Genomic DNA, 54,051 nt, shown 5'->3' with positions numbered 1-54,051 from the left:
CTGAATCAGTTGTGTAATTTAAATTCAGTCAAGGCTAAGAAAGGGAAAAAAACAATTCACTTGAGAGCTCGAGCTTCTGGTTTCTCATTCATGAAGTCACTATGGTCCTTTCAGTGCCGATTCTCCATGGAGAAGCACTAAGACTGCTCTGACCTATATCAGCACATGTATTTTTCTGCATAGAGTAAAACGTCTTCAGCTTTTCTTCCTCGACGTGACTCAATATCCCTCATCGCTTCTGTGTAGGTTGGATTGAACCTTCCTCCGTCTCCCTATCACTGTTTCCACCAGCAGCGTTATCAGTGTGTAACATAGGTGAGCGGGGGAGGTCATGTGACCCACAGGGTTTAACCAGGGTGTCATTGTCCTGCATGGGATGAGATGTTACACACACAGGCTGCACTAATGAAGAGACATGACATTAACATGTATAACAAACAGCACAGCTTCGTAGGAACTTGCTCTAGAGGCCTGTGTGGATCAGCCCTGGTGAAAGGAGAAAGGAACAAAGACGACGTGCTCTGACAAAGAGCCTGCCAGGTTGGTTTAATGACATTTTAAGAACTTCATCTGAATATCACATTGGGCCTAATGAGGGATACATGCCTCCCCCCCCCTCAACTGAAGTCCTGTCTCTGTGGGAACCGGCTGTGAGCAGGTGGACTTTGCCCTCGAGGGGAAGCGACAACAGGAAGAGCAGCCGAGCAGATTCGGGTTCGTCACAGCAGAGGTAAGACACGTTCTAATGGATTAGAGCTGCCCTTCATTGATTCATGCAGAGAACCTGGTGTCAGACAGCAGTTGATCACTTTTTGACGAGCAGGAAAGCACAAGGAAGGGAGCGCCGGTGAGAGGGCTTCATTCATTATGTGACAGAAAGGATGTTTCAAGACTTCCGGGCAGAAAGTCCAACCTCATGTCATATAAATAGTTACTGATATTACAGGAAGTATATTGTTATTGATTAGACTATATATTAATATCCATTTGAAAGCTTTTTCTGGGCTCTGTCGTTATTTATCTCGTCTGTATTTAGTGTGATCGCTCTGTAGCTTTACAGACTTTATCATTGTGCAGCTAATTATAAGTTATGTTTGAATGATTAATAGAAAATCAAGGACTTTACACCCTCATGTCCTCATAAAACACATTTCCGTCTGTCCATCCCACCTGATGACAACTGAGTTTCCTCCGAGATCAATTAACCAAACCTATTTGGCCATTAAATATACATCCAGCTCTATTAAATGGAGGCTTACGGACATAATTATGGATGTTAGTCATGGATGGCTCTCAGTGTTTGTGCGATGCATCATTTTTGTAATTACCTGTGTATTTGTGCCACACTGACATTGCCCCGTGTGCCAATTTACCATCCCTGATGAAAGCGCTGACACTACTCAGAGGGAGGCTTTTGTGTCTCCGCCTTAACTCGCCCGTTTCTCTGACCTTTCTTCTCCCTCGGTTTTGTGCCTCGGTTGATGAAGAGATCTTGCGAGCTGTCAGAGGGATGGACCAAACCAACAGCAGCAGTAAAGGGGGATATGGACCTCGTCCCCCACCGTACTACCACGAGGAGTCCGAAGACAATGCTTTCACAGGTGTCAGCTATCAGGTTAGCAGTATGCCATGTATTCATATAGAGCTTTCCCTTCGTCTTGATGACACCTCAAAGTGCCAATAACACACACGTCACCAGCCCAGTACCTACTGTGCATCTATGTTTAGCACTGTTTTTATACAAGGGGCATTTTTGGGATGAGTATCTTGCCCTAGGACACTTTGGCAAGTGGAAATTGGGGAGACTAGGATCGAACCACTAACCCCTCGTTTGTTGACGACCCTCTCTACCCACTGAGCCACAGCCACCCCAGAAGGTGTTAAACTAAATTCTGGTTTCTCTCCTATTTGTTTTTGGATTAAATGTACCTCTGTTAGTTCAGCATCAGCCAAAATCTCCCAGCACCAGGCTTTGATCATGGATCATTATAAAACCTTAATCATCGTAATGTCCACACGGACTGTTTGAACATTTGATTAACCAGCGTTGACAGATTTTCTTTCTTTGATTCGCATCAACGTGAAAACCAAGACCACACTTCACATCAGTTTTTTAATGATTTTGTGATTATAATTCTCTAAAAGACGCCTGAGATTTAATTTAGTTTTTTCCTCATCCAGGTAGGGAAAGGAAATGTCTCGGTGGTGTCCCCTCCTGGCCTCTATGATAACAGGATCCATTCTGAGGGAGCAGCAGGAGGCCCCCAGCAGATCACTGAAGCTCCACCTGACTACTCTTACGGCTTGGAGGAGAGCGGCTTCAGCGACGCTGTTATACGAAGAGGTGAGAGCTGAAAGAAGACAGGAGCAGACGGAGGTAGAAACACAAAGAGAGAGATAATGATGTTTATGTTCGCATGGTCAGAGCAGAAAATGGATGAAGTAAATGAAATTACTAAATTAAACTAATGAGCTTTTCAGAATTATCTTGAAATTGATTTTCTAATTCAAAACTGTTCCCTGATCTGCTGTACCCTTCCACACATCACAAATGTTTTCAAACGAGAGGAGGGAAGGCAGATTTGGTGGAACTGAATATTTTTGATAGAGGGTTGCAGCCATGAACAGCCCTGAACCTGCCTGTCTGCTTCACTCTGGCATTGTCTTCCATCTTCCCCCTGTCTGTTTCCCTCACTGTCTGTCATAACCTCGCTCTGTGTCCGTGTCAGGTTTCATAAGGAAGGTCTACTTGACCTTGATGATTCAGCTGCTGGTGACAGTCGGGATCATCTGTGCTTTTCTTTACTGGTGAGGCTCCGTCACACAAAGGGCGTTCCATTCTAAAAGAGAGGAGCCCACAACAGACACCCACCCATCCATCCACCTGCAGTTTAGTCTGTAACAGTAGCATCCTTCATCCAAGGGTAGCACATCGTCGTGCACACAAAAACCCAAAGCCCCATAAATATGTGAGTCGAGACAAGTTAGTAGAGAATAAAAGAGCCTTTCAACCACATCATATTTTAGCGCGCAGAAGTGTGAGAGCCTTATATGTTTTGTATAATGGATGTGGTGGAACGCAGCTACTGTAATTTCTTTTCATAAATTGTGCTCAGCTCCCATGTGCCCAATGCTACGTCCTGTGTTAATATTTAATAAAATCCTTCTGCTGCCTCTATCGAATAAATGGTGCCTCTTTTAAACACTCTCCCGCTCTCCCCCTCTTCCTTTCGTCCTTATCATATAACAGGGCCACTCTCCGGGAATGGGCGTTGGACACCTACTGGTTCTCCTACTGCATGATGTAAGCTTTCCAAATCATCCACGTGAGATTGTCCACGCCAGAGACACTTTTTCTCCATTTGTCCAGTTCTTCAAACCTTCGGTTCAGTGTCTCACCTGCATGAAATCCACAGGATTCAAATCACAACCCAGCACGGGAGTCTGAATCCCACTCTCAGCACCGTCCAACGTGACTGGGCATAAATAGTGCACTCAGTGGATTCGCATATTGAACACAGTGCCTATTCCCCGTTGATGGCCGGTTTATTTGCTATTTACGACACACTCTATATTCTCTGTGAAACAGGGCGGTGGTGATGGTGCTCATCTTGACCTTGTCCTGCTGCGACAACATCCGTCGTCGGGTCCCCCTCAATTTCATCGCCCTGGGCCTGTTTGTGAGTAGCGGTACCAGCCAGCCATCAGATTAAACCACACCTGCTCAGTTTCAGTTTGTTGTTGTTGTTTTTTTTGCCACATATTTACTTTCCATTTGTCCCCCCTCTCCCTTCCTTCCCTCTCTCCCTCCCCCCCCCCCCCCCCACCCATGACTCAGACTGTCGCAGAGGGCCTGATGCTCGGATCCGTGGCAGTGTGAGTGTTTGTTTCCGAGGACGAGCCCCGGCTGCCGTGCCGACTCATTTGCACAATAACAGCCCCCATTCGATCCCTATCTGATAGTATGTTCGTCAGCAGCGATGAAGCCATCAAACCCAGATAAGCTGCTGTCATTGTTGGTTTACCAAATTAAAAAGAAAAGCACGTGGAATCAGATTTTTCCAGCCGGAGCATCACAAACACTACGAAACCAATTTTTCTGCCCCAGTGCCTGTGTAAACACAAGTTACCTTTTCCATCTGAGAGACATTTCTTTTTTTTTAAACAGCGTGTCACTCTGTCAGCAAAGGCATCAGCTGAGGCCTGACTATCAATAATACATTCAGATTATCATATTTATAGGATATTGCCACAACTGAGGCTGCAGCTGATATGAAATGAACTTAGGAAATACATAATGCAGTGCGTGTCCACTGGGGGTCTCTGCCATTGCTCTAGCTGAGACATATAATACAGACTATTAAATGAGAAAATAACAAATTTCTTCCAAAGAAGAAATGTTTCCCTTTAGGATGAAAACAGAACCCTACTGTTCATGTATCCACGCGGCCTGCCGAGTAGTCAGACGTGGTCCGATGGGGTGTCTCTGCCACCACACATGGGTTTGACATCTCTGTCTCTAGGTACTTTGCTGCTGAAGCAGTTCTGTGGGCTGTGGGGGCCACGGCGCTGGTGTCCTTTGCCTTGACTCTGTTTGCGATGCAGTCCAAGGTAAGATCTGTCACACACATTGAACTCAGCTTGCAGTTTTAGTGGAGAAGTGTAAATTCGAGAAACTGCGGCGACTTTTGCTTTGCAGTCACAACGTCCACACACTCAGCCGCGTTTCCCGAGCAGAGTGAAAAGTGTCGAGCCGAGCTGCTGGCAGTGTTTTCTCCGTGCAGCCATCAGCAGAGGTTTAGAACCCTGATGGGTTTGCTGTCCAGGCAAAACTGTGATTACTGCTGAGATCAGTGCATTTGTCAATCAAGTTAATTCCTTGTGTCCAGGGGTGGGACAGAGTTAAACCTCAACCTGGCCTGTCCTCACTCTGGCTCCTTCCATAAATCTTAAGTTCAGAAATAGCCTGGAGGCTTTTTTGTTATTTTCTAAATCCTGTCCCTCTGGCTCCTTTCATTATTAACTGTCTAGTAACACAATCCTTTTTTCTTAAATCAATTGTTTTCTATTTTGATGTCAAAAGATAAATTTCTGCTGCATTTGGTGCAGTGGTTTGTACTTTAAAGGAAGGACAAACCAGTAACTTGTATTCCTAAACTCTCACCAAGTATCTTGTTGAGAATTGACTGTCACATTAGCAGAGCTTGTTCTGAACCTGCCTGAATGGAATGTTCTGTTCCCTGTGTTGATGCTGCAGAGCCACTTCAGAATGACTCCTTGTCATTAGTGAGTCTTAAGACGTTGTACGCAAAGCTTTTTATAAACAGTCTATGGTGCAGAGGGAAGATAGAAAACGTGGTTTATCTGCAGTGAGGATCTTACAGTCAATGGTTTTGGTATAATGAAACTGAATTGCTGAATTGCTTTTTAGTGACACTATCCTCAGACCCAGGTTCACAGTTTTTGAAACCGAAAGCTCTGTAATTCAGCTCGATATAAAGCGTTACAGCAGCAAAAGGAACATTGTGCTTTTACAGTTTGGACAAATTGCTAAAGAGGAAGTGATTATATGAATGTTGCTGCAGTTTATCTGAGGCTGCAGAAGAAAACGTGTTAAACTCTGCAGCCTGACGGTGAACTTCCCCTCTGACTGCTACAGAGCACTCGTTGCCTGTTTACTCCAATTTTATTAACAATGAAATGTCCAAATTGCACTAAATTGAATAATGCACTTCCCGTGGCCATGAAGAATACACATGCCAAATGTCAAGCTGATAAGATGAATGGTTTGTGTAGATATTTGTTCCAGATACAGGCCGACGTCTTTAAATAGATTAAATAAAAGATGTATCTTTTGGAAAACATTGAACATTTGAGAGTTTGTTGTATATGTGGGCACCAGTGTTTATCTTTCACAATGATGTCCCTTGGTTCATAGTTGAATTAGTGCAAATGTTCAATTAGTAAGAGCAGGAGTGAGGAGACCCTTTAAGAACAGCTCCTCATGTATTGAAGCAGAAAGTGGAGCTGATAACTCGGCTCCTGATCACATCCAGGACGAAAGTTTTCAAACGAGCAGTGTGCTAAAAAGATAAATAAATAAATAAATAAGGAGAGACTGATGAAATAAAAGAGGCTGAAGTCAAATTGAATTTTAAGTGCTTGTTAATTGTTTCCCAAATGCACTTTGTAATTTCACACATTCTGCCACTGGTGCTTGTGCAGATATTTAGTCTTTGTGCTTGGGTTTTGTAAAAGGAGCGAGCAGGTGTCTAATGATTACAGAGAATATATGAGCTTTTAAATGCTCTTTGCTCGTGATTAATCTGAGGCAGGGAGGCATGTGCACCAGGTTCAAACAGTCTGCATACCGAGGGTGATACTGGGATATAAATAGACCCATAAAATATATCGTTGTTTGGTCGAGCGAGTTGATATTTTATAACCTCACGTTCGCGCAGGGCTTTTTTTGTCTCTGTCGATGTCATATAAAATGTTTGGGCACGAGGTGATGAGTGATCCTCCTGAACCGCCTGCCATCTTTTCCCTTCAGTCGATGTGAGAAGGGCACGCAGGCCAAACTCCCACCTCCGCTCCCCTCCTCTATGCCTGCGCTGCATCTTGTTGATTAATTATCTAGGATCTTTGTATCCAGAATCGTTGGGATTTTCTTCTGTGTGAAACGGCAATATGTCTTCATCATCGAGTGATCTGCGGTGGCTCGCGGCACAGCTGCAATGCAGATGACCTTGAGCGGCCACCGGCTTTTATGGCAGTGATGAGTTTAAATGTTCTGTCTCCAGTTTTCTGTTTGAGAGGCTCCTCACATTCAGTGTCACTCTCTCTATCTCTCTCTCTCTCTCTCTCTCTCTCTCTCCCTCTCTCTCTCTCTGGCAACAGTGGGACTTCACTGCAGCAAATGGCAGCCTGTGGGTGTTCGCCTGGACCCTCTTCTCCTTTGCAATGCTCTGTGCCATCATGCGCTCTCAGGTAAATCAGGGGGCCATTGTGTTTTCTGTGAGAAGGACTCTGCAATGCATTGCAGCCGCGGTACAGTTAGAGGCAGACGTACAGCCTCCGAGCTTTCATTCCCACGATGCACTGGCATTGACCTGCCCGCTGAGCAGACTATAAAGAAGAAAGTGTGCACTCACAAACCTTGCAGGAGTTTCACTGATCTCAGACTGATGCATTTAAAAAATAAATGGACACTGTTTACTGTTTACCGTGCCTGCCTTAAACAGGGGACGTGGAGAAAGAAGCATTCTGCTGATTTTAAATGGCTAAACGCGAGAAATGAAGTGGAACCAAAAATAAACAGGGCTGTCCTGAAGAATATTTCATCCACCATTTATCAGCCTTCACCATCATATTCACTGTACAGAGCAACTAGAGAGTTAAGGACAGTAAAGTGTTACTACTGCTTCTAAATTAACGGATGAGACCTGAAAATAACAGACATTTTATGTGAGAATCTTTTTTTGAGTACCTGCTACTCTCAATTGTGTAAGAAATGATCAATAATAACAATAAGTCATTTGTGTTTTTCCTTCATCAGTACCTTTACATCGTGTACGCCTGCCTGGGAACTCTGCTGTTTTCCTTAGTAAGTGCACTCAAACTTTCATGACAGTGACCTTTCTGAAATGAAAGAAAGCATCATCACCGAAGAAGGTTGAATGTCAAGTAAGTGAATGTGATGTAAGCTCTGATCCCCGGGCTGATAGGCCTGCCACCAGCGTTTGTCACGGTAGTTAGTGTCGAGAGAGAGACTCTGACGTCCTCGTGCCCTTTCATTTAAATTATGCGCCGTGTAACAGCGGTGGGCTTCATTTTCACAGCTACCTCTCTGTGTGCCTTCGGCATTAACAGCAAATGTTGTGACCCTTCCCGTCAGCCGGTGGAACACACTGCGCCTGCACGCCGAGCGGAACAGGCTGTCAGCAGACACTCACAACTACATTATCATTTAAACGGACTGTTTGTCTGTCCGGCCCCCCCGCAGGGATTAGAGATACAACCCTGATTACTGTAACCACTGCTGCTCGTGTTGAAGCGTCTCATCTCTCTGTGTCTCTCTGCAGTACCTGGTGTTCGATACCCAGCTCATCCTGGGTGGGAAACACAGAAAGTATCAGGTGTCTCCTGAGGAGTATGTGTTCGCCGCCCTGAACCTCTATCTGGACATTGTCTCCCTGTTCCTGCTCCTGCTGTCGCTCATCGGCCTCTGTCGCTGAGACCACACGCAAAGGACTGACATCCCATAATCAACAGAGAGACACAAGACGACTGCTTTTGCTAAAATATCAAAATCTACAACTGGATTACATGCTTCTACAATGATACTGAACTAGGATTGACAAACCACTCTACACTCTTATCATATTTGCACAGTTCCTTCTCTTGATGTTCACACATCAGAGTGAAAGTTATTATGCACTGCCATTTTATTAAGTGATTTTCCCATTTGATTTTTACACTGCTGTAAAATATGTTGCCATCCTGTTATCAAAATTCCGCCTGCATAATATGCATTTCATTAAAGTTAACTTAACTGTCGTTTATATTTTGTGTTCTGAAGACTGAAGCTGGGAAGGACGGCGAACAGAGAGAAACTGATCAGCCACAGTAACATTATCACTTCAAAGTAGCTCAGTCATCCTGTGAGCTGAGATGCATTCACTTAACTTTGAAGTCTTGTCCAACTAATACCAAGTGTTGAGGGATCTGTTCAAATGAAGCTCGTGGAAAACCAGATTCCAGAAACTAATTTAACTCCATTAAAGGTTCAGTGTGTAGAATTTAGTGACATCTAGTGGTGAAGTTGCGTGTTGCAGCTGAATACCCCTCGAGAGAGACAGTGAAACATGAACCTATGGAAACCTTCAGTTGACATAAAAACTCAAAAGGTGTTTAGTTTGTCCAGTGAGGGCTACAGTTAAAAAAACATTGCGGCCTCCGTAGAGAGGACCCGCTCCTGATGTAAATAAACAGTATTTAAATATAAAGGGCCCATTCTGGGGTAAACAAAACAACAATTTCGTACATTTAGATGAAACACACAGGATTATTTTATATTCAATTTCTGGCATAGATCATTTTCACCTCATCCTACACACTGGACCATTAAAAGATAGAACGTTCTTTCCTTCAGATAAAACTGTGAGAGTGTCATATGTATGAATAAAGCACACAGATTAAAACTCAACACATAGTTTATTGGCATCACACATCAAACTTTTTTTTTTCATATAAAGAGGGAATGTATCAAGTATAGACTATGAAAGTGCAAATAGCATTTCAAGGATTAGTTGCTTTACAATAGAAAATCTCAATGTGTTACAAAATGTTATATGCCGTTTGAAAAGCAATCACCTGGACATCATAGGTGAAATACGAAGTAGAAACTCTATTCAGACTCGTTCTCGTTTCATGCACAGCATAGTGTTACATAAAGAGGGACACTTGTGTTACATCCTCCGTTTAACCCACTCAACATGAACCGAGTCCGACAAAGTTAGTCCCACTAACCTAATGGCACTCACAGTTTCACAACTTCAAGACACAAGCGATCGCTACGTTTAGATTTACTGTGGCTCTCTACTTCTCCTCGAAAAGAAAGAACGGTCATTTACTTCAGTCTGTTCCGAAACAATTAAAACATCGAAGTGATCATATCATATCAGTTAATCATAATTGCGTTTTCTTTAGTGGATCAAGATCATTTTCAATAAATACCGACCTCATATTGCAACTTTCCTCCATTTTTAGTGTCTGACTTCAGGTAAGATCGGTGAAACACATACAGTGGATCAACAAAGTCGATACAGTGATTAGAGTTTCTAAACCACAGGAAAACCAACTGTTTCGAAAAGTAAGACAAGATTTCCTACTTCACAAAAGAAATAAAGCCAGAGAGGTTTAGAGAGTGTGACATTAAAACCAAATCATAGGAAATCCGTGTCACCCTCTAACCTAACACTTCTAGAACGAACGAAAAGCCTCATGCTACAAATATTTTCTTGAAGGAAAAAAGAAAAATCAAGAGCTCACGTCTGCACACTTCAAACTTAATGTGAGAGAAGTAACTTTAAGGTAACGGGTGTTTTTCTTTTCTTTACACTGTAAATACTGTGTAATTAGCACTCAGAAGAATCACGTGTGAAAGAGGATTACATAACTGTGATTGACGTAAAGGCACTGTGTAGAGAACCGTTTGAAAGAACAAGGGACTCCTCGTTGGAGCAAACACACGTTCACATTCTCTCGAAGGCCGGGACGTCTGCAGGGCGCTGAGGAGGCTCCGCTCGCTTCACACTCACCAAGAGATTGATTACAGCGGCTCGGGCTTGATTGATTAATTCACCGGAATCTGGGTGTGATTGCTTGATTATCACTTTGACTGGCCTTTTTTTTCTGCTGCGTATAAACAAGACGACTTTGCTGTCGACATCGTCTGTCACGCGCCTCGTTCCGCTGCAGTTCCCCCGATGGTGGTTTTAACAGGAGTTACAATGGGATTCAGAAAGCGCTGTTGCAAAGGTGCGAGCTGATTGATGCTCAGCAGCCCCCCCGGGCCTGTCAGCGTCTGTTGTTTTTGAAGCTCTCTTGACATTTCCTATTCAAACTGTTCTCGGATCGAGGCTCGGAGATGAATGGGTGCTACCTCGTCCCTGCTCGTCTGAATGATGCGGGTGTTTCACGTAATGAAGTACACAACCGTTATGGTCTGGAACTACAGATTTACACAGCACACTACAGCTTTTAGAATTTACATTTCCCTCAGCCGCAATCTCAAAAATATGGCTGGAGACTTTCACATTACCGTTTAGCTGAGTCATTGAGATTGTAAGAAGCAGGCACGACTTGCTGTGAATAATCCACTTGGTGACTGCAGACTGTGCTTTTGCTAGTCAGTGTTTGGCACCTATGAAGCCGGCAGATATGGGCAGGAGTGAGAACTCTTTCTCAGACTGTACCCTACAGATTGAATATTGGATATTAAACTGCTGCCTCTTCACAAGGGGAAAAACCTCCCTCAGACCTGATCCAGACACATACAGTAGGCTTTTAGTCCAGTGGAAAATAAAATACCTGCACAAGGATTACGTCTCTAAATCTCTCGTCTCCTAAATCTGCTTTCAGAAAAAGCAACTTGTTCATATTTCTATCAGCAGAGAATCATTTATGGAAATATATCATTGAAATTCATAATCTCTCCTTCAGTAAGTGCTTTGTCTTCAGGAGGGCTGTTAATGGGGGATTGCCTCTACAGCCACCACAGGAAAGGACCTGACTGCAGTGTTAGACTAAACTAAGAGTCTTAAAATATCTTCCCCCTCTGTCCACCCAAGAACCCACACATTCTTCATTCTGTTTACATTCCATCAAATAAAACTCTTTCAACCTTGAGTGTTTTTTGGCCTTTCAAACAAATAAAAAAGATCATGGCCGCCTCAGCCAATCAGATCATACTAGGTGCACTTGGTCCTCCCACTCAGAGGAGCTGCTGCTGGGCAGCTGGTCGGATATAGAGTCACATTGCGGAGTGTCGACGCGGCAGACCTTCGAGCCTCTGCGCTCTGCCTGGTCTCCACTTGGTTCAAGCGCACCCATGTACGGTAGCGGCATAGTTTCCAGCCCCACAAGATCCAACTGGGTCGGCCTCTCCGCCACGGCACAGTCCTTTTCCTCCATGTCACTCAGTCTCCGAGAGCAGAAACCCACGTCTGCCATCACTTCCTGAGGCAGGACGACCACGCCGGCTTTCTCGTCATCTTGCGGGCCGCCCCTTCCGCCTGCATGTAGTGCGCCCAGGTTTGAATCTGTGTCGGAGGAGGTGGATGAAACAAGGGTGATACCTTGAGGATTCATGTCGTGGAACCATGCCATGATATTGCCCAGCAGGTTAGCATTTGCAGCTAACGCAGAGGACGAGGATGGGTCGTGGCTGCCATACGTATTTGAATCTATCGTGTCACTAGAAGAGGAGAAGAGGCCTGTCGACGAGCTGCTGCCACCTGGGGCCACTGGTATGGGTAGAGACGCCCCGTATGGCCGGTAGCGACTGTCATGATGCTGCACAGAGGCGTTAACACTGGTAGCAGCAGAATAATGGCTGCCGATGTTGATGTTGCTGAGTCTTGCCAAGTTATCTCCCAGCTCCAGCAGTTCTGAGCTGCTTAGGGAAGCTCTAGGGAGGATCTCTGCACCGGGAGCCCTCTGCTCAAGCCTAGAAGGCAGGGAGGTGCCAATAGCGCCAAGAGAGGCTTCGTTGGCAAGGATCTCATGGCTGGATCCACTCCCAGCCAGGCCAGAGTCCTGGAGAGACAGCTGAATGGCCAGTAAAATGTTAGGGTCGTCATCATCGAATGAACCGAGACCCTGCAAGAGAACAAAGGATACACAGTGTCACAGTTTATGCAGAGTACCTGAAACCAGGCCACATCATCCAGTTACAGCACCAACAGTTTTTAAAGCTCCAGTTCGAATCAAATCTGAAAAATCTTTTTGTGGAGAAAGTAGAAGCAGCAGCAGCAGGTTAGAAATGATGATCAGACGTGATATGCACCATCGACAGATAAAGAAACTAATGCAGTTGTGACCCAGTTTTTCTCTTTTAAAGTTTATGTTTTGCTTTTTGCTGTGAGAGAGAGAGAGTGTGTGTGTGTGTGTGTGTGTGTGTGTGTGTGTGTGTGTGTGTGTGTTTGTGTGTGTGACTTTGAGGCTTTACATTTTACGACTCTGTAATGCCAAAAGGCTGAAAGCTTGGCAATGTTGGATATTTTTGCTGTCAACATATCCCATGAAATCATAGTGATTTAGTCCCACTGTGTTCTGACTTCCCAGTGCCCATGTTAGCTATGATGAATGAGGATTTCATCCGGTCGAACACTGTGATGGGTTTTATAGTTTTTGGACAATATCTAAAAGCTTGTTTTTTTACATTATATACATGAGGTTGATTGACATACAATCACAGGATATTTGACACCATACTTGACACTATACTCATACTAGCCTTGTTCTGTACTTGTACCATCGGTCAACTGGATTCTCTTTAGCCACACTTTATTTGAATTTCATCACTTGAATTGATCTTCTCTCTTTTGTATAATTCATCAGTCTGCAAAAACGTAGTCGGAAGAAGTACATCAAACTTTTAAAAAGTGTTCTTTAAAACTGCCTTTGAAAGAAAACTAAAAGTAAAACTAAATAAAAAATGGTCAAACAAAATCATTATCAAGCCCAGACACTTGATAATGAGAAATATGTCTTATCATCTTAAAGGTTTTACAGGCTGAGGTGTTGGGTTGAGAGGAAATTGTAAACTGTGTCTCACCATCAGAGGACCATGTCTGCGTCCACCTCCGACATCATCTTTGGAGAAAAGGAGATTGACAAAACAGTCACATTCAAAAACCTGATTCTTTACAACAGCACTTTGATAGCAATTTATCCCATTCAGGAAAATCATCTCCATTCCAATGAAAGTGGAAGCCACCTGACGGAGCATGTGCATTCAGCACTTTTTCTGGAAATTCACTTATTCAGTATCTTATTGAAATCGATTTATCCTTGTGGAAAAACAGAACCAATTAGCTGGCTTCAAAACTGCAAACTCTGACCATCTTTCACTCCAGGCAGCCAAAAACAAAGCAGCAGCATGATGGACGACACTGATGGATTGCAAATATTGGCTTGTTGAACTTGAGCAGCTGTGATTTTTCAAAGTTTGAGGCTGTACTCTAATTTGCATGCTCCCAATTCCTGCATTAGTTGGAAAAAGCTGAGGATTGTAGGTGAGGGGGTGGGATGAAAACACTTTGCTTTCCTGAACTTGCATATTGTAGCTTTAATGAAATTACCAAGTCCTCCACCAAGATAAATGTTCGAAACCCCAGAGGGAGAACGCTGTGAAGCTACTGCAGTACCTAAAGCGCTGTCACTGGGGTCGTCAGGGTCGGGTGTGCTGCTACGCAGACTGGACATGTCCCCTCGCCTCCGCTGTCGGTGTCTCCGTCTGTACTGGAACTCTGCATACTCCTTATAGGATCAAGAAGAAAATGGCATTTCAATAACACACGTCACCAAGTACAATTGTTTAGATTCACTTTATGGCTTAATTTATCTGATCAATTGGTCCGTGACCGTCGTCAACCAGATCAGCAAAACATGGCTCCTGTTTTAATCAATTCAAATCCCACTCTTTTATTGATGAACCAAAGAATGAATAAGTCAATATGTAAACATGACTCTGATTCAAGTAGCAGACAGCTTTGTTTTAAATCTGGTGTGAGAATGTGTTCGTGGAAAGATCAGCAGCATGAGACTTCAAACTTCAAACCCTTTTATCTCCAGACCAAGCCTTTAGTCATTAGTCTAGAAAGAATCCAAGCAGAACAAACTCCTTCTGGTAAGGAATTGGTAATTAAGCAACAAGAGGCCTAAGGTGCAGATGTTCGAAAATACTGTGTATGTGTGTGTGGGAGGGTATATGCCCAACTAATCTCAGAGGCAACCAGAATACCGTATCAAACATGAAAGTGATGTTATTAAAAAAGAAACTATATCAAAAATGTATTTACTTGCAGAATGAATTTGAATCCATCTCCATATTTTGTCGAGGTTAAGTTTGAGTGACGCCAAAAAGAAAGTGAACCCTTTGAAATCAACTGGTCAGAACTGATAACACAAAAACAATCACAATGTTTTGTGTTTTTATTGAAAGATTTCCTGCACGTTCACAGAGCTGGTGGAGAAAATAAATCAACGTTTAGATTTACCAACTGGTTAGAGCATCCTTTGGCAGAAACAACTGCAAACAAACACTTTGTGTAGCTGCAAATCAGAACTGCACGGTTTTCAGGAGGCCATTTGTCTCTTCTTTACAACAAAACTGTTTCAGCTAAGACATGAGGTCCTTCCTGGACATCTCTACTAAGGTCTGGGATCTGACTGGGCTTCTGCAGATGGAGAATTGTCTTAGTTTAAATTAATTTTGTAGTACTTTTACTTTGTTATTCAGAAGAACTTGTGAGAAATGAATTAGATGAATTTGTCCTTGCAGTGATGGCAAGCTGTGTTTGAGTGTTCAAAAAAGAGAAGTTAGTTAGTTAGTTTTAGATTGAAAACTCTTGGGAGTTTGGGTGGGCAAAAAAGTCCATGTTGGAACCAATGATGCACTCACCCACATTTGCTTCCTGATTTGACTCAAGCACCAGCAGTGAAGGCGAAAAAATTACTCGCAGTCAGCCACAGCTCCAACTCTGTGTCGGTGCAAGAAAGGTAAACCCATGTCTTAAACTTTACCAGTTTCCTTTGCAGCATTTTCTGCCACAAAGAAGCCAACAGCAGAGTAGACAATCTGATTCCAGTTTACACCACAATGGAGTATTGATATAGCCTTAGTGCTTCATGTGCTTACCATATAATCATGGCTTAGCTCAATCAGACTACAAAATATTTGGAGTTGTAGTTGTATTGTGGAATTTCAAAAAGCACTTTGGCAAACTTTTGGCCTCAGGAGGTTTGTTCTGTCCTGCTGTGGACAACACACACCTAAACTCTGGGCGTCTGCTTGGTCAGAAGTTGTTGAACTAAATCATGTTTATTTATAGTTTGCGTAACTGTGGACGACTCATGTCTATACAGATTGAAATCTTTCTAACCCTTCCCAGCTTTTTGCAAAAAGAACACTTCTTGAGAAGTCTTCGGAGATCTCTCATTCCTGATGGCCACGGTTCACAACAGAAGATGCTTCTTGTGAAAAAGCTAACTTTACATGTTTGTGTGTTTTTTTAAGTTAAAGTTGCTCTAACCTCTACACCTCCTGTCTGCTTTCATTGATTTGACACCAGGTTCACTAACTCTTGTCTCCAGTTAGCCTTGGTTTATGTCAGCAGCCTTGGGGCTCACATCCGATTCTAACCTACACTGTGAATGTTTCAACAGTGTTTTCGGTACGAGTGTTATAAGTATAAATAGAAAGATTGTGAAGATAGTAGATCGAAGAAAAGATTGTGTTTGTTCATTATTGTAACTCCGACCATATTTCACACACATATAAACATAAATTAGGCCGATTTACTTTTTTTTGCCATTAAATGTGTGTGAAGATGTTCTTTGCATCAAAGAAGGAAACAGTATATAAATAATTTAGCCATATACTACATAGACACTTTTAAGTAGTGTATACATAGCTTCAGTACTTGTAGTGGTCAGAGGTCAATTGAAAGATCATTTCAAAGCCAATCTGGTGAAAAACACACGGCTGCTCTCTGGTGTTGGACCAACATGAAAAGGTTTATTGGGCTGATCACACACATCTGCACATCAGCACCCGGGGACATAATCAACTGTATCCTCCATTCAAACATCTCATGCCTTTGCAAAAGTCAATGAGTCATATTCTTATAATCAAAAGACTGTCACCCAAACGCCCTCTTTTCCATACGCTCTAAAAATAGCTCACTATAAAGTGATCTGCCGGCACTGTAAGAACCATGGAGCGGACCATCTGTAGCTGCGCCTGTGAGGTGGTGTCATCCCACTTTGATTATTATGATGGTGTCCCCATTAACTGCTGCAGCTGAGACACAGCCTCTTCATTAGGACAAAAGATATGATTTAAGAATTTTATGGTGTTTCTGGCATCTGGCCGTTTTAAATATGAATTTAATTGTCGATGAAGAAAGAGTAAACTACTGAATGACTTTAATAATTTAAATTACCTGGTTTCATTTAATTTGTCCTTACAGCTTCTACATGCTTTGTACTGGCTTGAAAATGGCATTTGTCAATAAAGATAAATCAATAACAGTCAAGCACTGTTCAGGAAGCATATAAGCATTAAGGTAGATAACCTCATTTGGCTTCATATCTTATAATTACAAAAACAACAACATGATCAGATGGGAGTTCTGTTCCTGATAAACAGCATATAACAACATAACTGGACCTTTTTCAGATTAGTAGAATGCACCATAAAAGCACAATAGCTTGCTCTAAGCGTCCCTCTGGCATCGGTGTGAGTCATGTCTCTTGCAGACGAGCTGCTGCATCAGGTTTACTTGCTCGATAGCTTGCTGATTTCAGTTTGAAAATGGTAAAAACAACAATTAACACAGTGGGTCCTGATTTGAATGATACAATTATTTTTTAACAGTGGCTGTTTACTTCGTAAAACTTAAGTAGAAAGAATCTTAACAAAGCTTTACTTGTGATTGAGCTGAGCAGGCAGAGGGCGAAGTGTTTCAAAATGTATTTTTCAAACTGGCAGACGAGACAAATCTTTCCATTTGTTTCAGTGATGATAGGGAAACAGCCGCTGTATGCAGTTAACAGATGAGCACAATAACCAGAGAAGCTCAGATTTGCATACTGGTGTTGTGTTCTAACACTTCAGAAGGAGGCACCACAAAGTCTGAGGAGTGAGGGAGTTGTTGAGCTGAGGGAATTTGTTCCAGATGGAAACCCTGTATGTTTGAAAGCTGCCACCGTGTATTAACCCAACATTAATAGAAACACAGAGTACTAACTGCAGAGTATTGACTTATGCTCCACCATCGTGTAAATGCATCAAGCTGTGCATGAGAAGTAGGCAGGTCAATAATCAACCCATTATGTGGTCATTAGTTTTATGAGTGTAAGTGTTAACTACAAACGTCTGTTACTAATGTGCAATGATCGGGAGCAACCTGCTTAGGTGTTTGCCAGAGCACTGTGCTTTTAATCATTCCAACTGTGTGCACAGGGGAACACTGAACCATCTGGCTTCTCCAGAATATTAAATAACATGATGATCTTTGGGTCATCGTGGTTTGTCAGAGCTGTTTACGAAGCCAAAGCAGCATTATTAAAGATTGAGAGATACATATTGATGGAGGCTTGTATGTAACAATCATGATTCCACTTTCTGCAATTAATCATAACTGATTAGCTGTGACATTACCAGAGTAACTCTTGTGTTAAAGGTCATCCAAGTGTCTGCAAGCCCTGACATTTATATTCAACTCAAAACGGAGTCATTAAACCATGTTTTAAGCCTAAATGTCCTCTGATATCCTCTTGAGCCGCGTTCATGTTCGCACGCATCACACCGCAAAACCGCACACACTGCACCAAGCTCTCGCCCAAGGGCATGTGCGGGGTGACCTCTTTTCGAGTTGAATATGAATACCTGGGCTTGCGGACCACACGAGCAGTAAGGAAGCATGTCGCGCTTTATTCTGTAGTTTTATTACGTCTGAAGAAGAGGTCACTTTTGGCTGCAACACTGTTTAACCCTGAAACTCCAGAAGTGTTGCATGGACTCAGACACTTTCACTCATCCCTCCATCGCCATAGTGGTGGGTGGATAATGAGTAAATTTCTTTTTTTCGTGAACTATCCATTTAATGCATAAAATCAAAGGCTACATACCAATCACAGGTACATTTTGCAATCAGACTAATTAACCACCTCAAACATGGAAATGATTGCAGATGAGAGATGAGATTCAGGTGTAAAGTAGCCGCATCTTCTGTTGGATTAACACAGATATGGGTGCATACAGTGGCGACAATGTTATTACTGAATCCAATTTTATTTCTGACAACTCTGAAAGAAATTACTGATTTGATTTATCAAATCTCTGTAAAAAATGAAGCCAACATGTTTAAGATAAAATGAATCTAACATCGTTCAGGCCAAGTGTCAGCTTACAAAGATTTGAACAACACTTCACTGAAACTTAATAAAGGCTTTGTAATGATTACCTCAGGTGATGCAAAGCCTAAATATTCCCAGTCCCACGTTCCGCCAGCGAAACTGCAAGTGACCAAGATACACAACTTTTAGCCAGAATACAAATATGAGTAACTTTAAGTACAATATACCTAATTAGTCTCATTTGATAATTTCAACTGGATCAGTAATACAGTTTCTCTCTTCTCTAAAGATGTGTCTGTATGTTACCTGCGCCTGGGAACCTCAGGAGAGTCATTGGGGGCCACACCCCTGGCTACCGAGGCCAGGAACTCCAGCCTCTTCTGCTCCACCAGACACGCCGCCCGGATGATCTTGTGACGCGGCGTCCGCAGGTAAGGCCGATTGACTTTTTGAGCCAGGTCCTCAGTAACCATCTCTAAATCAGTCTGAGGAGAGAAACACAGTTGGCTGAGAGATCTTTTAGCAAACTCAAAAGAATGAGTGGTTTTAGTGTCTGAATGCACTTAAAGTTTAACTTAATGTCACATTTGTTTCCAGATTGGGATGTTCAAGGACATAGGGACATAAGAAATAGCCTTTTAAGTGAACTACTTTTACTGCTACAATATATGATCAATCAATTTTATAAGCTTTTACAAAAATTATTAGAGCTATTGAAGCCTTGCATGGTGACTTTACAGAATTTGAAAAGCCAATAATATTAGGTAAATACAATTTGTGTCTTTCCATGTGATTACAAATAATATAACACTAGATCTTTTAGTAGAAGCTGAGATGTGCAGGTATAATTGGGGTAGACTGTGGAGCTCATGAGGTTGAAAGCTTTAGTCCCACATCTTTAATGGCCCATACAAGACTGGCTGCTGTGAACACTTGTCTTTTTTCTCAACAATGAAACCTGCATAAGCTCGTAGATCTCTTTCTTTGTGCTTTTGGGCTCCAGAAAGAAGCCGTAAGGATAAGAGCACTTGAGGATGCGGCGAGTCTTCAGAAGTTCTAGGACCGCATCTTCAATGAAGGTTGTGTCAGGTGGTCCTCCTTCCCCTGGGAACATGAAATAGAGTTTCAGATAACACAATGAATACCTGCCTTACTTTTGTCGAATACAGCCCTGAATCCATCCTAAATCACCTACACTTCGAAGCAGATCAGTGCTAAATGAGAAATTCTGCACAAAGCATACAGAGGAAAAGCTCCAATGTGCTAAGTGCGACGCAGGAACTGTTTCAAATGACTGATCTCTAGGGGTCTAGGTTGATGGGAAACAAGGATCTGAAAATAGGAAAAACATCCTCCTGCAGAGCCCCTGCCCCTGCCCCCCCACCATTTTAGATCTACACATGCACGAGCCATCATTAGAGACTGAGAATCCTTCTCAGGGCAACGTATCCCCAGGATTCATTGACGCTTCTGTGACGTAGTGTCTTTCAAAGAGGTAGTGGCGCCAGCGAGCGAACATATGTTCGATACTTAAGTATCAGGCTTAAACTAAACAGAACAGCTTATGGTACACAAAACAGAGGGACATTAAAACATTCTCGTTGTGTCCAACTGCAGCTCTGTTGCTAGGTAACAGCAGTAAGGGTGGAAAAGCTGGTGACGCAGATGATGGAACATTTTGTGGACCAGATCGTCTAATTTTGGTTCGGCCTTCGTGGTCTATGAAGGAGGCGGTCCTCGTGGGCTGCATAGACCCCGTAATTGGGACACATGTTTAGAGAACAAAACCTGCCAACTGTCACTATATGATAAAGGAAAACCTGTGCAACCTTCAACTGAACAAAACTCCACTAATCACAGAGTTATGATCATCCATTTCTCTACAGACTAATGTAGATACCACCTCTACTATTATATCTCAACTGAAATTTCAACTGTCGAGAATCAGAACTAAACTCAAGGATGCTAAATAGGCGGACAGTGCTTGCACAGACGAAGGTTTACAGGACTCTTTTTACTTTTTACACAAAGCACGGACTTATTGTAACTTAGACACGCCTGCTGAATAATAACCAGACCCACTGTTATTAATACATTATTGAAACACCTTTGTGTTTCTTCTCCCTCCTGCACATGTCCCAAAGCTCAGTATCAGAGGACCAGATTAAGATGTGTCTAAATGTGTAATGAAGAGTGATACTGTTGTGGCAGACTGCTGACTCACTTCCACTTAGGGCTCGACTGAGCTGCTCCATCTTCTCTTTGGCTGTTTTTAACAAGCGCTGCTCCAGCTATTGTGCAGAAGACAGAAGCTGTTTTATGTGTGGATTATTGGAAAAAAACATCTTGAGAGAACTGTTGGACTAAACACTGAAGAGAATGCCTGAATATGAGGCTTAACACATTTAAAAGTGGGTTGTGATGTCTGATTATTGCTTCCATAACAAGCCCCAAAAAGTAGGACAGTCTCTCCGGTATTATTATAGATGTACCGGATACAGAGATATTGAACATTTGACAGTATAATGCCTCAGAGAGCACAGCCACATATGCAGACAGCTGCCAGTTAACATCCACTGCATGGCTGTGCCTCATTCAAAGCAGACATCACATCATTAGAAGGCAAAGTCAGAGGTGGTTACCTGATAGCTGTGCTCATGGTTCTTGAAACGTGTGTAGTAGTGCATAAAACGGTCGAGTTCCTGAAAGCTCTTGTGTTTCTTCTCTGCCTGAAAAACCATGATGAAACAACAGTCACAGTCAATAAACTCCAGAGAATGTTGCTCCCCCTCACAGGCGTGTGTAGGTACTCTGGCTGAGAGCGGCCCAAATAAGTCAAAATAAGTGAGTAGAGCCAGAGGTGAAATCAGTGCTTGTGATTGGGAGGGACGCTGGTGCAGACTGAGAATGAACTTCCTCTTTTAAACTTTTGATGGAGGTACGTGGGATTGACAAAGGATAATGTATATGTTTAAGTGTTCGTGCTAATTTAAGCTGCATAGAGTACATGTGTAAGCAAACGGACAAGCACTATTCTTCGGCATTTTCAAATATCTGTTTGTTTTAACATACTTTTTCTCCACAAAAATTCCCTTGGACTAATGTTTCAATCGAACTGCTAATCTTGGTGCCTTGTTACACCATCATGTTTTTGCTTCTTTAGGTTGAGTATTAACAATGAGCTGATTGACAATCAAATTCATTATCAAGTTCAGTTGAAGCGTTTATTATTATATGCAGTCCTGTACAAAAAAATAATTTCTTTGTTTCCACTATGAATATAGTGCTTTTAAGAGTTATAGATAAAATATCAAAGTAAGAAAAATCTAAATATGTACAGTACAATCAAGAATCTGTGCAATGTAGTGCAATACAGTGCAATCACTGAGAAAACCATTGCCTGTGCTGATCTTTCTTTAGTGGTGGGTAAAAAGTCAATGTAAAAAAAGGTTGTAAAATAATACATCTTTATCAGTCTGTTTACAGGTTTTCCTGAAACATATGGGAAGTTTTTCTGTGGCTCCAGAAAATCAAATTTTTCTGATCTGATAAACTGCCTGAGGGGGATGTCACCTAAGGTACCACTTGGGCGAAAGACTAGAAATTTGAGTATGTATGAGGATGAGAGCTTGCTTTTAATTCCTGCTAAAGACCCAAGGCTACATTGCCCTCTACCGGCGTTAAAAATCGCTGGCCAGACTGTCAGATGTGTGTGTGTGTGTGTGTGTGTGTGTGTGTGTGTGTGTGTGTTTGTGTGTCTGTCCGTGTGTGTCAGTGTGTGTGTACCTCATCAGTCATCCCCTTTGACTGCTCTTCCACCTGCTGGATGACCTCATAGCGGGTGCAGCGATAGTAGCCTCCTGTTGACGAGCTGTGCTTTTTCCACTCTTCCAGACAGATCCAGCAGAAGTCATACTTACACTACAGGGACAGGATGAAGATATTAAGATTTCAATCTGCTCTCGTCAGCCATCACATCTAAACTGGTGAGCCACTTACAAATACTACACCAGCGACTGTATAATGAGTTGATTTCTATTTTATGATAAAGTTGTAAAATAAAGTCAATGTGTGCCTTCTATCACTGGGTCATGGTATGTGAAGATGTCTGCAAACACACACATGATTTATATATATTTTCACATGATTGTTCCCCCAAGTTAAAAGACTGATGAAACTAACTAACATACTGTGACTACTCTAAATATTATTTAGCAAAGACCTGTGATTAAAACAAAGTCTAAGTCAGCTGATGGTGCTTTCAGTCATTCATGTCTTGAATTCTCTACGACATGAATTAAGGTCTGCTTAGAACCATATATTTATTAAAAGCAAACTCAATAAAGATCTTTTCTCTCAAACCTTTAGTTACGTCAAAATGTATCTGTATTATTATTGTTCCATTTTAATAATCGTAGATTCCTTTCTATTGTATTCCCATTTTACTGTAATACCTTCTGTTATGTTTTTGTTGACGATTTTATTATGTTGCACATTGATTCTATACCAGCTTTGAAATCCCTTCATTCCTTATCTATACCTCAAATCCTTTGTAGGATGAGGAAGCCAATCACAACTGACTCTGGGCAAGTTGTTGTGAAAAATGTGCTATACAATTGAACTTGACTTGCCTGTAAACCCAGTAACCTGAGACTTAAGATCTACTTGTCTGTCTCAAGATTCTTACTAACAAATAGCAGTTTGAACCTAGCGGTGAATCCTGAGCCTGCTGCCACTAGACCTGATTTGAGATCAGAAATTCCCATTGCGTACGGTAGAACAACAGACCACTACAGCCCCTCCAGTCCACAGCCTATTTGGGTGTAAGTGATTTTGCTCCCTGTGCAACAAGTACTTCTGGGAGAGACAAGTTAGCCAGAGCGACACAAAACCCTAAAGGCTGAGACCTGTGTTGTCCTGGAAACACTCTGCTTATATGGTACTTCAGAAAAATCAATGAACGGCAGGGGGACATAAATGGAAGGACACAGAGACACAAAAAGACAGTGTGTGAAATGGAGAGACTTAAGATAAATACGTGTGAGGCTGCACTGGAGGGAAAGAAATGGCAGCGAAAAAGGACAAAGAGATGTTCCTTGGCAACACTGAGTCCTGTGTTTCCAGGCAACAGGGGTACAGCCATTTCTCAACATATAACAACAGGTCAAGAGGCTGAGCCCTCTGTGGCCTTTCCGCTTGTGAAAGCTGCTCCATCTCTACCAAACTAATCTCCATCTCTAGTCAGCCTCTTTAACCAGGACAGAGACAGTGACAGGGCTGTCACAAAGACAAAAGGAGTCTGCTTGTGTGACTGCACTGGGCTGCTTTCATGGCCTGCCCTCCAGCAACAGTGTTTGTCACAGAGACACAGTCAGGCATCATGACGCTGTGATTATCAGTCTCACACCGTCTGCCTCCACCACTCAGCGAGTGTCTTTTTATCTCCATCACCTCTGTTTTACTCTCTGTTGTCTGTCTCAGTCAGATCGAAGCTCCTGACTAAGTACAAGGCTTACAGGCTTCCCGGCTGTTTGATGGATTGTTTGTGAACATGACAGTATCATAAGCAAACGCTTGTAAAGGGAATTTTTAGAATGACTGCGAAATGTAGAAGTTGACTTATGGCAGCTTAAATGGGATCAGGCTCCTTTTCACCTTTACAACTACATCACGACACCAGAATAAAAGAGCATCTTACTTGTTCATGTCTATAGAATAATGTTAGCATAACACAGCCTGATAGTGACGCCCAAGGCAAATTCAAAGGGTCATCAGGACCATAAGAATTCACCCACTGAGGATAATTCATATCTTGACAAGGACCAATTTGTTGCCTTTGAAAGACATGATTTAATGCTTTATAAATACTCTGCTTAAGGGTGTTAACAGTGTGTCCCTTGTGTGGAAAACTTAATTTTCCACTCAACTGTTTGTTTACACAGAGGGTATTATGGAGCCTACAAATATTTAACTGTCCCATAATTGCACTATGTAAGTTATGTAAACTATTCTGTACCCACAGAGAAGAGCAACGGCATAAAACAAATATCTGACATGAGGTTATTACATATAATGAACTCCATATATGAGTTCAATATGATGTCAGACCTTCATTTTGTACTCTTGATTAGACAACCAGATTTTCTAAAGCTGCTTAAAGGTTTCCCACTTAATACATTTGAGCACATTTAGCTGATCAGGATCCCTGTGCTGACGCTAAGCGAGCAAGAAAAACAAGCAGCAAGGCCAAAGGCTGAAATGTAACTGTAATTCTTATTGCTGCTGGTTATCCCCACCAAGGAGGTTATTATTAATTGGTGAAAGGATGCAGAAGAGGTCAGGAAATAAACTTAAAATGTTGGTGCAGATCCAAATCAGGGGGCAGATCCAGGCATTTGTTTTCACTTTCTATAACCTTGTTTGATTGGTCCTTTTTCAATCAAACAATGATTGATTAAAAAATCTGGCATATTTATGGGGACTTATATCTAACTGTACAATTTAGTGCTGTTTAATTGAATTTAAGGGTACTGTCCGGCCTTGGTAGAGGGATGCACTGTACTGAATGCTATTCTCGTTATTCAAATTATGTTTTGACAAGCAGGACTGTATTAAAATGTTTAACAACTGCTTATTCAGGTAGTTTCCACAATTAGAAAACAATCTCATTACAAGTTGAAAACAAGCTAGCAAGAATAGCCCCTGAGATACACTTGTTAGATAATTACGAACTGCATTAGTAAGACAGATGTGTAAAACGTTCCAGACAAACTGACCTTAGCACACTGCATGTGGTTGCAGCCCTCATTTTTTTGAATGGGAGACTTGCAGTTGGCGCAGGGCTTGGAGTTACTCATCAACCATAAGCAGTTGGCTGCATCCTCGTAGGCTTCGCTCACACCCGCCACTTCAAGAGGAGCAGGAAGAGGTAAACAGGACAAATAAAGGTATGATCAGACAGAATGAAAATGGCTATTAACCATAACATCTAAAAAGGTCGCTGCACTGAGTGGGAAATTGTCCTGGCTGACTAATTTGGATTGCTCATACATTTTGCTAACATCTCCCAAGGTGCTCATGCATCCATCCATTCTCAAGGAGAATAATTGGCCATTATCACAGCACCTCAGATGTGCCATTTGAAAAATGCTGAGATAAAACAGAATCTGGGGTAAATGAAGTGGAAGATGGTCCAATAAAAAAAAAAAAAACGTTTAACTTCTGACTGTCACGTTAACAAAGTGGCATTTGCAAACAACTTGGACCATCCTAAATTATCCATTTGTCTGCTCACAGTCCAATTACTGCTTCAAGACATTGCATACTTTCAATGAGTGGGTTGTTCATTGTAGTTAATAACTCCTCATCAGTATGCTGAATTTGAATTGGATTAGGTATAAACACTTAGTAATGACTGTGGTTGAGTTCGCGAAATTTGACTATCCCTTCACTGCAACACATAATATCCAGGAAAGTAAGGTGAATGACTAATCATCTAAACTTCTTGGACTTCTTTAAAAAGTAATCACGAGGGGCCATATTCATAAACATGCTCCCAGAAAACTTAAGCCTAAAAATGTGAAAAAAGAGTCCTTCGAGGGTCACAGATACATCTTTTTTATCTTTTTATGAGATTACTTTGTTTATTGATGGCTATTGGGACACGAGGAAGATATAAACAAAGAAGTTAAAAAGCTTTTAAAACAACCTACCAACCCTACCTTTAAAAAACATTATCGCATAGACATACAAGCACGCTTCACTTGCTTACATTGTTATACCCTGTTTTTAAATAAGTACTTCTATCTATTTGATATTAAGGATTATTTATAGTATAAATGATTAAAATTATAATGTAGAATAAAATAGCTCATTTATTTCTGCTATTTAAGTAGCAGTGTTTGTTGGCATTTAAATCTTACATAGCAAAAAGCAATAGAAGCAAGTGAAAGTACCAGAATATCTAACTGGACACAGGTTTGTTTACTGTTAGCTCAATTAGCTGACAAGCATTAAACCGTTTTTAAGAGGAAAACTTAGCCCCGGAGTTAACGGCTCATTCCCCCTGATTGTGCGCACCAGTGAAGAGTGTAGAAAGCAGTATTGTGTGTTGCAGTATAAATGCGAAAAGGCAGCCTGCAGCACATTAACAGGATTCTTCACACACACAGGTGTTATACCACCTACAGCTGATAGCAAACTTATCTTAAATAACCATATAAGACCATTTTCCTATGCTTAGGAAACCCAAAAGCCTCTGAAAAGTCCTACTCAGAACAGTTTTTCGCCTCAGGAGCTCTCTCAAAGTGCCCATATTGTGCTTTTTGTGGTTTTCTCTCTCCTTCAGTAAGTCATAGTGCTTTTCAAGCATGAAAAGGTCTGCTGGGTAACAAAAGCCAAAGCAGTACAGTACAAGAGAAACACATGCCGCGTTGCAGCATGAAGACTTATTCTAGTAGACAATTTCAAATTAATATTTTAAACCTGTAAATGACCAAAATACGGGCTTTTAATGACTAAGGTCCTTTTTGAATATTAATAAACACATAAACGGAGGACTAATTCTTAGAAAACATCATTATTATAAAAACTTTCACTTGGAGCAACTAGGAATCTTCATGAATAGAGCCATAGAAAGTTAAACAATATGGTGTTAAGACTGAGTAAGACAATGTAAATAGAAATAGAAGTGCATAGACTATGATTTTATTCCGGTGTATAAAATACCCAAACTATCATAATTATTGTCAATACTCACATTCCTGAGGCCTCATCTCAGTGACTTCCTGTTGCCACAATTTCCAGGTGTCACAGTCGCAGGGCTCATGCGCTTCACCTTGACACTCCCTGTAATACATACAGACAGATAAGGACAGACATTATCACCAGTGACACAGTCAAATTCATTAATCAACATCAATTTGACTTTTTTGCTTAAAATGTATTACTGCAGTGAACTATTAAAGTTGGACCTGTGTCACATCCAGTTCCATAACCAAACGTCAAATCAACCGAAATCTGAACCTGACAAGTGAACCCAATGGTAACTTTGAGGAACCATATAGCAAAATAAGTAAGTTATGTGGTATTACACAGGGTCTAGGCCATAATATGACAGTGAGGGAGCAGTCAGACCATTATCTGGTCCCGGACTGGGGGTGAAAGGTTTGACCATGTCCTGGATGTAGACTGGGTCTGATCCGTTCGCAGCACGGTAAACAAGTACTATTGTCTTGATGCGGATACGGGCAGCCACTGATGTGAAGGGAGCGGAGGAGCGGTGTAGTGTGAGAGAACTTAGATGGTTAAAGACCAGTCGAGCTGCTGCATTTTGGATGAGCTGCAAAGGTTGCATAGCACTAGCAGGTAGACAAGCCAGGAGGTAGTTGTAGTAGTCTAGGCGTGAGATGATAAGAGCCTGGACCACAACCTATGCCGCCTTCTGAGTGAGAAAGGGACTTATTCTCCTGATGTTGCTGCAGCAATGTTGGCAGTAAGGGAGAGTTGACAGTCGAGTGTCAAACCCTGGTGGCTGCCGCAGGCTTGTCAATAGTTATAGTAAGGTCAAGGGTGGGAGAACACTCCCTGGAAGAAAAACTAGCTCGGTCTTGTCAAGGTTGATTTTCTGGTGTGCGGACATCCACTGAGAGATGTCAGTCAGACAGGCAGAGATTTGTGCTGCTACCTGCGTTTCAGACTGGGGAAAAGAGAGAATTAGCTGGGTGTCATCTGCGGTAGGAAAAGCTATGTGAGTGAATAACCCAATCCCATGTGAACCCTTCTCACTACCCTCTATCTTGAAACGGAGTCACAAGGGGTAGTGGTTGAAATATGCCCATACACAATGGGATAGCCCTTCAAGAAGATGTTACATCATCAGTTGTCGTCGCAAAAACCCGACACGTCATCAGTAGTCGTCGATGAGTAAACAGATGATAAAAAAGGAGGGGACCCAGGATGGAACCTTGAGGGACCCCAGTAGTGAGTGGTTCAGACACAGATCCTCTCCAAGTTACCCAGTGGTTACAATCTTCGAAGTAGGATGTGAGCAGGGAACGGCAGAGCATGAGACACCCAGGTCCTGAAGGGAGGAAATAAGTATCTGGTGGTTCGCTGTGCAGAACGCAGCAGAAAGGTCTAGAAGGATGGCTACAGAGGAGAGGGAGGCTGCTCTAGCAGTGTGAGGTTGCTCGGTGACAGCAAGGAGGGCAGTCACAGTGGAGTGGCCTGCCTTGAAACCAGACCGGTGAGGATTAAGAAGGTGGTGCTGGTGAAGATAGGAAGAGAGTTGATTAAAGATAGCACGTTCAAGTGCTTTGGAGAGAAAAAAAAGAGGAGAGACAGGTCTGTAGAGAATAGAATACATAGTTCAGCAGTTAAAAAACACATGTGGTACTTTGATCAAAGTGCTTGTTTCAGATCTGTTCTGCTCTGAACAGTTATATTTCTATGCTATCAGACTGTAAAATCATTTTCCTCATACTCTCAGGCTTCTTGAACTGCTGTTTGGCAAACTTCAAGCAGGCTGTTATACGCCTTTTACTCAGAGATGGCTTTCACCAACCACTCTATCATTTAGAAATGATCGATGGAGTGCTGTTTTTTTGAAGAGATGGTTGCCGACAGAGCTCTCTATGTTGGAGAGGCCACTGTTGGCTCCCTGGAAATAGCCGTCCTTTCCTCTTTACTGGGTTTGACATGACACCAAAATCTCAGAAGAGTCTGGATTATTTCAGTCTTTTTCTGTTTAACAATGACACAGCACTTTGGAAAAATGATATTAAAAATAACAAATTATCAAAACATGTTTCTATTTCATCATATTGGGGCATTGTGTAAATAAATTGCAAAGAAGGTGAGTGTATTGTCTCCCACATAAACATACATAGACGGACATGAGTAATATTTCTAGTGTTTTTCTATAACAAAACAAAATCCTATCAATCTTCTTGTCAGACTGACAAAAAATGTATTCTTGGCTTCAAATCTTTTGTTTCAATAACCTCTATCGTTACATTATCATTACAATTTCTTGTGCAGTTCGCGATCAAAACCTGCCTGTTTGGTATGGGTTGTTTGCTTGGCCTGGAGTGATGCTGGTTGCAGCTTTCTTTCAGAAACTTCATAAGTGACCTACACTAATTGAGCCACTTCAAAGTGACACTGAAGCCGCATCATGGCTACTGAACAAAGAGCCATTCACCTGTTTAATTAGAGATTGGTCTACTCAGTAGGCAGAGCCCCAAACTAGAGAATCAGTCCTTGTTGTGAATGCACCCGTTGTTGTTACGTACGATGTCCCAACCACGGCTGTTACAAAACAATGGTCACCTGTTTATTCAAAGTTTGTTGATATTGAACACATCGTGTGTCAAAATCACACCAAATTCGACACTGCACTTCCTTGAGTGTAAAGCCGATAAGATTCTACAGTTCTAGATTGAAGTCTTCCATATACAGACAGACAGATAGAAAACAGAAAATTTATAATAATAGAATTTATATAAACGTTAACATTTTCAAATATAAAGTGTGTGCACTTTACTGACCAGCAAAAGAGGTGGCCTTTGCCACAATCTACTGCAGGGGCACGAAGAAGGGGGAAAATAAGAGGGTCCGAGGTGGAAGCTCCAGGACCCCCGGTGTTGAGTCGCACAGCCCTTTCACACCCTGCCATAGGACACCAGCGGATTGCTGGATTGTTCTCCACAAATGCCTGTAACAGAAGAAAAATAAAAAATCTGTTTAATGGTTTCTGTTCCTTGTTTCTACTGTACCGTGAACTACAGGAGTCATGTGTTTTATCACTCGAGGTGACACTTTGATTTCAATGTTTTGTGCAGTGGGATCAGCGTTAAAGGAATCTGTTCACCGTGAGCACATCTGTGTTTTTGATCCGATCTGGTTTACCTTGATGTCAAACTGCAGGTATCGCCTGTCCATCTCTCTGGACACCACACTCTCTATGACTTCCACAGGTACTAGCTGGTAGCAGTCAAAGGCCGGGCAGAAGATGTTATGGGCTTCACCCTCTTGGATCTTTAGATTTAGAAATCTGAAAAAGAATGATATATACTGCAGTGAGCTAAGGGTGGCTGATATCCCAAATGTACTCAGTGTATTATAGCTTGGATGCAGTAAAGGACTATAAGTTGCAGGAATGAGACTTGCTTTGCAGTTTTGCTTCTCTCACTCTCCCCTTCAGCTCTCTCCCTCACAAAGACACACAAAAAACATACATGTACACAAACTTGCCTGCCCATCTTAAGTACTCTCCTGGTCAAGTTTATGCGATATGAGACATGTTTTTGTACAAATAGGGGGAAGGGAGAGGGCCTGGAGAGAATGAAAGACCTGATTTGCCAAAGAGATTTATACATGTTGAGTTCAGAAGCAGTGATGGAGGATGGGAGCAAACCAACTGGTTTAAAAAAGAAAAAGCAGTGGATGCATCATCCGTTGAAGAAACAGCAGTTATCTGTGAAACATGCAGCAAAACTGAAGGAGGCAGACAGCACCACAAATTTGTATCACCATTTGAAATTCCACCCCCTACTGACTGAAGAATGCCTAAAACTCTTTGTGTCCAAATCTCCCTTTGAGGCAAACAGTCACACCACCATGACGAATAGTTGCTAACTGTATTGATACCAATATTGGGGGAAAACTGAAGGTACCACAAGCTTGTCACTTGACTCAAACATGAATTATCAGTTGTATTGAGGGGCAAAGAAACTTATTTATTTTTTTAATCAAATCTATTTTGGTTTATTTATGTAAAAAAAAAAAAATGTAACACAGAATAAAGTTATTTTGATGAATATCACAGTTCTAAGTTCAAATTTGTTTTGTTTTTTTCCTGACAGAAGCATAGGTTAGTTTTTTTTAAAGAAAACCTGCTTTTAAACCTGGGGCTCGAAGTTCAGAGGTTTAAAAGTCTATCTGTGCCATTGCTTGGTTTGACTGAATACCGTTTTACTAGTTTTAGCTTAGTTGTTATTTCCACTGTGATTTTAAAATTATTCTAATAGAAACCACTAATGATTAATAATAATAATATTTTAATGCTGATATATGTTTAATGGTCAACTGGAATCATCACAGTGATGACGTTGTATGCATCAAAGGGGTAAATCAAGCAGGCGGAGATTTAAAAAATTTGTAATAAAAATATCACCAATATGTCACCTAAATATAATTTATGTCGTATCTCCCAGCCTTCCAAACAGCCATTGGATAAAAAGAAAAGCATTGAGGATCAGTGGAAGTACATTAAGGACATAGCAAGGCAATCCACAGAAGGCCAAGCCAAAAAATAGCTTACCCTTCCCAGCATGCTCTGCAGAACTCGTGGCCACAGGACATGTCAACAGGTTCTTCAAAGACAGAGATGGAAGACATGCAGATTCCACACTGTAAGACAAAAGAAGAAGATACATATAGGTTAAAGTCTGTTTAGTTACATATAACCTCCAATAAAAATGAGTAATTCGTAAATCTCTCTGTTTCAATTTCTAAAGGTCCTTCATTAAAATCGATGCATTAATTTGCATCACACTTTGAATGAAATCCAACACTGCCTTAGTGAAAATTCCTGACACGGTTTTCTGAAATTTTACAAACAAGAGAATAGGCTGATGAAGCTATCTTAAATATGTATCAATAACACTGAACCAAAGGCCAAGATGATGACCTCTTCTTTTGTTTTGGAATGGTAAGATATTGAGTTTTGTAGTGTTCATTGAACAGAAATCATCCATTATACCATCCTTTCTACCCTTCCTCCTTCACGTCATCAAGCCCACCACTAACAAACGGTTAAATGGCTCTTGGGTCCTTGTGTTTGAAGGTGTACACCAGCTAGAGGTACTATGGTCCAGTAATACGGCACAACCTTTAAATACTAATTAGATACTAACCATCAGATGTATTGTTTTCACTCTCACTGAATCTTGAGACAAACAGATACAAATGACACATAAGACAGACCCTAACAAAAGATATAAAGGATGCAGTGCACTTGAACAATGTAATTATTGACTTGTGGAGGGGAAGAAAGTGACATAATCAACCGTAACCTTTAAAAAGGCTCTCAAGTAGACCCAGTCGATTGGCCCAGTTCAAGACACGCCCTCTCAGAGCCATGATAAAAGATAGTGTCAGGCAAATGCAGCTGGTAATTTCTCACAGAGCGATTGGTAAATCAAGTGTGTCAGCTTCAGCTATCATCTATCAGTCTAGTTCACATTTTGAAAACACTGGATTGAAACATCCAAAGGTTAAATGATCCACTAAAGAGATTGGACACGTCTAATTTCCCCCACAGATGTCAATGTATTTTTAAAAGCCTGAAACATCCTGGTCAGCAATGTCAGGAGTAAAACCATATAAAATCACAGAAAATTATGAAAATTACAATACAGTCTTCAGTATCGATTGCAGACATAAATGTTTACAAGTATCACAACAAGCAAAACCACTGAGATTTTGGATGTTAAGAAGCTTGTGATGAAGCTGTTTTTGCAGGCTGCACACAGTTTAGTTGCTGCCCAAAAAATGTACCCATATCTTCAAGCCAGGCTCTAATCAGATGAAACGAAAGTGAACTTTGCCCTTCTATGCTGCTGACCGCCTCTGGGACACTGATTGTTACCCAGCACACTTGACACCCCTGTTGGCAGTCTTCAAAACAAATTGTGAGCAGCATAAAATCAGCTAAAGGCCAGGGGCCTCATTTGAGATCCATCAAAACAAACTTGACGGGACAATGTGCACACCCGTATGGAAACTCTTATCCATGCGTACAAACACTTTAGAGATGGGGAAAATTGCCAACCCAGATGGTGAGGTGGCAAAATGTGATTAGAGAGAAATTAAATGTGAGAGAGGAAACGTTATGAAGCCTCTTTCACTTCACATCACACGTTACTTATAAATTCACTTAATCGTAAAACATTCCAACCAGCAATGTGATTTGTACTTGTGCTACTGAGCCATATTGATTTAATAAGCATCTTTCAATTGGAAAATATATTATCCAACTGAAATCTCAAATCAATTTCTGCTCAGTGTTTCAGGCACCGGCTCACCATCACATTACACAGCCATCAAACATACAGGAGCAGGCCGAACTGTACTCTGTATGGTCGGCTGTGGAGTTCTCGGACGGTGTGTATAAACCAGGCTTGAACTAGAATGTTTGAGCCCTTTCAATTAAACTATGTTGTCCAAGCTAACTGATTGAAGTATCAACATTTTTTGTAGAAATCCTTTTTACCAACTGTATATTTTATACTGAAAACCAGCTATTATTCACAAAGAAGACTGCTCTGAAGAATAGGGATATAGGGATATCCCAGACAACGTCAGCATGATGTTGTGAGCAGTAAACAGGGGATATTCTGACTCTCTAGCAGCGGGGGGGCAATAGGTCTCCATTATGACCTTTCACATTTGCATATTTACAAACAGAAATTTGTCCCATGAGGTGTATGCTGCACAGTCACATTTCAATGACTCATGGTTACTAGTTAAAAGCGAACTAAATATTTGTTTTATCTTTGTTTAACAAGGCGCTAAAATGTGACTTTACAAATCACATATGAGTTTATGTTAGCTGCAGAGTAAAACTAATTAGAGACAGCCACAGCAACTGTCATGCAGCCTTTCTTTAAATGTACCATCAGTATCTTATTTTCCAACATAAATTAATTTAATGACTAATCCCTTCATGTTTAATGTAGAGGGTTGCATCATATCTATTTCACAGTCTACATTATTGGCCTATGTAGCATTTCAATCTTGCAAATAAAACTAATTACTAATACAATTTTTTGGAAAGAATTTTATTACTCTCTTTATGTTCAGAGCTTGCCACAACATAAGTAACAAACCACTGTTTCTCTGAGGAGTAGGGGTTGTGCTTGTGTTTATATTGGTGAGGGAGAGCACTGGCATGAATGCTAATGATTACAAGGCTGGGAAATAATGCAGCAATATGCAGAAAGACAGGTGTGGTGATGACATTTTAAAGAATTCAGCAGAAACACTTCAGGAAATCTGTTGCACCATGGGGACTCAATTTAAATAAACATTGTTGCACAGTTTTTACAGGCACTCTGCTGGTTGCTTTAAGTGTAGTTCCATAGCTTTATCCTTGCTGAGGAAAACATGCTGCTCACTGAGGCTACTCATTCTGTGCTTCAATTTCATCTGATGGCTCTTCGCTGAGGAGTACGGTTACATGACACACTGAAGATTTTCATCTATCATGTCTACTATTGCCAGTTAAAAATATTCGTCCGAATGAAAAAAAATATCCCAGTTCAGGGTCACTCTAGCTGATTCAAACATGCACTGTAATCCAGATAATATCCTAAAAATATCAGGAAATTAAAATACAAATTTCCAAGTCACAGGCACTGGACAATATCTGGATATTTTCCTGCCAACCCCCTCAAAAACTTGCATGAGCCCATGAGAGCAGGAGGGCATGTTGATGACGTGTCTGACACAAGAAGGGGGCAAAACTTAAGAAACAAAATGAACACAAATATCTCAGGGATGAGCAGGAGGTGCCATACATGTAGAAGATGGAAGTCATTAATCCGCTACTTCCTACCTTCTGTATTTTATGGACTTTATGTCTGAAATTGTCTTCAATGGCAAATATGAACCATGTCACCATAAAGAAACTATGCACCAATTTCTCTATTGCATTTGTCTTACAAATGGGGCTCAACACAGATGTGGCTTGTTGGAGAGTAAGCATTTAATTTGACTCTCTCTTGAGAGGGAACCTCAAGACATCTCTTACCAGTGAAGACTCCTCGTCAGCAGGCATGAGGCTGATCTGGTCTGGGGAGGAAATGGAAGAGCGGGTTGTGCGTGGCGTCCTGGGCGAGGGCAAGGTGTCCCAGGCATTGCAGCCACTTGGAAGTGGGTTGGGCATCTGTACCCCTGAGCGTTGGCAGCATTCTTCCGCATTGTTCATCCAGGCCTCTAAGAGCTGCTCTCTGTCCCAATCTGTTACAAAAGAGTAAAAACATACAGTAAGAGAAAGAAAGGATAAGATGTAAAAATAAAAAAAATAATAGAAGCATAATTTAAGTCAATTAGAACCCCTTTTGTTTTTATTATGAACACATGAAGAACAAAGGGACATGAAGAATGACTTTGGACAACCGCCAAGATTAAAACAAGTCGAGTGTGCTATGAAGTAAAGCCTGGTGCTTATTGATAAAAAGGCTGACTTTTCCTTCAACACTTCTTCTCACCTAAACTCCCAATTCAGCCACACAAAATGTATTCACATGAAAACAGTTTGTTTCAGTCCATCCCATACATATTTACGACCCATGTAAGACTATTGTGAGATTTGATAAGCGCGGTGCTGAATCCACCAAAGCTCACACAAATCCCACTCCTGTGGCAACTCTACCATATAAGCCCTTCAAACAACATAGACCTGCTGCCATCTGGTTTTCTCTTTCAGAATAGCTGTTCAATCTCACATTAGCAGAGCAACAGCTTTGAGAGTTTTTCAGTATAAATATTGAATGACTTGTGGACTGTGCTGGAGCCCAAATATTCTGACGAAAAAAGTCGCTGCCAATAATAAGAAACATGACCCGGTCATCTGTGCAATTAGGCCATTATCAGCCTCCAGACACGTTCCACCGCCAATCAAATGGCTCAGACTCTAAATGGCCTCGTTTAGAAAATGAATATTGCAACAATTTGCCCCATCATCGTTCAATTAAAACTCATCAATGAGTGTGACCCTATCTTCATGCTTTTGGCCATTAAAAGAAGTCTGAAATTAACATTTTCACATTTAGTCTTAAATATGAAAAATTAACTGGGAAATGCAAATTGTCATAAGTACAGATTGACAGGCTCACAGCTTGGCAAGAACCACCACTGTGATAAGAAAACCGACTCATATGAAAAATGTGAACATTCGGAAGTGTAGAAATGTGTTAGGGTTTTTACAAGAAATTAACGATACATAAGTCCAAAAACCCTTCTCCTAGAGATTAGCAAAACTCCTTAACTTTCCATCCCTATTTAAGAGACAGGAAGCATTCCCACGATAGGGGTGAATAAATATAGCACCATTCTGGGGTCTCTTTCCCATCTCCAAGCTCCTAAAAGTATGTCTAATATGTAGCACACAGTACACATAGCTCTACAGCCACTCAGCCAACTGAATCAGAGAGTCGAGTATTTAAAGACTGAAAATCAACCCCAATCTCTGACACATTTAACTAAACTAACAAAATCCGAAGTGAGTTAAATTAAGTAGGGTGAAGATTCCCAAAGGCCTAAAATCAAATAGCAAAAATGTCTGAATATTAGACGGGCTTCATCCACATTAATTGAGGTTAAAAGACGTTCGACTGGACAAAAATCCTATGTGCTGGACATTAATATGAGCTGAACTATGTGCATGCGTACAGAACGTTTCCCTGTTAATGTGGCTGTGTTAAACTCTAGCCCTTTACAAGGTGTGTAACTTGGCTTTAAATTCATTGCCACCATTACTTCACACCAATAGATTTAATAAGGCAACTTAAATTTTACACCCTGTGTCACTCTAGATTTCAATCCCATACTTTATTCTCTTCTGGCATTAAATCTACACCACAAACGCACACAGTTTGCTTGAAAGCAGTCATGTGAGTGACAAAAAGACCAGCGATTAAATTCAGACATATTGCATTGCTTTGCTAACCTTTCCCAATGATTTATCAACCTCAACCTCAGCGTGCCACTACTTAATGTGGGGTGGATAGAAATCAGGCTGCCTAGCTTATTTTTAGAAATATAAAATATTACTGATAATATAACTGACAATATAACCGCCACATAATGTATATTTGTTGCATAATATATGATTTAACTCAAGCAAAAATGTCCCGCTGTATGCTGTTTTAATGAGAAAACAGTTGAAGAACGTATCAAATCAAAACCCAAAGTAATCAAAACTATATCAGTGATAGCAATACAGGCCAAATAGCATAAGATTAAAAAACTGTGGTTCAGCTTGTTTGTGGATGTGCATGTATCTTTTCCTCGCATATTTCAGGCTCAGTAAAACTGCAATTAGAGCATGTGACGACAACAACATGCTCCCATGAGTTCAATACAAGATAAAAACCTTTTGAGTGTGCCCCTTCGAGTGTATGGCATGAACTTTGCATAAGTAAATTAAATGTATCATTAAATGCTTGTTTCACAAGTAAACAGCGAAAGGAGGGCTATCAGAAATATAACAACTACCCAAGGTTTAAAGCTTAAATTGAACCAGCAATGTTGGAAATAAAGGACCAGCAGACTCAACCTTGTGAGTTACTGTGTGTGTATCTTTGTGTGTTTAATGGTACCATGGGCACGTAGCAGTGCCTCTGCAGTGAAGAGGGGGGCCTGCAGCATGTCAGCTGTCTCCACTATCAGCATGTCCTTCAGCCTCCGTAGATCCTGAGGCCGCAGGCCCTCGTATATCTAGAAGAAAAAAGGGGCAGGGGAGAGGAAAGGACAAAGTGAGCATGTAAGGAGGGGACGATAAATAAGTTGAATAAGAGAGGAGGGAAGGAAGGTAAGGGGGACAGAACCAGGAATTGAACAGGCCAAGTTGGCAGAGAGAAGTAATGGAGGAGCAGAGGGAGACAGATGGTGAGACCAGGGGAGGAGGAGGGGAAGGAATGAGGCAAAGGAGAGAAAAGAATAGAAGTATTAAAAGCAAATCAAATATAGATGATTACAGACGCATGACTACGTCAGTGACTTATGATGATGGGAGTCACATGCCTTGAGGCAGGCTATTTTGTGTGACTAATGTGTGTGCGTGTGTGCTCTTGTACAGCTATCTTTGTGAGGACCAGTTTCAGCCTACAACCTACGGAGTGGGGACATTTTGGGATAGTGAGGACCTTTTTGCCGGTCCTCACTTTGTGACCCCATTTAATGGACTGGATTTTGTATACACACAATTCAAGCAAATGTTAACACTTTACCTGTTAAACACTATCGACCAACCGACTCTATGACTGAAACTGGTTCAGTTCTTACAAAATTTTTATATTTTTCCGTTATTTACTAATGTGTATAAAGTTATAAAGTTAAAGACTCTCAAGTGGAAAAAAAACGTTATTTAACTGACAAAGACGGTTCTGTATTAGCACTATCTATGTGTGTTTTTTTGTGTAGGTTTAGAACAGAGTTTTTATCAATAACAAAAAATAAGTTTGTAGAAGAAGTTTGGGATACGTTTGTTGACAGTGACACCAGATGAGGAGAACAAACTGAGAGCTGTGTACCCACTGCCTCTTAGTATTTTATTCTCTACCTCTCTTCGGTCAAGGGCTGCGTACTCTGCCTCTACACCCTCTGCCTCAGGGGCAATCGAAAAGACCATCTGCGACTCCAGGCATAGGGCCAACTCCTTGTGGTGCTGCTTCTCTGCACAGTCACACGGAGTCTCGCGGTTTTCATTCTCCGCAAACAGGTCCGCCTCTCTCTGCACCAGGAACTGAGACGGAGAAAACAAAGGGGAAAATCTGTGTTTAAATCATTGGGTAGGGGGGGGGCACTGTATGCAGAAACATTTTCTAAAGCTCATATGTGTATTGATATAAATTAAATTAGAAAAAAGGTGGAATACCACTGACCCTGATTTTAGGTAGTTGAGAGTAAGGGTACAAACATATGTGAGGAATACTGATCCCAACCAATTTGATTTTAATTAGTACGAACAATTTCAACAAGTTTAACTTTATCTTTACTCAAACATTATCACTTTTAGATATGCAGGCTCTCTTAAAAGCAGTAGCAGAGACAAAGCCTCTTTTTGATAGTTACAGCAGTGCTTTCTTTCACAACTCAGCTGGAAGACAAAGATTTGATTCTTCTGTTCTCCACTGCAAAAAACTAAGTACTCTAATCAGCCTGCTGGAGGTCCTGAGAACGCAGTGGCAAACCACTTGCACGTCATCTGGAACTGTCCACAGGCTCCTGGAGGCAGTTTTCAATTTGAAATGGATTTTACTTTGAAAAGCATCTACCTTCGCAATCTAAAAGAACTGCATAGTTCAAAGTGAGATAAATACGTGCTGAGGATGTTGCAAGTAAAATGTTAAAAAAAATGCCAGAAATGGCTCAAAAAAGCTGAACAAACCCTAACTGAAGGGAGGGACACAGATCACAATGTATATGAGGAGAATCTTACCAAGAAGCCAAATTCATCTTTTTGGCGAAAATGTATTTGAAACAAACTAGAAACTCTGACTTTATAAAGCGGTAATAATCAACAGGTGCAACATCATTATAGGTTGAAAGGAAAGTGTATAGACGCAAACATGTGTGTGTGTATGCCACCTAGGGAGTATATGTATGTATGTATGGTTGAGTAAATATGTTTGCTCAAGTAAGAATATCTCATGAACAGTATACAATTATATATCAGTTTACTTCTCGTGTGAAATTTTAGCTTCCCACAAAAAATGTGTCCAAACTATTCTTTACATTTTGCTTTTTGCTAAATAATGTAGGATTTCTGTCTTTCCATCACAACAGACCTACAGGGCTATATCCACATGGTGTTGTTTTGTACTGCATAAGTTTCAAATTGTAATTTGATAGACAAAACCTCAGTGAACAGCTTTCTGGGCTAAATAAAAAATAACAAACTTACACAATCATGAGTCATGGAAATTAATGCTATATAGCACATTGTGACAATCTATGATTTTGCAGCCATAGTTGAATCCAACTGATGTTCATATTGTAAACTAAATTCTTCATAAGGATTACAAAGCAAAGTTTTATATAGACTCCTTTTTCAAAACTAAACTCGTGGTCTTAACGAGGACAGATACTAAGAGAAGCAACATGACAGCTTAATTTATCTGTCTGACGTTTATATGTGGTGCATTCTGCCCCAGGGATTAATAAAGCCGTTTTGTGCTGCACACTCTCTTCCCAAAACTCACCAGGGAGGTATTTGATCACACTTAATGGAATGTATGTGAGCCTGCAAATTACTGTCCCTTACCCAGGGTCGCGACTGGATCTAACACAAGGCCACACACCCGCCACAACAATACAAATATTCACAGCACAAAGGGGCAGATTATGAATAATCTATCTATCCATCTCCCTTAGCCTTTTATCTTCCTTCCACTCAAATGGCTCCCTGTCTCGGTGAGACTCTTAAGTTTCCATCTACAGAGACATTGATCTAAATCCCAAATCTAATACTTGAGAATATTTCACATGAGCCCAGACTGAAAAACCTTACCTCCACACAGGTCTTCACCCCTGAGCCAGCGGCATAGTGCAGGCAGGTGTTTTTCTTGTTGTCTGTAGCATTGACATCAGCACTCTCGTATTCTCCGTGATCCAGCTTTGCCCCAGTCCATGCCAGGATGATTTGTAGGCATTCAGCCCGACGCTGTTCATCTTCGTATGGCCGCGAGATGCGAGGCTGCAGTGCCCCCTCTGAGATCAGGATCTGGGGCCCCATGCAGAGGAGGTGCAGAGACGTCTCATTGTGCACATTACGCTTGTTAGGATTTCCATCTTTGCTTAAGACAAAATACCTGACAGAATAAGACAAGGACAGGAAAAACTGTTGTTTAAATATTATACTTAGAAATAATATTTGAAATGAATATATAGAATTACCTAACATCAACCGTGCGGAACTGTAAATTGAAATTGTCCAAATCAGTCTTGAGTCCCAGAATTTTGGAGCTTTGTGTCAAAACAATATCAGAATCATATTTATCCATCCGGAATCTATACAGACATGTATTTTGCACCCATTTGAATTGAATGTCACCTGCTGCCATTTTTCACACACCCTTGCATTTTTTTAAGTCATGTATGAATGCAAATTGTGCAAGCCTTAAATTTGCGAATAAAGGACAGGGCCTGAGAAAAGACAAAGACAAACACATGAAAGGCTGTTAGCTTGTCGGGTGGGAAGCTCTTGGAGTCCCATCCTATTTCAACCCAGCATGTCGCATTCCTGAGAGTTGCTAACAGATGGCTATGTGGAGAGACAGATGGGGCAGGGCTATATGAAGTCGAAACATGAAAAATTCGCTCTTCTGATGCAGCAATAAGGTAATAGATGGGACCAGTTGATCATCATTACAGTGCTAAGTAAGAGGGATGCTGAAAGCAGTCCTACTAGGCTGAACGGCTAAAACACAGGCAATAGAATTAATCATTTAATTTATAAAAATAATCGGTAGCATAGGGACAGCAATTGAGTTCTGCATCTATCAACCGAAAAAAGACACACACTTTTCCCTAAAAAAATGTGAGACTCTGACGGTGTAATCTGTCTGCTTGTTTGTTTGTTTGATTTTGTTTGGGCTACATCCTGACCTGAGTAGGCGTGTCATTGCGTGCCGGGCAGCATAGTGCAGTGGAGTGTTGTGCTGGTAGGACTCTCCGTAGGTAGAGTTGGGATCCAGAGCCTCCTTGAACTGCGGGTTACTCTCATAGAGTTGGCAGGCGAGCCCCTCATCCCCATTGATGAGAGCTTTACGGAACTTGGTCGCCGTGTTCCCCATCTCTTCTCCTGCTGTGGGTTCAAGCTCGGACTGACACAGCAACCTTTGGAGTTGTCTTCGACCTGCTCAAGTCCAACTCACCAGCATACTGAAGGTCCTAAAGAAAAGAGGAAAAACAAGGTTCAATTCCTTTGCGCCTTGGTTTTTTGTCCAACGATTGCCTTGCTCGAAGAAAAATGGTAAAACTAAAATATAGCCAGCTAGTATTTCTATCACTGTTTCATGAATATCAGCCCTGCATCCTAAAGTATTAATCACTTCCTCTCCCTCTCAACCACGAGGATGAGACATGCAGCTCCAAGGTTGCACGGTCTGCTCTGCCACAAGCCTGTGTATGCATCAACACTGCGCTGTCTACCACCTCCTTGTGATTCTCTTTTTTTATTTTTTGTTAAGAATAACCAAACATTGTGCCAACAAGCTCACACAGAGAGAAGGAGAAGACTTCCTCTGGCATCACCAGGTGCTTCCGCCTCTCCTTGCCAACGCTGCCCATCCTACTGAGGCAAGGAGTCATTGTGAAGCGAGAGATCATCCACTCAACAGCAACATGCAGCCAGTCAGCATTTCGCTTCCACCAGAGCACCATATGGTCATGACTGTTTGGTCAGTGTGATGCTTTATGTATTTTTTTGTGAGCTGCAGCACAAATACACAGAACACAGCACAGGATGCAATACTTCATGATACTAATATTCATGAACTATCACCACCATGTAAATCCTTCCACTTGAGTATGCATTGTGATAAAGTTGTGTACACAAGCAAGGAGAAAATGCTCCATGAATACCTCTCAAGTTTAACTAATCTCCAGCTCTCAATAGGTCAGTCGGTGTGACGAAAGGAAACGATAAGCAAATGTCGACATTCCACCGACAATTTTCCACAGTTTATGTAAACAGTAAAAAGTGGATGGGTCTAAATAGTTTTCATCTTATCAGCCAATCCTTTATAATAAAAGAAATATAAAACTACATAAGAGACAGTTCCTGCGTGTCACAGAATGGAAAATAAGTTAATTCCAGATATTTATCATAACGCATGGTCATTTTCACCCACTGTAGTTTGAGGAGATTTCAGTGTCACTCTCGAACACAGTTAATATGATGAGCAACACATTGACCCTTTATATGGACAGCAATATTTAAGAATTGGCATTATTCCGAGACTGAATATTTAGATTATGATGTCTACATGAGTTGCTACTAACATTTTTCATATTCATTCATATTCCTGTTTAGGTGTTGCAGAGCAGTTTGATTATGACGTCAAGCAGAAAGGGGCGAATTCCCCACAATGACCTTATTCATGTTTAGGTAATCAGAACTAGATGTTTACATGGCAGTGACTTATTCAGACCACTGTCTTTATTGGGTTAGTAAGAATATTAATGTTCACGTAAACATAGTCAATGACCACACTCGAAATGGGAAGGTGATCTCAGACTCTCAGACCCCAGTGAAGATTTGGACATGAAGCCTCCTGCATTGACTTTAGCTCTTTAACACCAGATCGCAACTTGTTTACATGTTAAGTCAAGTTATGAGCAAGTGCTGTCTTGGCCCAGTCGTGTAGAGAGGTGGATAAATCATTAACTTAAAATTCGACAATCATTTTTCCACTGTCAAGTTTCAGCTCTTTGAAAACAATTTAAATGTAAAATAAAGATTGGTGAAAAGGGGGCTGGACCAGAGTGGGACGGGACAGGACAGGACCCCCCCCCCCCCTCTGTAACAGATTCATCATCAGTCGCTACACTGACACAACTTATAACTTGTTCTTTAATCAACCATCACATAACTAAATACTGTTAACTTATATAAATGTGTTATAACATTCACTTAAACTAACCATTTAAATAACATATCAGTGAATTTTCCTGAGTTCGTTTGTCTTACAGCAGCTGAATCTGTGTCAAGTTGGTGGCTCCTGAGGACAGATCGGTCATAAACACACACAACACACACACAACACACACAACATCCCACTTCGGCGAACACACGTGTAAACACCTGATCTTTGAACACACTTATATAACCTGGTTGACTCGAACCAGTGAAGCCCTCCGGCTGTTTAACTAATTAACTAATGGGTAACAAGGGCTGAGTAACACCGAGAGCCAGCGGTAGAAGACAGGCGACATGTCACTTGTCACTAAACTCCTGCACGCAGGCCTTTCCCCCCGTGTTGTGTGCTGTTTATCGTCCTGGCTAGTTAGCTCCGCCTGGTAGCCGCGGCGTTGTGTTGTGTTAGTGGACAGTCCGGCGTGTTACCTTTCTGACGAGTGAACACGTCCACCGGCTAAAAGTGAGACCTCGGGTGAGGGCAGCGGCCAAGCTCCGGTTAGCAGCCCCGGTGTTAATCACTAAATCCCGCTTGTTAAGCCGCTGAGTTATTCACAACTAGACAAACACAACACCGTGACGCTAGCATCCGCGTCGGCAAGAACGTCAGCGCACACGCTAGCGGCGCAGCTAGCGAGCTAACGGGGCTTTCTGGCCAACTCGAGCTAGCACAGTTGGGTAAAGTCGCGGTGAACAACGAGTAACAAGTATGGGGACTCACACACGCGGTGCATGGCGCTGTGTCTGCGAGGTGACCGTCAGCGGCTAATGGGAGAACACTGGTTCTCTGCTATAATGGGATGTTGTTCCTGTCAACTACTCTGCTGCCTGCCACTCGGGTTGCCAGGTTTCAGCACAGGAGGGGAAACATGGACCCACTGTCTGACAAACAGCTGAACCCCCCCCCCCCCGACCAGTATGACCAGATTATTACACATCCAGTACAGGACTTTACTTTGTGCTGTACTGGTATCAGTGTGCATGTTGTTGTTATTTGGCAAAAAGTACATAAGTACATACTTAAGATAAAATAGGAAGAGATAATCCTTTATTAGCTACACAATGGGGAAATATGAAATTTTACAGGAGCACGAGTCCAATATAGGCATCAGTGAGTAATAATATGTGACATGCAATACCTGAGTGTAAGGAAAAAGAAAAAGTGTAACAAAATATGAACGGAGTAAAAGCTGGTATATACAGTGTAAAAACAAGGAAGAACGTGTACAGTGAATGGATTGTAAAATAACCATTGTATGAATATTGCACAGTTAAAGGTTCAGTGTGTAAGATTTAGTTGAAAGGGATTTAGTGCCAGACTCCTTATTGGTCTCAGTCTCTGGCCTGGGACCCTATCACACTGAACTGATGTCCCTGCCTGTGACTGTATTGTTTTATATTTCATTTCCCCCCCTAATTTTATATTTTCGGTATCAACAATTGCTCAAACACACCACTGCAAATTCCTTGTATGTGTAAACCTACTTGGAATATAACCCAATTCTGATTCTGAAACTGATTATAACTTAATTCTAGTGATGTTTTCACTAGTATCATCATCTAAATTGTACGAATGGTTTTATTTCCCTAGAATGGGCCCTTTATATTTACACTCTCTATGTTCAGATATGTTTTTTTTACAGACAAACTTAACATCTTTTGAGTTTTTTCGACAACTGAAGGCTACCGCAGGTTCTCTTTCATATTTGGAAGGGGGAGGGTGAGCTGAGGGTCATTCAGCCACAACATGCAAAGTGTCTCTGAATTCTACGCACTGAACCTCTCAGAGATCTGAACCACAGTTAAAGTGCAGACCACAATGGGTGCGTGGAGTTCTACTGTGAGCAGAGCTGGTTTGACAATCTCACTGCTGCAGGAGGAAACGACTTACACGCCTGTCCTATTCAGTGTGTAACAGGTTCCCATTCACATAGTCGGAATTGGATTCTACACAGAATAAAGTATGAATATATATGAATAAAATACATGAACAATACAAAATACAAAAAAAAACTAAAATTGTTTCTGTTTGGTTGATGAGAGCAGACTGAAGTCAATGTGACGTCACGATACGAGTCTCCATCACTGTTCAACAGGCTGCCGCTTAGGTGTATGGGTGTAATTCCAATGAAAGTTCACTAGAGGGCGCCCCAGTCCACAGAAACCAATAATAGGACATGAAGCTGAGATTTTATTGCATCAAGTATTCACTTATTTTTCCCCTCTTTAACTTTTACGTCCTATTTGTTTGACTTTTTTAATTCTTTCTGAACGTTTATTTTGTAATGTCTTACTCACTTTGAATTGCCTTGTCCTTTTGAAATATGCCTCGTAGCTTTTCGACACTCGAGACTGAACGAAAGTAAATTTAAATGATGTCTACCAAAATGTGTATGGTCGATTCGAGTGGCCTTATCCTCCTTTGCCCCCACACACAAGCTTTAGCTTACATGTGAAATGAACTTATCCAAATGTGTCCAACGAAATATCTTGAGGTTAAAAGGCAATCTTAATTTGTCTGAAATCATATACTAATGAAATGCTTCATATTGTATGAACACATATGCCCATGTGCAGCATGTCATTTAAACAGAGGAACAGTGTCTTTACTTGAAATAACCACACATCCTCCATATACAACACGTATGCCTTTTATTATCAAATATCTGGACATTGCAATGAAGGTACATATAGCATAGCATTCCCACATGTCAGTGCCCAGAATTCATATCAACAGGCCTTCAATAAATAATCTGTAAACACAAAATTTCAGTGTGAAGTCAAATTCAATGATGTATGCAACAAACACATAACATGATTTTTTTTTTTTCCATGAGGAAACTTTAACGATTGCTTTGGCACCTTCAAATTTGCAGCTGCAGAGTTACATACATGAGGCGATCAAAAAATAAGCCCATAACTGAAAGTGGCAATTCACACGCACGTGTCACTTTTTTTTTAATGTGTCCTTAATGCTTCCTGTGTCACCACAGACGGGAAAAAAGTACTTTTATTACCACTGAGACAAATTCTGGGTGCACAAAGTCCCCAAAAACGGAATAATATGTTCACTGTGGCAGATGAAGAACAACCAAAACTACAACATGAGGCCATATTTTTAAGGGTTTGTGTAAAAGGAATAATAAGCTGCCATGGCTTTGGATGAAGGCGGGTCCTTGCCATAGGAGCTACTGTTGGTGGTAGCTGAGGCCAAGTCCTCACACTTAATGTCAGAGGGTGAGTCCTCGGTGCTCAGACCATTGAGAGACAAACGCCGTCGTTTGCAGGCCATGGCGTAAGAATCAGCCTTGTCGAGGGAAAGAGCTAATGACTGTGTCTCTGTCCAAGAGGAGATCAGGCCTCCGCCGTCGTTCACGCCCTCCTCTATCTGTATCTGTTTAACTTTGTCTGAGTCTTCTAGCAAACCAGCAGTGGGGCTGGGTCTGGGAGACCAAGGCAGACCCGTCGTGACCTTTCGCTGATATGCTGCCCTGGACCCCCACCCGGCAGACATGGCGTTGAAAGGAGAGTCTGGGTAGTAGCCGAGAGCGTGGGATGTCTGCATGGACAGTGATTTGATACCATAAGGAAGCAAGGAGCTGGAGTATTCACCATCATAAGGTGTCAGATCGAGCTTGTTGCTGGTGCCAGTGCAGTTTCCCCCTTGTTGCATGGAGGTGACAAACCACCTCTGCGAAGCTCCGTCTTCAGTCTGAGGTGAGAGGAGGCTGTTAGTCTGTGGTACTGCTCGCTCGCTGTTGTAGAAGCGATTCTGCGGGAGGTTGTTGACAAACTGGTCCTGGAAGAGGGGCTGCATGGTGTAGCGGGCGCCTGGGACAATCTGGTGGGCACGTGGAGAGTCGGTTGGAGATGGGGTGAGGCGGTCGTTCTCTGGAACTGTGTACATCCTGGAAAAATACGTGTACTTATTATGTTCAGGTGAAGAAAGGTCAGTGTCTGAGTGGGTGGAAACAATGGCGTGGAAATGTCTTTCAAAGCGAGCTCCCACACTCAAAGGAACTGATTCCAAGTTGTTAAATTCACAGAGAAATCAAAACACAGTAAGACAGCTGATGCTATAAAGCACATAGTTTTATGTAGAAAAATATTCACACTCATTCATAGCTTATGAGGAACGTAGGACAATTACTCACGAATCATAATTATCTCTGAATCCTTTGGCAAACGGGTTGTGATCAATCTTCAGCTGTGTGATCTAAAAGAGAACAAGGCAGAAGAACAAGCAGAACACTGTTATTTAAAGAACCAGCGAGAAAAGAATATAAAATAGAACAGTGAACGTACTACCACATGTATGTCAACATAATCTGAGAGTTGATTTTAATATTAATTATTGTCCATTTACAGTGAATGAGAAATTCCAAACAATATGCAATAAGCCTACTGCATAATGTCGGATTAATTTATATATATTTCTTAGTCTTAAATATAGAAGAAGTGTGCGTGTATGTGTGTGTGTGTGTGTGTGTGTGTGTGTGTGTGTGTGTGTGTGTGTGTGTGTGTGTGTGTGTGTGTATGTGTGTGTCTGCTTACGTCAGTGTTCTGGTAGGCTGTGACAGCAATAAACTGCGTCTCTGGAAAAGTGAAGCTCTGAGTTTTCCCGTCATTGTTGACGTCCTCCGCTCCATCCTCCGTCACCTCCACGATGTGCAGCCTGGGCTGGTACTTATGGAGCGACTGCATGATGACCATCTGCAAACAAAACAGACGTTATATTATTTAAAATGAAAAAGAAATTTGAATAATGGCGCAACTTGTATTCGCTTAAGTTCGTTTGCACAACTTGTGTCCTGCAAAATATCCTCATATTCTCCATGGGAGTGCTGCGTAAAAAACCTTTCAAATGAATTTCCAAACATGAAAGTAAAACGTGAAAATGACCCTGCGCTTAATATCGTACATTAACATGCAAAAATAAAAAAAATATAATTACCTACTTAAAAAAAAATGATCCCAATTAAACAGAATTGTTTTACATTTAATCGTTTAAAGTTTGCATCTGTATTTCAAGCCTTGATTTATGTAAATGCTTCTCTTACCTGTGAAGTACTGTGACTGGTCCCTTTGTTGTTGGTGAGTTTCAGTTTGCTGAAGGAGATTTCTTGTCTCATCCAGTGGGCCCCTGTGTTTGGAGACTCTGGGTGGATATACACTTTGTTCCCTGGAATAAAAAAAATGATTTTACATCTTAGCCAACGACAAATATAAACTTAATGTAATTTATTTCATTGGGAAAAAAAGGGGTTCAGCTTGCACCTATAATGTATTCAAGACCTAAATAAACCTTATTTTGTCTGAAATTACACATTCTTTGCAAATAGAAAATCTGCCAATTAATTACATGCATGCATGGGACAATCTTGTACATTTCCATTTCTCTTTTTTCTTGACTAAATGATCATGATTCAAGTAAAAAAAAATCCACATAAATGGCTAATATCGACCTGGATCGGTACCTTGGCTGCTGTTGTCCGCCTTCCCACAGGTGACCCACTTGCCACCTTGAAACCTCCAGTGGTTTGGATCCGCCAGCACCACCTCCACGAACACGTTGTAATGCGCCGACAGGTTGAGACCAGCGATGTTAAAGCTGAGGAACGGGAACATCCGTCTGCAAACGCGGCACAAAAATTACAAGAAGTCCTCATTATTACGCATGGGAATAAAAGTTGGTTTCATGCCCCATCCCTGCGGAGCGCCCCTGCCTCCTCACCTGCCCTGCTTGGTGATGATCATCTCCGTCTGGTGCCGGTGGAACTTGAACCACAGCGGCCGGTTGCAGAGGTAGACCTGGGCCCTCATCCCGGGGCCGGTGGCCGGGAGAGTCATGTTGCTGAGAGCCGAACCGGAGCCGGCGTACGGCGGGTAGATGCAGCCGGGGCTCTGCCCGAGCTGGTAGGCCGAGCTGAAGTGACTGCGGCCGGTCGCGGAGGGAGAAAACCCCGCGGGAGGCAACACGGAGCCCAGGTGGAGGGATGAGGGGTACCTGCCCGCGCCGGACGGGGCGTAAACCGGCCCACCGGGGGTGTAGGGGATGAAGGAGCAGGGGCTTGCTGTCTCCGGGCTTTGTTTGGACACTGATGGAGGGATGTAGTACCGCTCGGCACCCAGCCCGTGCTCCGGGTATCTGCTGCGGACGGTCACATCATCTCCTTCCACGGATGGAGACTTGCGCCTCTCATCCGATGCCTCCTTAGTGGAAGAGAAGGTGCTGCTCTCTCCTTCACCGCCGAGCATGGCTGCTTCTCTGGTCTTGGCTCAGGGGTCGATTGCTCTCGTTGATCCCGGTTGACACCAATCTTGCCCGAGGACTTTTCTTCCCTGTCAAGAGTCACTGAATCTACTTTATTTCAGGTGTCTCCCGACTGCACACAGTCTCGTCTAAATCCTGGAGACAGACAGACTGGGGTTAATGACGGTCTGAGCTACACATAAATCTGTTGTCACCAACTCTCGAAAGGCCTAATTGTGTGCCAAGCGCGTGAAGTGCGGGTAAATGTTTGTATAAAGAGACACATCAATACCGAGGCTGAAGATCCTAGTGGGCGTATCAGGGTGTGGCTGTGAAGTCTGATCCCAAAACTTAAAAACATGTCATCTTTGCCAGATGGATCCATACCTTCCTTTTTATTCAATATGTGTATTCATTTATTATAAAGGACCTTATCTTTTTTAGATTTCAAATTGCCCAGGAGAAACAAAATCTGCAACTTGATACTGGTTAAAATGGTAATAATATATATTTCAGACTGGTGACCTGTGTTTTATCCAGCTGATATTGAAGGAGCCGCCTTGAATTAAGAGTCAGGATCTTATAAGTCAAATAACAAACTGTACATTCAGGCTTATATATTTATATATATTTTAGGGTGTAATTTTCTAACTAAAGTTAAAACTCCCCCTGGAACTGCATTGGCACATTAAGATAATTTATGTGATTCACCACAGAAAATGAAATTGAATTCGGCTTTACATTTAAACACGTATGGTTATAAAATATTTTTGGACAAAATAAAACTCATTGTGAGCAAACGTGCGCCTACACGGTGCTGATAATCCCATATTATTATTCAGAGTTAATGGATTTGCGTTCATTCACATCTGATGTGGTCCCGTGTCCCAACGGGAAACCCGACGTGAAAAGGGGAAATAGCCAATTATTTTTCCGTTTGAAGAAACCTGTGATGTTTCGTGGATCAGACAGTTCAATGTGAGAAATGACAACAAATAAATCAAAACGACCCATCGAGAAAAAAGTAATATAGACATGAAATAAAAATACATTTGCAGTGAGACAAAACAAAAACATGCCCAATAATTTCCTCCAAATACCTTCAAATATAATATCATTTTCGTGGTGTTTCGGGAAAATAACAATGTGATTTCTCGCTGAAATAAAATGTCTAAATAATGAAATAAGCAGCAGAAATCAAATTCAAGCGTCAATTTAAAAATTATAAAAAAAACTCAGACTTACCAAGTGATGTTATTCCCGTTTCTCTTTACAAGTCAAGTTCAAGTCGCGCACACATGTAAAATATATCAAACTAAATAAAAACTCGGGTAACGTCAACGACCTGCGGAGCTGAGTCCTTAGCAGCACATGGCATCATGTTGTGTTTGGGGTCGAGGAGGGAGCCAGCTGGGAGATAAAAACCCGAGCCATGTGGAGGCGGACTGATCCGTGCGTAAAGGCGCACTCCCGCTTTCACCGCTGCTCTCTACTTGTGGCCATGACGCACCGATGGCAGCCTATTAGCAGACTTTCCTCTGCTCCCCAGGGGAGGGGCAGGGGATCCTCGGCATCACAGTCAAGGTGTATAAAGGGCGAGGTAGCATCCCAGCCCACCCGTGACCTGTTTCCTTCCCATCAGAGACATCAGTGGAGGGAATATTCCCATCGTCTGGGCTCTGGATGTGCCACTCAACAGTGAGTTGATAGTGCCTCGTGTTGTCATATATCCTGGATCATTCTCATTACTGTGCAAAGACTTTGAAGAGAACTGCATGAAACCAAATTCAACACAAAGAGAGAAAGAATCTGAGAAGTAGCTGATCTGAATTCGTAGTGTCCAAAACGTGTATCAAGATAAGACATTTTGATCAATTTTACAATAAATGTCAAATTATTATATCTGTTGAATTCAAAGATAGATATAAACTGTTTTTTTGAACCTTTGTTATATTTCTATTGATGGAAATTTGATCACAATAATCATTATATTGTTAAAGCAATATATATAGTTTTAGTACTCAGCCCTGTGGTCAACTTTTTGGTCTTTCTACGGTTACAAAATTAGCTCCAAAAACTTTCCAACGCAACAAAACAGTAGAGTCCTGCATGTCACGCTTCAGCCATTGCAGTGTTTTACCTTTAACATGTTGTAAGATGTGGCCGACTGTGAAATAAGAAACTGTACCTCACTGAAAATAATAAGGGCATTAAATGGAGTAAACTTCTTTATTTTTCATTCCTAGTGTTGCCACAGCTTCACAGATTGAGTTTTCTTGACTAAAACTACTCAGAGTCTGAGCAGTCTCACCACATATAATCAAAGTGATCCCTCACGTCATTGCTGAAGGGGCTGAAGAGAGAAATAAGTTAAGACTGTTTTGCCCTTATCTTCAGTGACACCAAAACAAAGTGAGAACATTATATTTATCATCAGAAATATCTGTATATGAAGGTAAACAAGTTGACTCTCACATACTAACATCACTGTGCTGAGTATAACTGCTGCTGATTTGTCACCAGAATACACAGTGGAGGTATCATCACAAAAGACTTTAAATGGGCCCATACCAAACTGTTTCCTCTTCGATAGCTCCAGCTCCTCGGGTTCAAAGCAGACCAGTTTCAGACTACACATGATGTTAATGGCTCACCTTTCAGCAGCTTAGAGACCCGCTCCCCTCGCAGGACCAGACGCGATCAGCTGCTGCTGCTGCTCGGCTGCATGGTGGAGCGTTTACATGATAAAGACAGTGAGAGGATTAGTGAGGCAGGTCCCCACCTCTGAAATAAACACAGCGCACATCAAACAGGACAAATCAACTGTTTGGGTAAACTGTTTGAACAGCAAACAGTCTAAAGCTAATACACTTTCTGCTGATTGCACTGATAAACTAATTGAGTGCTTGATTATCTCAAGAAGTCATGAACCTAGAGTAAGAATTCACCAATCTGTGTGCAGTGGGTCCTATTTACTCTGTTAAATGTATGTGTGTTATGCACACAGAGAACAATAAAGGTGCTAACTGGAACCAAAAATCTTTGGAGTGATTCCATAGAATAAAAAATAACCCCTTAGCAAGAGGTCCTTTAAAGAACCTTTTCTGCAAACAGATCTCCAGACTCCAAAACATGCAGCCTGGACACAACTGGTTCAGTAAAGAAGCTCTTTAAAAAAAATCCTCAAGCATTTACATCCATTATCTTCATATTAAACTGATATGGTTTAAAAAACGTTGGCATGTAGTTATTGGCCATATCTTGATGTTCCATTTAGCTTAAAATTCAATACAAGGTTTTAGGAATGTCAGTTTGGAGAAGTACAGCGCGTTCACTTTCTTTATTTAGCGAACCTCCATCCGACACACAAACACATATGGTCACATGCTCTGGTGGTAAAACCAGTGAGTCAGAAGTGAGAATGTGTGGTGTCCTGAAAAGTTTCTATTGCACTTTCTATATAAGCTTCTTCTGTCCCAGTAGTTCACACTCGCTGAGTGCAGTTCCCTCCTTCATGAGTCTCCACTCAAAAAACATATATCATGATTGGACTGTTGAGGAGAATGACGTAAGTGCAGAGTTTGACATGAGAAAGGGTTTCTTTCTGCTAAACGGGGACTCTCAGTTTGACACATGTATGTACAAATATAATTCTGCCACATCACAAGTGTGGAGCCAGTCACAGCCGTACCACAAGTGTGATCGAATGATGAATCTG

General features: G+C 41.6%; 3 protein-coding genes across 7 annotated transcripts; 1 reads left to right on the top strand and 2 right to left on the bottom strand.

Annotated features, from left to right (window-relative positions):
- The first annotated feature begins 643 nt into the window (after positions 1 to 643).
- Positions 644 to 8,559, top strand: zgc:110410 (uncharacterized protein LOC553618 homolog). Of its 2 annotated transcripts, none has more exons than XM_053432700.1 (11): positions 644 to 730; positions 1,488 to 1,615; positions 2,182 to 2,344; positions 2,730 to 2,808; positions 3,251 to 3,304; positions 3,590 to 3,680; positions 3,839 to 3,876; positions 4,524 to 4,611; positions 6,901 to 6,990; positions 7,559 to 7,606; positions 8,085 to 8,559. In XM_053432700.1, the coding sequence occupies exons 2-11, from the start codon at positions 1,511 to 1,513 to the stop codon at positions 8,235 to 8,237; spliced, it is 909 nt and encodes a 302-aa protein (XP_053288675.1). In that variant the 5' UTR covers positions 644 to 730; positions 1,488 to 1,510; the 3' UTR covers positions 8,238 to 8,559. The 2 variants fall into 2 exon arrangements, with proteins under 2 accessions (XP_053288675.1, XP_053288676.1); XM_053432701.1 differs by having other exon boundaries at positions 719 to 847.
- Positions 8,560 to 9,197: 638 nt separating this feature from the next.
- Positions 9,198 to 44,957, bottom strand: LOC128449048 (ankyrin repeat and IBR domain-containing protein 1). Of its 2 annotated transcripts, none has more exons than XM_053432032.1 (20): positions 44,802 to 44,957; positions 42,049 to 42,333; positions 40,952 to 41,252; positions 39,002 to 39,184; positions 38,040 to 38,157; positions 35,468 to 35,676; positions 31,976 to 32,064; positions 30,562 to 30,706; positions 30,201 to 30,367; positions 27,410 to 27,498; positions 25,428 to 25,558; positions 22,438 to 22,572; positions 21,294 to 21,380; positions 20,876 to 20,942; positions 19,610 to 19,755; positions 18,958 to 19,136; positions 18,759 to 18,810; positions 13,935 to 14,046; positions 13,343 to 13,380; positions 9,198 to 12,384 (listed from the first exon to the last, which is right to left on the bottom strand). In XM_053432032.1, exons 2-20 carry the CDS (start codon positions 42,234 to 42,236, stop codon positions 11,470 to 11,472), a joined length of 3,351 nt encoding a protein of 1,116 aa, XP_053288007.1. In that variant the 5' UTR covers positions 42,237 to 42,333; positions 44,802 to 44,957; the 3' UTR covers positions 9,198 to 11,469. The 2 variants fall into 2 exon arrangements, with proteins under 2 accessions (XP_053288007.1, XP_053288008.1); XM_053432033.1 differs by lacking the exon at positions 44,802 to 44,957 and adding an exon at positions 44,510 to 44,717.
- A 1,758-nt stretch (positions 44,958 to 46,715) lies between these two features.
- eomesb (eomesodermin homolog b) lies at positions 46,716 to 53,738 on the bottom strand. 3 transcript variants are annotated; one of them, XM_053431562.1, is made up of 8 exons: positions 52,988 to 53,007; positions 51,579 to 52,104; positions 49,815 to 50,489; positions 49,546 to 49,712; positions 49,141 to 49,262; positions 48,635 to 48,793; positions 48,235 to 48,296; positions 46,716 to 47,988 (listed from the first exon to the last, which is right to left on the bottom strand). In XM_053431562.1, exons 3-8 carry the CDS (start codon positions 50,336 to 50,338, stop codon positions 47,199 to 47,201), a joined length of 1,824 nt encoding a protein of 607 aa, XP_053287537.1. In that variant the 5' UTR covers positions 50,339 to 50,489; positions 51,579 to 52,104; positions 52,988 to 53,007; the 3' UTR covers positions 46,716 to 47,198. The 3 variants fall into 3 exon arrangements, with proteins under 3 accessions (XP_053287537.1, XP_053287536.1, XP_053287538.1); XM_053431561.1 differs by having other exon boundaries at positions 51,579 to 53,738; XM_053431563.1 differs by having other exon boundaries at positions 49,558 to 49,712; positions 51,579 to 53,734.
- Between the last annotated feature and the right edge of the window lie 313 nt (positions 53,739 to 54,051).

The sequence above is a fragment of the Pleuronectes platessa genome, chromosome 10 (assembly GCF_947347685.1).
Source record: "Pleuronectes platessa chromosome 10, fPlePla1.1, whole genome shotgun sequence".
NCBI classification, from domain to species: domain Eukaryota; kingdom Metazoa; phylum Chordata; class Actinopteri; order Pleuronectiformes; family Pleuronectidae; genus Pleuronectes; species Pleuronectes platessa.
This window is presented reverse-complemented; position numbering and strand designations above follow the sequence as displayed.

Excerpts from the sequence above, each read along its gene's own strand:
- zgc:110410 (XM_053432700.1), top strand. The coding sequence starts at position 1,511 with ATGGACCAAACCAACAGCAGCAGTAAAGGGGGATATGGACCTCGTCCC. Across the intron at positions 3,305-3,589 it reads TGGTTCTCCTACTGCATGAT|GGCGGTGGTGATGGTGCTCA; the intron begins GTAAGCTTTCCA and ends TCTGTGAAACAG. Across the intron at positions 3,877-4,523 it reads ATGCTCGGATCCGTGGCAGT|GTACTTTGCTGCTGAAGCAG; the intron begins GTGAGTGTTTGT and ends CTCTGTCTCTAG.
- LOC128449048 (XM_053432032.1), bottom strand. The coding sequence starts at position 42,236 with ATGGGGAACACGGCGACCAAGTTCCGTAAAGCTCTCATCAATGGGGAT. Across the intron at positions 39,185-40,951 it reads GGGTGAAGACCTGTGTGGAG|TTCCTGGTGCAGAGAGAGGC; the intron begins GTAAGGTTTTTC and ends TCTCCGTCTCAG. Across the intron at positions 35,677-38,039 it reads GGCACTGCTACGTGCCCATG|ATTGGGACAGAGAGCAGCTC; the intron begins GTACCATTAAAC and ends CTTTTGTAACAG.
- eomesb (XM_053431561.1), bottom strand. The coding sequence starts at position 50,338 with ATGCTCGGCGGTGAAGGAGAGAGCAGCACCTTCTCTTCCACTAAGGAG. Across the intron at positions 48,297-48,634 it reads CAGCCTACCAGAACACTGAC|ATCACACAGCTGAAGATTGA; the intron begins GTAAGCAGACAC and ends GTTCTCTTTTAG. Across the intron at positions 47,989-48,234 it reads TTCAGAGATAATTATGATTC|GATGTACACAGTTCCAGAGA; the intron begins GTGAGTAATTGT and ends GTATTTTTCCAG.